Genomic DNA, 58,820 nt, shown 5'->3' with positions numbered 1-58,820 from the left:
CCTCTGCATATGTCCAGAATATATTTAAAAATCTGATTTTTGCCTTTTCGCAGATGATACTGTGTGTTGTGTTGCTGGTCAGACGCTTGGTCTGCCTCGGTTATCTGCATGCACGCGACAAGTTGTGCATAATAATATTTGTTATAAACAACTGACCGATGTACATTTTATGTAGTTAAATCTTATGTGGAAATAATATGTAGCACTGCAGCATTAGTGGCTTTAAGGCATTGTCGGTCAGCATCATTACAACAACCGACCACTAGACTGGCCGCAGTAAGCCACACGCGAAGCAGCACTAACAAATACAAACTTTTTGATGTTTTATGAATGCAAACTCATTGCAGGATAATTAGTGGTGTACATTTGAAGCTTCATTGCCTGCCTGTTACAAACCATACCACGGTAACAATAAAAATATCGTTGGCACTGTCCTTGGTGCTGAAAATGTTCCCTTAGTCATTCAAATAGAAGTTCAAACAGCAATTTTTTAGATCTAGTGAATCATCCGATTCAATTAGTCACTGATAAATTACGACTCCTTTAAAGCTACTCTAATTATTATTAGTAGTAGTATTAGTATTATTAATTGTATTGATAATGGGTTAAATGTCCATACCCCATGTACACTTAGATAGCTATCCGATCTTAAAAAAAGACAAAGTGTAAATGCATCCAAGAAGCATTCAAGACATACTTTAATCTGAACCCCCTCCAGAGGTTGGCAACTATGTCTGTCTGGCATTTGGTGGTGAGCAGGTTAAGTAGGTTTAAATCAAAGTGAACCAAAACAGTAAAGTTTTGGGCCAGAAAATGAAAACAATAAGCTAAACGGTGCTCTGTAAAGGTGAGGGGAACGCCAGAGTCAGGGGACTTTTCTCTGTTGGTTTGCCATCACAAGCCCCCCCCCCCCCCCTTTAAATCACACATTGTAAATTGATCCAGCTTTATTTGGTGATGTCAATGGTGTATGTGTTCTGCCACCACAAAGTAGCCAAAAATCAATTAATGTTGGTTTAATGCACAGCAAGATGCCATTATTTACCTTGAATTAGTACCATTTGAGAAAATGCAATAAAATCGATGACATTCACTAAATTGAGAGAAATAGATGACAAACATATGCATTTGTCTATACAATCAAGAGTCACAGAACCTTTACATCTTGGCATCTGGCTTGATAAGAAATTTGAATTTAAATATCATGTAGAAAACCTTGTTGGTAAGCCGTGACTGTGTCGGATGCTTGGCCTATTGAACAGGAACAGAAGCAGCTTCCATCTGACCTGTGAAAATAAGATTTTTGCACCAGTTTTCCTCTCAGTTCTGGATTATTTCAAATATCGACATGCTGCAGCCTCCCCTCCAAGGTTTCTGGATTTCTGCCTTCAGGTTCATTACTGGTGATAATAACGCTCACAGCTGCATTGATATGATAAGGTTGGTCGCCCCCCGTCTGAGAGTTGTAATAACCACTGGTTCTGGTGGTTGGGAAATTGCCATCATGCTCTGGCGCTCCATATTTAACACACTCCAGTGACTGGTTTAATGCTTCAGGAGCCCTGAATCAGAACTGGAGATCAGACTACCTTTGCTGCTCAGGCAGCAGTCTCATGGAATAAAATAAAAATCAGACCTCACATACCTCTGTAACTTTAGGAACACACTCGATCTCTACCTGCCTGTGATCGTTTTCACTGAGCCTGCTCTTTGTTTCTCTTCAGTTTTCTGTTTCACTTGTCTGTTTTGTTTTGGTTCTATTATACTGGAAACAGCTTTGTTGATGTAAAAGCGCATGTATGCTCAGCCAATCTATACCCTTTATACTAAAAGGTTAAATGAATTAATAAAAAAAGACTATTTCAGGCTTTATGACGCTGCCACATAATGAAAAACGTCCTTCTCTTTTGAGCTAAAACAGAAACACTGCAAGATGAGCAGCTCAGATCATTACCTGCTGCCAAAAGGCAGTACAGACGGATAAACCTGTGGACATCCAATAAACTGTCTTTAATGACACGTATAATATTTAAAACTGGAGGGACATCTTAGGAATACCTGAGAGACATAATCTTTTGAATGAATCATTCTTTTCTAATATAACTTCTTCACATTGCAATGTTTCTCGCTTTCTTTTTCTCAATCCACTATTTTCCCCTCAAATGCCTTGGCAGCATAAATCTATTCACACGCCGTGCCAAAAAAAGCACATTTAAATTGGGGGGCAAAAAGGAAATTATAGCTACTTGTGCTGAAGAGGTGCAGCTGCAATGGCCAGAGGGCACACGCTCAGAAATAAAGAGATGTGTGTGAGAAGATTCTGCTTCCACACAAACTCTCTCTGGACATTGCAGCAGACAGTTTACCAGATGAAGAGGAAGCTGAGGACAATAAATCCCCCCAAACACCCTCTGTGACTTCTAAAGTCAGGTCTCTAAATCTTAACATTGTGCTGCTTTTTCATACTTTGTTTATTGAATTAACTGGTATAGTTATATTTTTGAGATACACTGAAATCAACCCATAAAAAAAACACGTGTTGTGTTATGTAAAACTGAATCTGAAGCTAAAATGCCCAAATTCCATGGAAAGAACTGTGGACATGACCTCAGTGCCTTCAACGACTCTGCTAGAGTCTATTGAGTCCTAAAAGGAATTAAAACATCTGAAAGTGGGTTCAGACTATTTCATCTTTTTCCGATGAAGAATGAAGACTCACCAGGAGAAGAAAAGAAAAGGTTATGCTAAAATCAAGAGTACTGATGTGCTTTGGAAATGGGTGAAATTGTTTCACCTCGCTGAAGAAAATATGAATTTTTAGAACTGGATGATAGACAAAATGACTTATTAAGATGGAGATTTTTGCAGGGAGCAAGCTCAAAGAGGGCACATCAATCTCCTGCAGTAAACCGAAAACAGTGCCCAAGGAGGTCAAAGATTTATCTCTATCCAATCTGGCACTTTGGTATTGAAAACGCCACATTTGACATTCCTTATCTGTGCTTGCAAAAAAAAAAAAAAGATGGAGATGTTTGATAAACTGCTGTCCAGACAAAAGCAGAAGAAGGATGGTGGAGGACGATGCTGATGACAGGTCTATTATGCCACAGAGGCGACAGGAGAAGCCAACAATTGAGAGATGGAGCTGTCACAGCATTTTTGCAAAATGCACCACACCAAAGGGTGTCACTCTGTCACTCGTCAAGACAAGATGAAATAACTCACTCAGACATCTTGCATCTGTCTTTCAAGCTATGGCAGTGCTCAGTATGTGACATCGAATTAGGAAAGAAATATACTCAGTCTAGTATTTTGTGATACTGTAAGTGAACATGGAGGAAGAGTGTATGAGGAAAAATGGACAGAATTTAGGTGCCTCTGACAAAAATCTGTTTGACTCATGAGTTTAAAAACTGAATGAATTATAGTTTTACTGATACAGCGTTTCTATCATACAGCACATGCATGTGCGAATATGTGATTAACAAATGCCAAAGACAGCTGTCCTGTTACCTCCCCTGGATCTCTGTCAAGCTGGAGGTCTGCAAAGCTTTACCTTCACTGCTGCTGCCCTCTACCGACTGCTGCACCTCAAATAGCGTCAGGCAGTCTAGTGTTGATAAATCATTTCAGTAAGTTTAAGGTGAAATAATGGCTGCTTTCCAAAAAATAGGTTGGAGGCTCATTCTAAGCTGTGCTAGTTGCCATTTTCAATATGCATCTGAAAAGTGGTAACTCGTTTTAATGTTGTCTCTTTGTAATAATGTAATCTTTGATTTTCTTATGCACAGAAAAAGGAAGGAATTTCAAAATAACCTATAGATTTGTATCTAGTGAATATGTATTCTTAAATAATTCATTATAGACTAGTATTCAGATCCACAGGGAGCTGTGCAATTTAACTGATTTTAAGTGAGTTCACTTGAGGACCTTTAGCTGGTGCTAAATTACAATGCCTTAAAATTAACAATCCTGGAAAGACTCAAATCATGTCCAACACCAAACTCCTTAGGGACATTTTATCAACATCCCAAAATTATATATACATTTTGGGGGATTTTATCAAGTTAGAATGTCCCAAACGTGTGGGAATGTCTCCATCTTGTGGCCAGATAGAGTGACCGCAATTTTGAAAGAAGAACCACGTTAGTCTTTTGTCAAATCACCTGAAAACACTTAAATACAGGTAGAAGCTGTAGGACTGCGGTCCCTGCAGGACAAATGCGGACAAAGTGTGGTCACATTAAATTATTTATTGTGGCGACACAATGGCATTTAATGGAATTTTCTATTTTCTAAAATTTCAATTGCAACTTTACAATTTGTTGTCTAATCAAGCACTGATTATTTGTTCGTAGAGCTGCCTTTTTGTAGGCATTCCACAACTACAAGGAGAAATCCATTACACAGGGAAGAGAAGCTGTGCTTTGAGTAAGAGACCAACTTTCTACAAATTATCAGATATGTTTTACCTGTTGGAAGAGAAATTAATAACATCAATCATCTCTGTACCATTGCTGATCTGAGACAGAACGACTTGTTCAGACTGATGGATGTTTGTGTAGTAATAAAGCAGATGTAGTCGAGCTGAATGCAAGTCCAGTAACTCAAGTTTAATAGGCGCAAATATATAGTAGAAAATGCAATACACGTTGATTGAATTTGATTTTATGGAATGCAGAGTCAGTAATATAATTTCACATTTAGGTTTTCTTCAGTGTCAGATAAACATGTATTCCTCTCAGTAATACTCATGTTTAGTTGAGCTTATTCGGACATCTACTGACTAAATACCTTATTGCTCTTTTGTAGCTCTTCATTATCAATCTATTTTACATGAAGGCAGGTCAGCATTAGTCAAGTCTGTCTTTATACAACAGAGGGCACTATTGAGACACACTACAAATGTGACAAGTGTCTGAGAAGCAAAGCAAACCAAACTGGAAAGATATAATTAACTTCACTGGGTTTGCAGATATATAGGCTAGATTCCAGGCTGGTGACAAAGGTTGACTTGGATCACTCTTTCCATTTCTTTCAAGTTCTTTCTTCAACATATTTATATAATAAAGCTTTTGTAAAATTCCTTATATGGTTCTTGTGGTTTAACTTTCCATACATTGCATTCTTCTCTTCATTGATTTCAGTTGTATCCTCCTGTGTCTGATGATCTCATGGTTTGTTGTAATGATCTCATATTCTTATTAATACAATATTCTTAATTGTATTGACATTTGTTTAAATTGTTTTTAAAAAAACAGAGTAGGGGAAGGAACGAAAAGAAGAAAAAACTGCAAGAAACCGAAAAGGACCCTACAACAATAAGATATGGTGTGTATTGTCAATAATTCTAGGATTAATTGTATTTATTTGATCATGTGTCTGTGTGAATTCAACAAATACAAACATTGCAGCTCTGTTCAAAAGTTGACCGTAATAGCAGTGACATTTTGAACGTCATACAACCATGTAAAGCCGCAGCAGCATCCACCAGTCTGCAGGTGTTGATATCTTGGGCGGCAGTTGTCAACTATCAAAGTTTTAGGATGGAAATTATTTTTGGACCAATCGTGGTTCGGCATCAGACTCCGAGAGCCAATCACGTTCTAGATGTATTTGTGGGCGTGTCCCAAAAAAGAGTGCGGCGGTGCAGCGCAACCTCCCCGGCCGGCGAGAGTTCGGTTGAGAGGGTGCTGGATGGTGGGGGAGTACCACTGATGCGAGAGCGGACGAAAGGACTATTTTAGCACGCATTGGAGGACGATTACATCCATCTACTGGATACTGCGCCTGGACAGGGTTCCTTCATCTAAGGTGTGTGGTACGTTCAGCAGAATAAAGGCCAGGGCCGTGTATTGTAGTGAGGATCCATGTGGCTAACAACACTTAACGTTAGCTAGCAGATTATTGTGCCGTGACTTTTCAATGATGGAGGACCATCGGGTTGTGCTAATGTTAGCCGGCGCCGCAGAGCCAACGTGCACATTTTTTTTTTTTGTATCAATCTGATAAAGTCTTGAATGGACATTTGTGATGCAGGTATCTGTTTTTAGAAGTGCGCTCTTCAGGAGCTCCCGTGGAACGGTGTGGTCATTGTCCGCTTGCTTTATCCTCACCCAGACACACGTCTCTGAGACACCCACACCCATGATGGGATCATCCCTTAAACTCTTGATTCGCATAGACACGAGAGCGTTTGGGGTTTTGTTGTTCACCTTCTAATTCGCTCACAGACATTACAGCACCAGTGTAGACCTCCGGGATGTGTTTGCTGGTCAACCGGAGCTGTCTATTCCTTGCAGGCATCATGTCGAGCGGGTGGGATACGAGGCACAGCACGCCAACTTTGAGCTAACGTTAGCACGCTAACCTAGCCGATGCAGCAGGTCTGGCCCAGCCCGGTGTATGTCAGCCCCCTAACGAGCTGCGTTCACAGCTAATTGCAAATTGTCGATCCTCCTTCTGCTGGAATATCCCACCGAGGGTGTGGCGCGCTCTCCGTATCTCTGCGGTGTAACGTTAGAGCTGAATGAGGGATGAAAGTAGTTGTTTTTTTTGTGACACGGCCGCCAGCAGCCGCACTGATCCTCCGTCCCTTGACCTGACCCAGATTCGTGTCTAATCAGCGCCTGATTTAAGCATGGGACTTGATTGTATGTTAAATGTCTCCGAGCATTCATCAGCTGACGTCTCAGAATAATAAGAAGCAAGCTGTAGTGGTGCTTCCAGTCATGGCCCACATTCACACTTGTCAGTGTATCAGCTGTTGGGGGCATCAAGTGCCTGGTTGTACTTATTTACTCTCCTCTGTCTTTTTGTTTCCAGCTCAGTTTATGGAGGTATATTGCTTTTATTATTGATGGTGTAATTGTATCTTAAATTGGATGATGTAGTAAGCATAAAACCACTCTCCAGTCTTTTTCTACTATATGTAGGACTATAAGTACTGATTATTTTCATTACAGTATTATCTGAGTATTTTACTGATTACTCCTGTGGTCTTTGTCAGAAAGTTGTAAAAAAATAAAATAAAATGCCCTCACAGTTTTGAACTATTAATCTGTTTTCTCGATTAGTTCTTTGCCCTGGGAAATGTCAGAAAACCTTGAATATACATGCACATAGACCACTCGCATGTATGCCCTGTTTTTATTGCACAACAGAGTCAGTTTCACCCTTAAATGGTGATTTTACTGTACATGTGGGTTGGTTATGCGCAGGGATGGAGGTGTGAGTGCACAAGTCTGTGTGGGCCCAACAAGTCCTTCTGGAAAAATGTCAAAGCCCTAAAACAAAGGAAAGACAGCGAAGTAATCCAAACATAAAGACAGAATACAAATATTTCACTTTACATTTGTATTTGGTTTACATTGCTCTCTTTTGGAAAGCAAAACACACCGTGGCGTTCTGAAAAGAGAATCGGAACAGGTGCTCCCTCTCATGCTCATGTTTGTGAGAGATGGTGATTCAGAAGGCTCTGCTGTAAATGCTGATTGAGACACTGGTTTTGGTGTATTTGATTTTTCTTCACACAATACATACACTTATTTTATATGCACACAGGTACTCAGTGGGGATCTAATCTTGATTTTTTTTTTTGTCTACTAGTTGTACTTTAATACAAGGTGAGCCATCACAAGTTATGAGGCAAGCAGCAACCACCGTGGGCGACTTGTGATGAGCTGTGACGCCTGACAATGATCGGACATGTCCTGAAATATACTTATTAAACCTGGTGTTCAGAAATTGTCACTGGAGCAAACAAATAGCATTAGCTGTTGGAAGCCTAACTTCTTGTTGTCTGAAAGGTTCTTGTAATGGAAGATAAATACCCGAGTTTTCTTGGAGCCTGCATTCAGCAGCTATTAGAGAAGCTGCATCATCCTTAAAGCACTTCACCGTCAGCTTCAACATTCAGATGTCTTCCCCGATAAGGACAGCATGTTAGTCATGGTGCCACCACGGTACAATACAAATATCAACTATTACAGATATTGCTGCCTGTTATATCTGCTCTGAACATCTCTGGTTGTATCTGGCTGTTATCATTGTGGGGATTGTGAGCAGGACTGCTTTATGGCAATATTCATTGCTTCTCTATTGCTTTCCCAGAACATGTATTATGTATGCACATATACTGTGATAAAGGAGTTTCCAACCTCACTATGGCTGGCCCCTAAACGTCAGTGATTCAAATGAAACTACAGATGCCCTTGACTCAAATCTTACTTTGTCAGTGGAGTCACTTTTTACACTGAGAAATGCATAATTACAGCATAGCAGGCTATAAACTTGCACTTATGATACATTTATGGCGGGATCACATTGGACGCGGAAGCAACGCATAATGTCAACTGTTGAGCAGTAGCCTGGCTGTTGACACCAGAAGCGCATTTCTCTGGACAACAAGCAATTCTGCTCCTCTGCTGTTTTATATAGATTGAATCTCTCTCGCTGTTTGTTTGTTTGCTTGTGTGTGTGTGTGTGTGTGTGTGTGTGTGTGTGTGTGTGTGTGTGTGTGTGTGTGTGTGTGTGTGTGTGTGCTCGTTGCACTCGCTCTCTGTTTGGACACAACTGTCAAATTATGTGAAATAAATATATAATTTAAAAACTACAATTGGATTGGATTTAATAATTTATCACAACTTAACAATTTTTTTGTTTAGATTGATCTAATGATTATTTTTTTTGATTAGTTGATTAATTTGCTACTTTATTTAAAGATATTTTTTATTGGTGATTGCTGTAACAATTAATTTACCCAAAATAAATATCTAAAAATATTTCAATATTCTATTCAATCATCTTCTCTTAAAAACAAACAAATTACTTTTTGTAATTTAACTCATGGATTTATTTCATCAGTGAAGATGAACAAATGTTTTTTCTGCATCAGTGTTGGGAAAGAGATAATTGAAACAACAGTAACTGTCTGTATCATTAGCTAAAGCCTTTTCCTCACTCAAACATGGCCGTTAAAGGTGCATGGTGTAAAGTTAAGTTACCAGAACAGCAGGACTGCGGACATTACTTCTAACATGGGGAAACATTTAGAAAGTCTAATCTAAGTGAGAACAGAAACGTGTACCACAAGTTTTTCTAGTTGCAGCTTTGCCCTGGCACACTCACCTCTTGTGATACACTGTGAAGAGAGGTTCATGCTTATCATAGTGAAATTAGAGAAAGGCGTGCGAGCCAGAAAATGTCATCATCAAGGCTTTCGAGGTGCGCACCTCCCGAGTTTTTGTAACCAGGAGCTTGCTGTGCGCACGCTCTGAGCTTTTCAGACATGACTGTCACCAATAGTTCACTGATAAAAGCACTAATAACATCATTAACAGGAGGCGTCGTGCCTGATTTATACTCCAGCAACTGTGCACCTCTCGTGCACGCCAGGCATACCTGGTACAGTGGTGGTCTCATCTGTACAATACAACGGTGAACAGCGTGACACAGTAGGCTGCATGGATTTTAAATGTAGCATTTTTCTGTTGTTCAGACAAACATTATCCTTTCTTTCCTCCCTACAGGTGGCGTAGTGTGTTCTGCTTCTGGTTCCAGCAGAAATGTCCCAGCGGAGCGGGCAGGAGGACCCGGAGCGGTACCTCTTTGTGGACCGCGCCGTGGTCTACAACCCGGCGGCACAGGCCGACTGGACGGCCAAGAGGCTAGTATGGATCCCATCAGAACGCAATGGCTTCGAGGCTGCCAGTGTTCGCGAGGAGCGCGGAGATGAGGTGGTGGTGGAGCTGGCAGAGAACGGGAAGAAGGCGGTGGTCAACAAGGATGACATCCAGAAGATGAACCCGCCGAAGTTCAGCAAAGTAGAGGACATGGCCGAACTCACCTGCCTGAACGAAGCCTCCGTGCTTCACAACCTCAAAGACCGCTACTACTCCGGCCTCATCTATGTGAGTATTTGCTACCTGTAACAACTTGTCATCAACTTCTTCCACATTGAAGAAACTAAATTAGGGTCTGGAAAAAAAAAAAAAAGATTCTTGATCAGTAAACAGTTCCATCCAACTGTCTATTAGCCTCTCTACAAATACCAACCATCTATCTGCATATCTTAGCCATAGCATTCTATACTTGAGTCTCTGAATTCAAGAGGCCAAGAAACACATTTCCTTCAATGACCAAGCCTTCATGTCCTACATAAGCTGCCGATTTCCCCTGTGATTATGGCCCACTTAGTGCCATGCATTCCTGGAATAGCCCAGACACGGAGCTTGTGGGCCACCTGAGACCCGGGGAGTAAGTAGGCGGGCGCTGAGAGGTTCACACTCAGAGGCCCGGTCACAAAGACAGAAATGAGTTTGACTAAACTAGATTATTTACTCGGGGCAGATTGTGAAAAAGAAGGGTTTTTTTGCCTTATCTAGTCATATTGCTGGAATACTAACTTGGTAGATGATTTGGATGTAAACAGTGGAACATCTCTCCACTCAGTAAGAGAGTGGAGAGATGTTGTGATGATGAGAATGGTACCCTCCAACTTTATAATGAGGGTTAGGGTTAGTGGTGGAGGGGTGGATGTGACCAGGCCAGCTGTAGTACTGTGAGCTCTGCTGTGTGCTCCCTGTCTACTGATGGCTCCTTGCCAAGAGGCTGCTCGGTCCGTTTGTATCTTCTGACAGCAGACGTTTTGTGCCGCCATATTAGAACAATGATGAACTTACCTGTACCACCACTAAACAATCATTTTCTAAGGATATTTAATAACATAAATAATCCTTAATCTCTTTCTATGTGTTGACAAGAGTTAATTATTGGTTCCAGATTTGCGTTCTTCTTCATGTCCCTTCTTCTTACACAAGCTGCAGCAGTGTAGTCATCAGGTTCACTTCTTATTTGTTCAATTAAAAAAAAAAAAGAATCTGTATAAATAACATCTTTGTATTTTCAGAGCACTTTTAAGGGAGACTAAGGTGACCCCAGCCCCGTCTCTTAGCTCAGGGAGGCCTGTGCTGAGTCACACTGTGACCACCCCGCCTTAACAGAGTTCTTTGTGTTCACAGATAAGCAACAGCTGTCTGCTCAAATAACTGCATTTTTTTTTTTCAGTTTTTCTGCCAGAACACTGATGCTTAATTAACAGCCAAATCCATGTTTTTAGCTTTTGAATGTTTGCTTTTCTGCAGGGTTACAGACATGTCTTTCTTCTGATCCAGTTTACATGCTTGGTGAAATTTTCGAGCTGCTAAATTATCATCTTATTGATTTCTCCGTGTGTGACGCTAATGAACAAGGAGTTTTAGGAGATTGGAGTTGCATGCATGCAGATCTCTGTCAGTCATTTCCGCTTTAGCGTTCCTGACTGACATGTTTTTTTTTTTGTTTTTCTGCTTTTGAGGATCGTGTGACCTTTTTAAGTCAGACCAGCATAGCACAGCGCTGACATAACCACTTTGATTACTCGCATCCACACAGCAGGCAGTGGGTGTAAAGGTGATGATCGTGCTTCAAACCTTTTGAAATGACAAGGTAAAAGAGAAAAGAATTAAAGACGGACTTTGTGTACAATGTTCAACTTCAAAAACTCTAAACCTGTTTCTCTCATTGAAAATGTTGACGGACATACCTCGTCATGCCTGGCTTTGCTGAAGCTGGCAGCTCCAGGCTGAGAGCTTAATGTTCATTGTTGTGTTTCTTTATCAGCAGGCTGTCTCTCTGTTCAATAAGCCTGCCTCTCACTGGAGCATGGGTCTCTTACATCTCCATTTCATCCAACCCTTTCCTCGATTGTGACTCTTTTACCAGTTGGCTGGGTTTTCTCTTTATCATGTGTATAGGTGGAGACTTTTGTAAAACTCCAACTCAATAACTCGTGCAATGACATCATATTACACAATAGTAGAGTTATGCTGCTTGAGTCTTTTTTTTCTTCTTCTTCTTAGGCTGTCATCTTCCTGGTTACACTTTCAGCTGTTAAAGCTGTTTGAATGTAGGTTGGTTCCCTCTTGTTCGCATACAGTGATGACAGGTTCATCATTTTAATCAAGTGCTGTTGAGTGAGATTAAGCACACCTAAAGATTTAGAGCAAATACAGAGCTATACGAATCTTCACTGTCTGCCTGGGCATTACTGGAAATAATTAAAATGTGTTGTGTGAAGCAAATGCATTTCTTAATTTCCCGGGGAAGTCTGCAAAGACAATGACTTGACGCTAAAGCCCAGTTAGCCCAGTTGTGTCAGAATGGCGCTGATTCTTGTAATTGCAGAGACCCCCAGAAAAAGTCTCCCCTTTTCCCATCGAGAGAGGCTGAGGCCCTGTTGCTAAGCACTGTTTGCTTCACGGACATTTATTTGGACATTTCCGGAGGGCTTGGATCCCTTTCAACTGTGTGAGAGTTCCCCTCCGTTCACCACAGCTTCTCTGAGTTGTGTTGAGCAGCTCGGGCCCATTTATCAGCTCAAAATACCCGCCGTTAAGATTCACATGTAGCCCAGCTATCGTCGGATATTGTTGATTGTAGTAGTAACGTTCCAGTGAACACGTTGCCTGGCTGGTGTCTTGTTATGCCCGGTTGTGTAGGTGTCCAACCCGTTGCCCTCAGAGCCACACTAATCCCTCGATTACCCCCTGGGGTCCACCGTCGAGGACGGCCAGCTGAGTCATCCCTCTCCCCGCTGCCTGTGGCCCATGCTGGGTCGGGAGCACTGATCTGTCTGCCTGGCGCTGTGCCCACCGTAGGGGGTGCTTGGGAGGGGGTTACTGTGGCGAGGGCCCTGTAGCACATCCTGTGCTGCACCAAGTTTGTTTTTACAGGCAATTCCAGTTAGCGAGGTGTGAGCGTTGGCCTCTGTAACCAGTGAAGTAGAACAGCGCTGCTGCTGCTGCTGATGATTCCAGGGTGACAAATCTGAGTGTGGCCAGGTTGCTGCACAGAGCTGTGTCTAAAGCATCTGTGCACATGGAAGTGGTGGGAAGGGGGATTTTGATGGCCATCTGGTGACATTACCCCCCCCCCCCCCCCCCCCACCCCCACACACACACACACACACACACACACACACACACACACACACACACACACGGGCTACAGCATCACATGACCAATTCCAGAGAGGCTCTGGCTGTTACTCGTATGTTAATATCTTTGAGGGTTTCAATTTGAGCCACTCTGGACTCCATTTCTGACTATGTGGAATTATTGCCCAGCACTGAACATCGCAACGCAGCATCAGATTACATATATGTGTTGTGAATGTGTGGTGTGAACCTCCATCCATGTGACAGTTGTGATGCGTTTGTCAAGAGGTCTTTCTCTCACTCAGTTACACACACACACACACACACACACACACACACACACACACACACACACACACACACACACACACACACACACAAAATGCCCTCTGCTCACAAAGCATGCTTTGGTCATGCCACCATTGTTCCAGTTCAACAACTGGGTTAGCAGGCCTGGGGCCCCCCTGCAGCCCACTGGTTGACGCAAACCACATCATTTAAAGAATCTGGTTTTGCAGCCCAGCCAAACACAGAAATCAGAAAGGTGACAAAAGAGGAAGGAACGCAGCATAGTAAGTAGTAAAGAAGCACAAGGAAGTTGGTACCATTGATAGAGATAGTCAGCAGAGGGAGGAGAGACACCCTCGTCTCATCTTAACTCATGATCCGGACAGATGGCTGCAATTTATCCACAAAAAAAAAAGTTTTTATTGGCATAATGTATGATAATCCCAGTCATCGATTCAAAACGCCTTAATCTGGCGTCTACTGTGGACTGCGTAGCCCGTGCACTCTTGAGTTAATGGAGTTCCCCAGCAGCAGACATGTCAGGGATTAACCCTGTGCTGTCCTGTCTGACTGCATATCTGTTTGCATAACACAGTGGAGGGACCTATATACTGCTGTGGATTAAAATCGCCACCCCCTTGCATCTGATTCCTGGTGCCACCAGTTTTATCTAGACAAAAATGAGATGGAGAATTGCCACATATGAGGAGGATCAGCGAGTGGAGCGAGGATTTTAAATACTGTGGGACACTTGGCAGTGTGCCAGCAGGCTGCAGATGTGTACAGTTTTCTGGCATCATCTGTGGATTCATAGTCTGCACATCATAACAGGCCTTGTGCAAAAAAAAAAAAACACTCGTACAAACAGATTTGTTTATAATGGGCCCATAGAGCGTCTTTAGCTTCTGTGCTGCGAGTATTCCCCCGTGAAACGGAATAGTTTAACCTTGTACAGTTAAATTGAATCCCGCGCATTTGATTGGAGCGCTAACAAGTGTTCACACAACGCAGCAAGGTTACAAAGAATTTTCAATTTTGATGTAAAATTGGTTTTGTCCGAAGTTTCTCAGTGGTATGAACAAAGTTCACGAGTGATCCAGACCTGTCGCACGAGTCATGCGCAGATTGTACATGACATGATAATAATAACTAATAGAAATTGTAATATTGAATTTTAATCTCTACAGCATGTCAGCGTCCAAATACATCAAAGCCTAAAGTTAGTTCCTTTGACAGCACACTAAAATGATCTTAGATCCTTTTTGTCCGTTTAGAGCTTAGTGTTATCAAAGCACACAAAGACTAAAATACTATAAAGTATTAACTTTGACATAAAGGTGATGTAAGGGCTGCTGTGTGGTGAATTAACAGTCAACCACGTTTTCTTTTTCTAGACGTACTCTGGTCTCTTCTGTGTGGTCATAAATCCCTACAAAAACCTGCCCATCTACTCGGAGAACATCATTGAGATGTACAGGGGCAAGAAGAGGCACGAAATGCCCCCTCACATCTACGCCATCTCAGAGTCTGCGTACCGGTGCATGCTTCAAGGTAAGTCTGAGTGCCGCCGCCTCTCATCTACCACAGTCCACCTCACATACAGGAAAGACCACTTCAACTTAAATCCCATTGAATGTCATTGTATTTGTGTTAAATTATGGCATCTCTAAATAATGACACCCATCCAAGTCCCATCTTCTCAGATGTGACGTGTCAACGCTACCTGGTCACTCAGAAGAACAAGAACCTAATGTCTTCAAAGCATTACGTTTGTGTTTTAAGATTGTGATTTTTGCCGTGAGTTGAGGAATGCACAGAACAGGAGGCCAACATGTGTATATGTGTATGTAGAGAAGAGCTAAACATGTGACTTCTAAATGAATCTACACACATTATAAGCAAGCAGTTAAAGGATCTTGGATGACAAAACCATGAGAATATAGCCACAGTATTCAGATTTTTAATGCAATGCAGGCCTTCATACAGTCATCTTCAAGCACCCGTCTCTATTAATCAATACAATCAATACTATCTTTCCCAGTGCATGACGACACTGCTGTCATCCGTGGCATCCAGTCTGCCCCAGTTGTCGCGTTTATTCAATTTGAATTTGTTTAGGAACATACAATCTTGTAAGTGAAGGCAGTCCCCTTTTAGAATGATGCCTTCAAAGACCCTTGCCTGGTAGTTGGCGAGCTTCCAGGCTCTCTGAGCAGTGACTGACTGGGATCAGACCAGCGAGAACAGAGAGGGTGACCCCATTGTGCTCAACAATAGGTCCTTTGTGTGATTGCGAAGGCCGACCAGTGGGGGTGGTGACAGACTGGACAGTCCCGTCAGTCCCTTTTCGGCCTTGCTTTCCCCGTGTTGGTACACAGAAGGAAGTTTCGGTAGTGTCAACAAGTAGCTTGATGATAGCTTCACGCCCCCCCCCCCCCCCCCTTATCATTATGACTACTGTCAGGAAAAATGTCTTGCACTTATCGTTATGATATGATAACGATAAGTGCAAGACATTTTTCCTTTTTTCTTGTAGTTGTTCTTTCTAAGGTTTATTCTAAAGATGCTTGTTGTGATGTTGATTGAACGATATTCTCTCTTCACAGCTGATGATGTACAAGCACAGGAACGTAGTTTTAGCAGTAGCCCCGATGTAGCTGTTGTTGAACTCTGCCAGCTCGCCATTGAGCCCAGCTAGCTTCTTGTTGTCGCCTCCTCCTCCTCCTCCTTTCTTCACACCCTCTATTCTCCGCACGTTTCTACATGGTTGGACACAAATGCAGTGGGGCGGGGCTGGGAGACCCGTCTATTAGTAATGCGTTGAACATATTTGAGCGTTTTCCTTGAAGCAACAACCTCAAGCTGTTTAAAGGCTGCGTGTATTCACTGTATGTCTCCGAGTACACAAGCCTGATCGGTCATTTTGAATGCGCCGCTAACTCCAACCCATTTTCAGCCGTGGTCGTGTCAGAGTTAACAGTGTTAATTCAAAATGAGGTTTGTAGGTTGGAGATTAGTGGAGGCCAGCTGCTGTTCAGCTGTGGCCCTGAGCATTTCAGCAACCCGGTGGGTATAACAATATCCAGCTGCATAGACTAGCGCTGGTGTTTGTTTTTCTCCAAGTGGTCTCTTATGACTTTGGAAAAACCAGACACGGAGGCAGATATCATCACATTTCTTAGATATGGATGGAACTTTCAGGATATGTAATTTATATTGTTGTAATGATATATACACTGTTGTGTAGTACATTTTCTGGAAAATCAATCAACAGTTAATAGATAAAACACAAAGACAGGAATGTCTGTTTTTGGCTCATTCAGTAAACGAAATACCTGACAAATCAAGATGCTACATAAATCATACAGATATCCAGTATTTCCATAACATGGCCCAGTATAATGCTGAAAGAATCATCGCAAAACAGCCAACAATTTTTATACACTCAAATAACATGCAAGTCATTTGTGCCAAAACATAATAATAAATATAATTATTTTTTAAAAAGATAATAATCTACAGATTAATCAAAAATTTAAATAATCGTTACTTACAGTCTTAATCTAATACGACCAAAAAATATTTGAAAAACTTTCACACACAAAATTGTCACACATTATATGCCGCCATGTTGCCCAACGCCCTGTCCCTGTTGTCTCAGAATGCTTCATTACATTTCGGCGTTTATTATCAGACCTTTCACACACCATGTTTAGACTTTGCAGTGTCAGTTGCCATCTGAACAACAAAGAACACTTGAGACAAATAGTATGTTGCCTCTAATTTATGACCTTTGCAGGCGAACAGATTGGCAAATCATATTTAAGGCTGAAGGGTGTCTAAACCTCACAGGGGTCTGTTAATTAGCAGCATTGCTGTGAAGCCAGTCACTACTCAGATGGGAGGTTAAATGAGGTGTTACCGAACAAAGACAGGGTGTTCAAGCAGACTTCTAGAACTTACTGCACATCTGTCATTGATTAGCGGCCCAGATGCTTTACATAATTGCCCTCACTGCTCAGCCGAGGTGAACTCACTGACGTACAAGAAGCTAATTTTATCATATTTGTTGTAAGGAAATGCTTGCTTGACTGAAAACATGTGTTGAAGGTCCAGTCATGTCAGCAGCTGCGAAGGTTTCCAAGTGGACATGCATCAACACCAATGAAAAGTGTCCCAAGGTGTGGTTTTTGGAAAAGGGAGTCTTTGTTTCAGTTGACATGGCGTAAGACGTCAAAGACCTCTTCTAGATTCTCTCCCTGGTGTCTAATCAGGTGTTGAGTCAAGTCCACCTAGATCCATCGTAGCTTGTTGAGTTGTTCTCTCTCGTAGAGGTCCATTTTATCAACAATGAACAAAGCCCTTCTCATGTCAGCAGCATTACTGATATTGATAACAGATAAAGGGAATTGTTTGAAGAATGCATAGCATGTTCCAGGAAGTTTTCAGTTGTTCGTTTTCTCCCAAAGATTGCTCTTTTTTCCCCCAATAAAAACAACTGGAACAGATGTGGTTGTAGACAGTGAAACTGCTCAGTCAGTAACTGAAGGAGCACTCCAGTATCAGAAATAGTACTAGCACAGCTGGAGCTATAACTGCTATTAAAAAACAATCCTGTATCCCCTTAAAATGAAATCTAATAGGGCAGGTGACTACAAAAACTACCAGAGAGGAACTCTGAATATGAGTATATATCGTCTCCGTACAAGCTAATGCTTTCCTCCCTGACTTTTTTAAAAATGTACTTTCAGCTGATGCATTAACAAATTGTAACCGAAGCCACTAAATATATATTCCAATTATAAGGAAGATCATGTAATCATTTATTAATGACCACATGACCAAGGTCAGTTTGCTTTCTGCACAGCATTGTGGGGAAGCTCTATACATCAGTGACACACAAGATCTGTCCTGTAACACCTGTTGAACCTCAGAGAGATAAAACATGGCGGTACACGCATCTCTGCGCCGTGACCAAAGATACCAGCTCTTCTTTTTGTGAGGAAAAATCCGATGTAGGTGTGATATGTTGAGCGAGGCAGTGTCTTATGCCCAGTTAGCACCAGAGTACAACTGTTGAGCATAAAGCTTTTGTGACTGATGAAGGGAAATTCCTTTTTGTTGTGATTGCTGGAGCGGCTGTCTCCTCTTAACTTTTTTTTATTGTTCCTCCCCCCATCCATCTTAGAAAAGCTCACATGTGTATCTGCAGTACAAATACCTCCTCGTTGTTGTCGTCAATCAGTGTGAAATGATTTCTGGCAGATGTTTATAGACGTTTATATGAGTCTTGCTCTGAAAGTTCACCCGCTGTTTTCTTTACTCCAACTTCTGAAAGGGAGACAAATATTTTATGACGCAACATTACGAGCCAAAGTAGATTTATTTCTGCTTTGTCTCTCTTGTTACTCTTGTTTATATTGAATATATAACCTTCAGTATTTCTCAATTTCCCTTCACACTCAATGATTTTCCTTCTCAAGTCCAGTCGCCTTTGTTTTGCTGCCACACTACCTGTCACTGCAGATTTTATTTTGAACCAAATGTAGATATTAATCACAGATTGGTTCCTTAGCTTTAGTTTCCTTGAATCCTGTTGTCAATGCCTCTCAAAGTTAATCTCCCTATCGGATTTCTTTACAGACTTTCCTTCTCAGATAGGAAACTAAATACTTTGGATCTCCATTCCATTTATTTCCATCTGTAAATCCTTAAATGAAGCATCAGCCCCAGTTCTGCCCACACCAGAGGCCTTTTCCATTATAGCCCAAAAATAGATGCTTTAAAAGGATTGACAGATACCTCTGTGTCGAGGGTTAGTCCAATCCCTTTGAAAAAGTAGTTTATGGTTTGCTTATATTTGGACGGTGCAGTTAAGATGAGAGACGAGCATCGGTTCATGCCACTGCAAACATGACCATGGCCTTCTATTAACTGGCTGTAAAAGCCCCTTTAGCGCCCTGTCATAAGCTAATAACCAATCACAAGCCCCCTCTGTGTTAAGAGATAGCTTTTCTGTGCCAGGACTCTACCGAATTCTTCAAAATCAGCAATGCTTAAGATCTCTGTTATTGTTATAGTTAAGTTTCATGCCAACCCCCATAATCCCATAATTGCCACATGGGATACTTAACCCACTACTTTATTTTAGTTGGAAAATCAAATGAATGTGGTAGACCATGCACAGTCGTTACGCAGGTTTTCTTTCAATGATAGTGGTCATCACAGCCTTAAACCAGCGTTGAATCGTAGCTGGATTCATGGCTAGTCCTGCAGGATTGCATTCATTTTTAGATTATCACTCAGCTATCGCTATCTGTAGCAAAAAAAACAAAAACCTGATCAGGGAGTCTTTTAACAGCCCTGGGTGGTGAATTCCTTTTGAATTTCATTTTATAGTTAAGTGGACGTTAATTTACTCATATAAAGTCTACAACTGCCAGATCATTTTGGTAATGGCTTAATATACTGTCTGTAGCTAAGCAACATCATCATTAACAATATAACTCACAGACCGCTCAGAGACGAAGCTCTAGTTCCTCGTGTTAATGAGACGGCATCATAGTGCTCATCGATTTGTCGTCATTGCCATGAACATTCAGCTGATATGCTCCACTGTTTACATCTCTTGTGTTTTCTGGAGGTTTCCGTACCTCTGTGACACTTAAGTAACCGCTAGATCAGAGTGCAAGACTGGTTCCTGAGGTGAGTGTTTGCACTTCAGATACAGGCATTAGCCGTCAGTGGCAGACTCTGGCTCAGGCCCAGCGTGCCGCAGCCTCACAATGAGCTCACTGTCGCGAGCTGAGATCAGCTCCCCCCCCCCCCCCCCCCCCCCCCCCCCCCCCCCCCCCCCCCCTCCCCTCCCCTTACTGGGAGAAACACCACATGCAGAGCTGCTGTGTTTATGTCAAACCCGCAAGATATCCTCAATTTCAGATACTGCTATTAGATATCGGCCCAATACTACAGACTCAAATAGCTTGATCGGGTATCGTGACAATAGGCCGATTTGGTATTGGGTACCATTATTTTATAAAACAATAATTAAGTACATTTATATCCTAAGAAAGCAATCTTTAAGTTAAGCCTGATGTTGCTTTACACACAACAGAATGATCCCAATCCCAGGTGTCGGTATCCGGACTGAACAAGTTGGATTGGTGCATCCCTAATTGATTTCCCTAATTAGTTTTTTCTGTGTTGCCCTTAAAAAGGTCTGGATTCAATACTTAAAATGATATTCAAACTTCTCAGCTTTATATCCTGGGGGAATCTTAACTGACTAGCCAAGATAATGGAGTCATGTGGAGCTGGCAAGATCATTACCGATCATGCGAAACCCACAAAACAGTCCTCATGACCATTTAGTAATGTTACGGAAATAACGGTCCCTGTTTGGGTAGTTCTCATCTGCACGGACCCACAATCCTCTGCCAATCAGCGCTTGACAGTCTGGAGAGGTTGTTAGGGCTGCAGCAGTGCTGGCAGATTGGTGAATGGAAATGAGAGGTCTCACAGTGACCGGATCACATCTTTCCACTGGTGTCTGCAGCCAGCCTGATAAAAGAGACACTAGCGCTCTGCGTGGTGTTGTGTTGTGTCCGATTCCGATAGGGATGTGAATGTAAATAGAAAGAGGTGGTGGCTAATGATGGATTGTGTTACGAAGTAGCAGTCGACGTCACAGCTTGAGAGATCCTGAAGGGTCGGGGTAGCTTTAGCGTGTGTGTGTGTGTGTGTGTGTGTGTGTGTGTGTGTGTGTGTGTGTGTGTGTGTGAGGCCTCTTCCCCTTGTTACAGTGCTTAGCTGCAGGAAGTTCCTGGTCAAAGCCAGGAAACCCACGTTGTCCCTGGTGAGCCATTCAGCTGTGTCCTCAGGCAGATAACTTTCCATCATTTTACCCCAAAGGAGCACAGTCAGCACTTCAGTCCAGGAAACCTTCACCTCTGGCTGAACGGTCCAGCCTGAGACTCAACATGTACAAAATGAGTTGACGTTTTCACAGCATGTCTTAGAGCAGTGGTTCCTAATCTTTTTGGATTGTGAGCACATTGAAATGAAGCAATGTTTACTTGTGACCCCTCTTCACATGTCATGGCCTTAAGTGCCAATATGAGTGGTGAGCAGTTCAGTGATTGTTCTTTCTCAGATTGTGTTAATTAGCAGTTGTTTAGAGGCACGCTGAACACAATTAGGTCACACAATAACAGGACTGGACCAAGTGTGCGCTGATGCTCCTCGTTAAATAATCAGATCTTCCATCCACCTCTCCCTCTGGGGTTTAAATCATGTATCTCCTGTCAGCATGTTGCTGTAAAGGCATGGGAACCCATCCACACTAGCAGTGTTTCAGGAAACTATGATCTTTTTTCCATTAATCTTATTTGTATGCTGCTCTAATAGATCACTTAAGCAGGTTTTAATGGCCCATCATTGTGACATAGAGTGGGTTGCAGCCACTGATCCAGGAACAGAGAAATTATGTTTTATCACTGTGTTGCCAATTCCACCTGCTGTAACACTTCATATTCAAAATAAATTCATATGCGAGCTGTTGTTGCCTTGCAACCATTTGCTCAGGGAAAACTTGCACAGCCTTTTTTTCATGCTGTTGTTGAGATACTGAATTCATTTTGGAAAACTAAAATTACATTTTAAAAACTAAGGCTAGAACTGGCTTGTTCAGTCAGACTTATACCTAAATTCAGAAAGGATGCGTATTTCCCTGAGTTATTGATGGCTTACCAAGTCAATCTACTAATTCAGCAGCTCGCCAATCACCGGCAACTCTTTCAACTAGCAAACGTGTTGACTTTGCAATACAGCTAGCGTGTTAATGGGCTATGAGATCAGGCCTATTGATGAACAGGCACTTACTCATCAAATACAGGAGGCTGTCTTTGCTAGAATGAAATGAGGTGGCTGCCCAGTTAATCTTAAACTGTCAAACCAATCACTGGTGTTTTGTTTTGAGCCCATTGGGATGAACTGCTTTTTGCTCTTCAAACGGAGAAGTATAACGCACCTACAGTAAGTCGTTTTAGCAACATTAGGTAGAGTGAAGAGAGTCTGATGACTTTTATCTAATCTTTTGAGCTCTTGCTGCTCAACCAGCCATGTGACTTTAAGAGGGCCCCTGTCCCTGTGGGGGGGGGGGGGGGGGGGGGGGGGGGCATTGGCGGGAAGACAAAGTAGTTTTTTCTCATGACATCATCACCATTATATCCCGGGCCTCTAGATGACTCTGATTTGCCTCACTCCAAGCTCACAAGACACTCCAAACAGAAATACCCCGGAGGTTAAGGAGATGCATTGCATGTTATGTTTTATTGCCACATGACCACAGTGCAAATTGCCCTCAGCACAGCACACATTGACATAATGTGGAAAAAAAAAATTAAAAAAATGGATCACTCTTTGTCTCACCGTGGTTTGAATCAAACTTGTTCACATTTCATTTAATAAATCAGCTGACCTGTTTTAGAGATCCTGCATTATACAAGTCTACATTTCGTACATCCCGACTCGAACACGTAACAAAAGTAAAATGCAGGCGTCTTTAACCACATTTGGTGAATAGTTTAGCCGTGAGACACATTCTCTCCCGGATAGTCCGATGGGGACATTTAGGGACATATGGATCTTCTTGTCTGTGTAGACTGTAAATGGGCACTATTGTGTATAATGGGGCCGGATGAAGAGTCGATCCATATGGGCCCTGCCTTTTACACTCGGTTTGTTCACTAGTGGCCATAGAGATCTAATACCTTGATTCAGATTCAACGGCCGTACTACATTTACCAAGATGCAAAATGCCAAGAGGGATGGAGGACAGTGTATTAACTGAAGTGGAGTGGAAGAGCGTGTACTGTAAACTGTACGGTAAACATAATAGTGTAGGCGTGTCAAATTTGATCAGTCGCATTGTTCTGCAAGATGAGAATATGACTGCAGTTGTTTCTATCAACAGATAATACGTACATTCTGTCTAATGTGGTCACTACTGCTGCGAGAAAACATTTATGTGCCGATTAGGTTTGCATCAAAAAACACATGCATACACTGTCAAAAACAAAATGAATCCTTTTAAAGGGTTTAATATGAATTTACAGTCTAATTGTTGAGGGTAGACATGCAAGTTATCTTATTGAATCTTTCAAAGATGACCATCGCCAGCAGTCATACGAGATAAACCTGCCATGATACCGGCGCAAATATTGTTTTGTTGTTCAGATACAAATACGATATTCCACCAATCCGGCCAGCTTCAGTTTTTTTTCTCCATACAAGCTATTCTGTGATTATTAGCGGTAGACTGATTAATTGGCAAGGCCGTTTACTTAAAAGATATCAGTTTTTTGCAGATATATTTGTAGCTGTGTAAATTTCGACAGGTAAGTAACAAGAAATGTAGTAGAAACTAAATTAGAGTTCATTTAGAAAGTCATGCAGTAGACAGCGGTCTATTTACCAATATAAAGATGACATTACAGTTGCCTTATCTCTCCTGTGCAGTGACTTGACTTCACAGTGCCACTTCTCTGCATTTCTGACGTTGCATCCAGGAAATAGCTGTGGTTTAATGCTGTGAAGCCTGAGCCTACTGAAAAATAAGGCCTGACAAAAGTAATTTAAAAAAAACAAAAAAAACGAGAAAAACCTGACATTTACCACGGCTGTTGGTAAGCTCACATGCTCTACACACCAAGCTTGACTTTGACCTTTAAATCCACAATCTGCTGAGAAGACTTTACTTTTGACATATTGTTTTGGTGACGAGGTTGTCAATCAAACTTTGAGAATACACAGTGGATATCAAAGACTGCTTAGGTTTGACTTTCTCCTCCTCTCCCTTTCCCCCCCTCTTCTCGTCTCCCACAGATCGAGAGGACCAATCCATTCTTTGCACGTGAGTATACAGGCTCAGTCCACTACTGCATGAATTCTATTTTATATTTTCAATTTTATGTTAACATTTCTTGTGCTTTATTGAAACTCTTCATTTAACTTCTTGTTAATGAAGCAATTTTAAGGATGCCCCCGTGTCTTATATTGCTGAGATGAACTGAGCCGTCTGTCCCAAATTCATAGCATAAGGTTGATTCATTACTCTCATGCATGTCTCCTTTCTCCTTTATATCCTTGGAAATAACATGCAGTATATTTCCCTCCAGCATTTATTTTGTCTGAATTAAATGAAAGTGACAATAATGCGTTCACTGGTAATTAAACAAGTTCAGGAGCAGCGCAAGTGAACCAGCTGCTCCGGGGCCTTACCACTCATTTTATATCATGTATCTCAAGGACACTGACCAGATTGTCACTACTTGAGAGATACGTGTGAAATGTGGATCTGAGAAATGCCCGACATGTCTGCTACACTGTCCCCTGGCGTCTTTTCAGTGACAAGTGTCTACAGATGACAGGAATGTCCCCAAAGAAAATTCCAGAGGGGATATCAAGACATAAGCCATGCAAGGCCCTTTCACTCTTACAGGGTGAATAGTGAGGCGTTAATGTTGCATACCCCTTCTATGTACACACAGGGGTCAAAAGATATTGTATTGCACACCTAGCAAAGTACTTCACTGTGATACAGCACTACCACAAACAAAGCCGAACACATATTGTAGGGCAGTTACTTAAAATTGTATATCTGGTTTGACCAAAAAGAGCTAACGCATGAATCACATTGCTTCAAATCCAACCGAGGTAACCGATTGTTACATTTGTTTTTCTCTTCACAATTTTGAATGGTGGTTTGAATTTAAAAATGTAATGGATCAGCCCTAACATACTCCCACACACAGGAACTATAGTATTAGGTTCACTTGTTTTTATTATAGCATTTATTACATTGTTATTGTATTGTATTGAATTGTGTTGCTGTGTTAAACAAAAGACGGATATGGCACACACTTACACAGACATTAAAATATAGATTATGGAGATAATCAAGGACTTGGAACTGAAATACACAAACTGATTGCAAACATAAAACACTAAAATAACGATCCAGTCAGCAGCACTGCCTGATTGATTTCATGGCATGTCTTCTGAAATAGGGGAGGTGAGGAATCTAACACTGAGCAGTCCGAGGCCAACAACAGGGACACTGACATAATCCTTCCCTGACTATCCTCCTTTCACAGTAGCCAACAAGACAGACGGTTTCACAGCGCTCGTCGTTACTCTCAGCCACATCACACTCGCTCTATCTGAAAGAAAAACAATATTTTGTGCATACTTGGTGTATGCAAATTTGCACTTAGTGTAAAACCTCAAGTATGCTCTGGATCCAAACTACTCCCCCACACTTTCTGCATGGCTTGGAGATTTCTTCCCTGTTTTTTTTTTTTTTTTTTTTTTTTATACCATGGTCTCTGTTTGACAGAGCAGTGAAGAGCAGGCTGCACATCCACACGCCAGCAACCACAAGGAATAAACTTGACTGACGTACTGGAAAAAATATTGCAGAGAAAGACGCACATGATCAGATACGCACCAGAATTTAGTTTCAGTTGAAAGATTACATTTGTGCATTTCTTTGTCGTGGAAAAGTGGGTAGTGGTTGAGTTCTGTCCATAAGCACCTGCACATCTGTAAAGCTGAAGGAGGACATCGCATTTTAGCTTTATTGATCCAGTCTTTTAAGATCACAGAGTGGCTAAGATGTAGATGGGTTCATTTGAAACAGTTCATTGTTATGTTAAGTTATTCTGAGGATTTTTGTGTTTGTGTGCATTGTCTTCTTTTTGTTCCACAGAGGTGAGTCAGGAGCTGGCAAGACGGAAAACACAAAAAAGGTCATTCAGTACCTGGCACATGTTGCCTCCTCCCACAAAGGAAGAAAAGACCACAACGTTCCTGTGAGTATTCTCCTTTCTCGTCTCTCTAATTTAGTTTGCCATTGCCTGCCAGTCCATTCAAATCTGTTCAAGTATTGACGTAAATGTTGGATTTGTATGCAAAATGAATCACCCACCACTTTGCCCTATCATATCTTCGTATTGCCCTGCAACCCCAAGACCGGGTTATTTAGTTAATTGTAATAACGATCTTTAGAAGTAACTAATGAGCGGTTTGGCCAGGGTGGGGTTGTTGTGGTAAAAGAATAGATACCAATACCTGTAGTATGACTTTTGTGCGCTGTGTACACAATCTAACAATTGCATTTGTTTATCTGTAACAAACAGCCAGAATCACCCAAACCAGTGAAACAACAGGCAAGTTTTTATACTTTCTTATACACCGTGTGCATGCTACACAAACATTGTCTCCTCAAACACACCTGATCTTAGAATATCTGTTGGACATGAGTCTCCTAAGGTTTCATCAAATGGTGTGAATAAGAAGTGACAGTTGACACCTAGTGCGCTGTATTTACTTAAAATGCCTGAAAACAGCATATTTAGCTTTAATGTTTTCTCTCTCCGTCAGGCGCAAAATGCAGTTGTAAGTACATTTTAATACTTGCATGATTATTCAGACTTCCTTTATTGTGTTTTATGTGAATGACTTAGTTTGTCCACTCTTTACAGTTGCCTGCCATTATTGTCATTCACACTCGGTGAAACATAGTCAAATGCGTGTTGTTTGTATTTGTTGTGATAGCCATATGTTGAGCCTTGACTAAACATATTGTGCTGTATGAAACTTAACAAATTCTGCTGCTGAAAAAATACATAGAACGCTGATTGAACTTGTATTTTAGTAAGGCATGAATTGTATCTGTCGTAAGTTAAGATCAGTCCTGGTCATCAGGACCTAGATCCCTGCAGATAGTTCTTCAGCCACCTGTGACTGAATAACAGCATACATGAGATCCCAAACCATAACTACCTGTTAACCTAGAACACTGGCAGTAATCTGGGTCTTGAGGGCCAGGATTACAGACCGATGAGGTGCTATAATAACACCCGTGGCTAATTCCAGCTATAGACCACTGTGAGCTGTACCTAGATTTTGACGCTACGGTATCATTAACAATGTTCAGCTTTGACTTCAGGTTCATTTGTAATCATGACATAAATGCAATTTATTATTTTCCATAATAACAATTGAATCTCCCCGTTCCTACAGAGTGGACCCCTGTTTTATGTGAGTAGTATGTAGTTTCTCACCTATTTCACCTCAAAAATAAAAGGGGCGCTCTACCCTCTCTGTTGCCACCTCTTCTTTAACCTAAAAAATAACTCTTTAATGTTGCTTGACGTTGGGCAATAGATGTTTTTCATCCGCTTTAATCAACCTGCTGTGGTTCTATTTTATTCTTCCTGATCGCCAGACGGCGCTGCTTTTGCACTGGACATCTCCATCTTGCACACGTCGAGTCGTTGTACCAACAAAGTCCCCCGTGACCATGCGGGTACATGCCCCAGTATAAAACCCTAACATCATCACGCAACCCTGTCCCGCCTGTCTACTTGCAAGTGAGGAAACTTAACTAGTAAGAATGCCTCCAGTAAGAATGGCTAGACTTCCAGAGATAGGTGGTGATACTGGGCTGTCGCCTGCAAGTGTGGCTACCGTCCTTACAGCATTGAAGAGACGCAGGGTGGTCTCACATGGTCCACCTAAAAAAACAAGGTGGATACTTTGGCTCTCAAGGTTGGCAGTCTTTCATCGGAGTTTGCTCAATGTCCAGCACGATAACAGGGGGCCAGCTGCTGGTGGGGACTCTAACACTAGGCACTCTCCTTGTCAAGAGGATGACGTACTACCAACTGCAGCCTCTTGCAGTTTGTTCACAGATTAGGATCAAGACGGGGACAGAGACACAGCCTCCTGGGCCTCTGATGCTTTTTCTCAGGGGTCTAATGGTGGGCCATTACATGGATCACAATCTGTCCGTTTCTCGATGATGATAGCATTTGGGATGGCTTAAACATGGGGCTGGACAAAGCTCCTTTGCAGCAGCTCCTGCAGGTGTTTTTTTTTCCCTTGCAGATGCCACAGTCCTCCGCCTTTTCAGTCCCTCTTTCTAAGCCCTATGTTGAAGAACTCCAGAAGTGCGGGTCAGAACCTAAATTGTTCTCCCATCACACTAGTGATTGCAGAAACTCGGCTGCCATGCAGGAGACAGGTAGCTGTGGCAGTACACACGGGACATATCTGTTCCCTTTCTCCCCTTATCCTGGGTCTCTCTCGGAGTCTGCGGGAATCTGGTTTGGACTCCTCTGCTCAGATTCTTAGTGATGCATCCCTTCAGGCTTTTGATTTCATGTCTATGGAGCTTGGAAGGTTGATGTCATTGGTGACACTGGCACACCACCATGTCTGGCGAGCACAGTCCCCTCTGTCGAAGGAATGTTGTTACGATGATGTTCGGGTTTTACACTGGAGCCTACGTCATTGCACGGTCACAGGTAACTTTGTTGGTGTAAGGACTCGACTTGCGCATATGTGAGATGGAGATATCCAGTGCTGAAGCACCTTCGTCGGGTGGTCGTCCAGATTTCATTCTGCTTTAACTTTTGCATTGCATGACGTGTACTTCCTATCCTCACTGAATTAATAGGATCTGCTTCTTTCAGACATTTAACATTTACAATACTTACAGTGTGTATTTATTTGCCTGCATAATGAAGCAGGTTATTAACATTACATCCACCGTTTATTATCTTCCATTTTGTCTCACTTAAAAAAAACACCTGTTGGCATGTTTTACTAAGGTTTGTAGTTTGATTCCTGGTGGTCATTTGGGAAGAATTGTGAATGATGTACTTAAATCCCAAAACACAGCTCAATTATCTGTTGAGGGATTAACAATTTGAGGTAAATATGCAATGGCAATTTCTTTTTACCAATATTTTCTATAATTTATTCTAGAGGTTTCTATAATTGTAGTTGACACATAAAAAAAAAGCGACATAGGATTGTACCAGGCATTATCACAAACCTGTCCCGTTCAACATGAACAGAATCAAATAATGTAGTCGGTTGCTGATAGCTAGATTATAGCTTCACAATGACCCACTGGTTCATCTAAATCACTGATGCAGAACCTTTTCCGACCTTTCTTACATTATGATAGATTCTGTCGGCCCAGATGAGTTCTCCACATCGGCTTGTTCCTGCCCAGATTTAGATACTTGATACGTGCTCTCCTTTTTTTTTTGCGCTGGTGAAAATAGCGACTTGTACTATTTGTCTGGCCTTGTGACCTCCGGAGCAGATGTGGAGCAGTGACTACACAGCCACAACTGGCCTCCGCCTCATAAGATTTAGTGGAACAGTTTTGACTGATCCTCTTTGACTCGACTCAATCTGCCCTAAAGTACTGCTAAAGTACTGCTGCATGGCCGGCCAAACAGCCTGCACTTTGATGAGAGAGACACTCATAGCTATGACCTGTACATGTTTTCTATAAAGGCAGAAAAAGGACTTTACCTCTTTATTTTGTTTAGCTTGAAAGTGACTGGTGACTTGCAGTGAGTGATAATGGGTCTCTCTGTAGTTTTGAGGCATCTGAGGTTGCTTAAATTTGATCACAGCTACACAAAATTGGCCAGCTCAAGTGAAGGCGCTTGCTCTGTTGGCTGTCAGATGCCTGACATGCCCACTTTGCAAACAGGAATGTGGGTCAACTTCTAATGCTGCTAAATTGGACCCCCACTGGTGTTTGTAATCTGCTGTATGCACATAAAGACAAAGAGCAGACCACACAGATGGTTAGAGGCTGCCAATGAACAATTTCAGCTACCAAGTTGCACCACAGGCCTGCGTTTATACAAAAACAAAGGCTTTTGGTTTGAATCCTCTGCCCTCTGTGGGCTCTGCCACCGCTCTGACAGCTGGAAAAGGACCAGGTTTATCCAGTTCATCCTGCTTCGTTCCAGCTTCTAAAAAAACTCAATTAAAAGCAGCCCATCATGCTCTGCGGCTAAAGATCACATTGCATGTCTCACATCCTGAGTGCGATGCTGATTCCTCATTCCACAGAGTTCCCTTTTTTGTGGAAAATTGCCTTCTCAAACCTTCAGTGTGTGCGGCTATTTTTGACGTAATGGGAAAATATTCCACTCCACAAGAAGAGAAGTAACATTGCTGAAGACATTTTTTTTCTCTCAGCAATCTTGGATTCTCTGGTCATGACGAAGCCCACAATGTGGCTTAGATGGAAACGTAGTTTACCACCTGTCCAAACATACGGATAAGTTGATTATTTATTTATTCAGCCTGTTCAAGTGTGCAGTCTGATGGGGAAAAAATGGCCAACGTATTTTTGTTGTGTGTTGTGGACACATTTGTTCTGACATGATAGAAGGACGGGTTGGCGTTCCTGCAACAAAACCCCATATTCTCCCTAAAACTCCATGTTTACAGGATTATATTGTATGTGCACTGCCAGGAGTAAATGGTTTCAGCATTAGGATTTCTTAGATATGATCAGATTAATTGTTCAGCCTATAAAATGTCCGAAAACAAGTCTTTAATTGCTAGTTTTATCCTAAACCAAAAGATATTTAATTTGCAATGTGATAAAACAGACAAAATATTTCCATCACGTGAAGAACACGTTACCTTTTTCGATCAATTCAATTGGCGTGATTACATCCCTTCGGCCTGGTCTTGCTTTGGATGAAGATTTGTTTGATAGTAAAAAGCTCTTTGCGCCGCTCGGCTCCCTCGGTCTTTACATTCATCTTGGGATTGGATACATTTTAAACACTCGGTAAAACTATTTGCCTCCAAACGATGCAGTTTAGCTCATGTGAACAACCGCAGAACAACTCCAGATAAAGAATAAAAAAAGAACCCCTGCACCTTAAACCTTGTCCATCACCTTACAAAAAGAAACACTAAGTTGTTACAAAATGATTACTAGACACTTCAGTTTCTTTGGTATCGCTCTCTTGATACAGTAACGTTTTTTTTAGGTTTTGTTTGTTCAGTTTACCTACACTGAGATAATGTATGTGAGGTCTGTCTGTATAACAAGTCGTCCGGTTTCTGCTGTCTTTGTCTGCATGTTTATGTTCGTTTGTTTTTCAGTTTTCAGTGATATTCACAGTTCATTTCTCATAGTGTTTTCTTGCTTGGGATCATCATGGGGACAAAGGCCTGCTGTAACGTCCTTCTCTTTCTCAGGGTGAATTGGAACGTCAACTTTTACAAGCCAACCCCATCCTCGAATCTTTTGGGAATGCTAAGACAGTGAAAAATGACAACTCGTCACGTTTTGTAAGTACAGAAAAACTGATATTCATGTAGAAGAGCTGCATTTTTAATGTGCATCTCACAACATCTACTCTAGCCTTTGTGACAATAAGCAGAGGTAAAACTGATTGAAGGTAATTAGATTATCCTAATTTTCCTGTAAGCAATAACACAGGTCATGTAGCCGGACACAGGCGCCTGCTGGTCATGAATAATACCTTTAATGTGCTCTGGAGGCAGCTCCACTCAGCAGACCTCTTAATAGTAACGTAAACAATCTTTCTTGAGCATTACTGTAGTATCTGTCAAATTAAGGGGCATTATTATTTAATAACTGTGTTGCCTCATAAAAAGACCCTAGTAAAACCTTTTCTGCATTAACGCTGGCCAGCTTAGATGGAAAAAGTTTTCACTTGATCAGAAACAGAGTCATGTTCTGTGTGCAGAAAGTAGTAGAAGTAAAATCTACTGTTGCTTATTTTTAAATATTGTTTTGTACTGTATAAAATATGATGTATTTAATGTAATTTATTCTGTAGATGATATGTATCCGTGTTAATGTTTTATGCAGGATTCATGCTGACTCTTAGTATATCAAAGTTATCAGCTCCTCAGCTTGTGATACAACAGAGTCATAATGCTGCCGATTGATTTCTGCATATCTCGTCTTGTGCACTCCCTGAGCATTTATCTTCTGTTCATCTCGCAGGGAAAATTCATCCGGATCAACTTTGATGTCACCGGATACATTGTTGGAGCCAATATTGAAACCTGTATCCTGTTTAGAAACGATTGACTAGAACTGACTAAGATTCTGAATGTTATCAGTCACTGTTGACCTGATACAGGTGGGTTTTTGTTTTGGAGACGCGCATAAAAATAAATCCAATAAGGCATTTTCATCATGGAATGCTATCCACATTTACAGGCAACATTGAAAGAGAAAATTAGTTTTGAAATCGTGTGAATTCTCAACCAACTTGACCTGTACAAGAGGTGAAGGAAGAGTCTCACGTATACACTGACTGACGTTTTAAGTTTTGATTCTACATTAAAATGAACCCACCAAAAGCATTTTGTTCTTTGACCATTATGTGTCAGACTTACTGGAGAAATCCAGAGCTATTCGTCAAGCCAAAGATGAGCGCACCTTCCACATTTTCTACCAGCTGCTGGCTGGAGCGGGAGAGCACCTCAAATGTAAGTAAACTGAGCTTTTATACCATCAAGATACCTCAAATTCTCTTTGTCTGGCATTACTCTAGAGTCTAGGCCATTCTGATTTTGGCAGGTTAACTATTTAAAAGATAATTTATGTTTGACAGCAGCAGTATCATTTATAAAATTATTATTCATACCAAGAGCTGCCAACCATTCCAGTAAAACCCAGAAAAAAATCCATCTTAACCATTCTTATAACGCTTTAACCACATTTCTCTCCTCAGCCGACCTGCTTTTGGAAGGATTCGACCACTACCGTTTCCTGTCTAACGGCAACATCCCAATCCCGGGTCAGCAGGACAAAGACAACTTCCAGGAGACCATGGAGGCCATGCACATCATGAGCTTCGGCCATGAGGAGATTCTGGGTATGTTTACCATAACATGAACATAACAATTTCTCTAGGAGGCTGCTTTCACTCGGTCAGTTTTAGATTACTTTAGAAGAACGTTACTTCTTGAGGTCCCTCTTTAGAGCAACTTAAGCTTTTGTAATGTGAAGTATCTCGGAGAGAACAGAATGGGCAGTGTGTCATTTTATAAAGGATTTGATCAAAATTAGGCATGATTTAAGGCAACACAACATATGGAGCTGTGGAGGACTGTTGGCCTCCACACACAGAAGATTGGATACATTTGGATACATACCACTTTTGGAAACGTAAACAAAGTTTTTTGCCAATATATCTGAACACGTGCCTCCTCCTACGATGTTGCTCTGCTTCAAACTAGAGTACAATAGTCAAGGATGGTTTTATATGATGTGTGAGGTTAGGGCTAGTAGTCCCAAATCAAAATGGATGAATTTATATGTGAATTTATCAAATTGTGCAGGATGAGCCTTGACTGTTGGTATTATGGACGATAAAAGAGACGGTTGTTGATGTAAAGATATTCAAGTGATTTTTGCTACATATTTTGTATGCAGCAAAAGATAATAATGATTAGAATTAGAAAATATATTTCTTATATGGATTAAATGTTTCTTGTTTTAATTGATTATGTCCAGTGAAATTAAGTTTAAGTAATGTCTTAAAATATTTATATTGTTTTTGTCTCATCTCCTCTGTAGCCATGTTGAAGGTGGTGTCCTCAGTGCTTCAATTTGGTAACATTAACTTTAAGAAAGAGAGGAACTCTGACCAAGCCTCTATGCCTGATAATACTGGTAGGTGTACACACACACACACACACACGTATGTATGCCGCAAGCAATCCTTTTACATCTGCTTCATAACCTCGTAGCTTGGAGCTCACAGGTCAAGGCATCATTCTCCTATTTTTTCCTCTTCCCATATATACTTCATCTCCTCTCCTCCTCTTTTCCTGCCTCCCTCACACTGCGTCCTCATCCACAGAACAGAAGGACTAGTGATTGATGTCCTTTCTCTCCCCAAGACTTGTCAACCTGCCATTAAACCACATTATATGAGGATTTACTCCTGAAGGAAATGGGGAACAGTCTTCCAGTTCCTCCACATGTGGCACTGCATATTTGGCGCTGAAATGAGGGAGACAGGGAGAGAGAATGAGCCTAAAGCCAGTGAGGCAGTGAGGCCAGATATTCCCAAATGCGACGAGCAGAATCCAGGACTGAAGCAGATGGGTTTTTTTAATAGGGAGGCTTAGCTGATCAAGAACGGGTCATGCTTTTTTCTACTTTTCCATAAGCTCCAGCCATGTAAAATATGACAATTTCCTCATTACACTTCATAAGAAAACCTCTTTGAAAGATTTGTGATAAATCTTAATATTATTCAGTTGAAGTGTAGTATATATTTAATATTGATTGTTATGATTAGGATCCAGGTGTCAAAATAATGCTGGGAACATACAGGTATAAGTCAAATATACTATTTAAATAAACTTTTTTGCCCTATTATGTGCTTTTTCCATCTCTCGTTTCCCAGCCGCTCAGAAGCTGTGTCATCTGCTGGGTATGAATGTTATGGAGTTTACCAGAGCCATCCTGTCCCCAAGGATCAAAGTGGGAAGAGACTACGTCCAGAAAGCGCAGACTAAAGAGCAGGTCAGTTATCTAACACCGTGTATATCCTCTTAGGTTTCTAGCTAATATCCTCACTTACACTAATGATGATCTATCGTAAAGCAATGCAGCTGCAGTGGGTCTATGTTAGCGCTAGATAATTTCATTATGGAGTAATAGAGTTGCGTAGTTGGAAGAGTTTTATTTCTGACATCCAGGTTTCCGGTAGTACTAATAAAAGTCTGTTTCAATTTTGGCTTTGATGAGCATAAATTCTCTCATTTAAATAATCAGTAATCATACAGTAGTCTGTATACAGTAAAGCATGAGGAGAGTCCCAAGCTGCATTTTGGTAAGAAACATTCATTCACCTAATCACAAATTATTTTCTTTTTTTTAAACTGGTATCACAATCTGCATCTTCAATAAATCACATTCTTAGTCAGTTTTGGATCAAAATCTGTCCTTGTGTTTTGAACATGTTTTGAATTCTATAGCTCTGTTTGGAGCTTCTGACTGACTTCCTCCATACAGTAGCGGCTGAGCTCCAGGGGTATTGTTGTAATAAGAGCAAACCGTAAATACATACTCCAAAATTTAAAAACTAATGGCCAATGTGAAGAATTGCTGTCAAACACTGAACTCTTTCCTTGTTTCATATAGCACTAGGCACATGGTACGGTTAGTTTTACCTTCTGTGAAACCACTCCAAAGCACGTCTCTTGTTTATGAATCATTCATTTAAAGTGCAGTACTCTTGCAGATCATTATGACAACAGCTCGATAGAAACAGCTTTTGTCTCAACTGCTTTAGATTCAATAGTTTTAAAAGTCTGACTCATGTGGAACATTAACTGTATAAAATGTTGCTAAGATGTTTGAGTCCATTTGTCCATTGAGGATCTGGAAGCATGTCTGCATTATACTGATATACTGTATCTCCCTATATCTTTTCTCTCTCTCCCTCCAGGCTGACTTTGCTGTCGAGGCCTTGGCTAAAGCGACATATGAGCGTCTGTTCCGCTGGCTGGTCCATCGCATTAACAAAGCTCTGGACAGAACCAAACGACAGGGTGCCTCCTTCATTGGCATCCTGGACATCGCAGGTTTTGAGATCTTCCAGGTTTGGATTCAAATCTTTTAAATGTCTTCATCTTTAAAGAAGACAGTTTGTCCATTTGTGGCCAGAGGAAATGTTTTTCTTTTATACAGTTGACGATAATGTTTGTTTCTGTTGCTGATATCTACATTTGAGATTTGGAGTTCTTGTCATCTAAACTCATTTCCAATGAAAGTATTGTTCTTCTTTGTACTCCTCCCCTACGACAGTTGAACTCATTTGAGCAGATGTGTATCAACTACACCAATGAGAAGCTGCAGCAGCTCTTCAACCACACCATGTTCATCCTGGAGCAGGAGGAGTACCAGAGGGAGGGCATCGAGTGGAGCTTCATCGACTTCGGCCTCGACCTGCAGCCCTGCATCGACCTCATTGAGAGGCCGGTCAGTGTGAACGATTAGCTTGGATCCATGCGATGAATGAAACTCTTATTTTCCACTTATTCTTGAATTATTGAGCTACGCTGACAAACGATCCAGCAACTAAATAATAATGTTCACTCAACAATTCTTTTTAACCACACGCTACAATTTTCTACCTTAATTAAAAAGGAAAACTTACTGACATCTCCACTGAGAACAAGTAGTGAGGGTATTTTGGTGGCTTAGGAGTTTAAGATATGGACCACAACGCTCCTGTCAACTGAACACAAACAAATACTTGGAAGTAGTTGCCGTGCTTGTGGAGTTACAGTTCACTGTCTCTGAAGCCATTTGCTCCGTCCTGTGTTGATATTCCTTCAGGCAAACCCTCCAGGAGTGTTGGCTCTGCTGGATGAAGAGTGCTGGTTCCCCAAGGCCACAGACAAGACCTTTGTAGACAAGCTGATCCAGGAGCAGGGCACACACAGCAAGTTCCAGAAGCCCCGCCAGCTCAAAGACAAGGCCGACTTCTGCATTATCCACTACGCTGGCAAGGTACGCTCGTTTTTGATCTTTTTCAGAATCACACTGTAGCATGTTTCTGTCTCGGTTAAAGCTTTTAAATTTCATGACGCTATTTTTCAGAGCATATGTCGGACACATAAGAAAATAGTTCATCATAATGATGGTCATAGCTGTTATGATACAACTGATACCATCATACTAATGTTTCTTTGCTACTGTACACACTTTCAGTTGCTTTAGTTTACCTGAACTTCTAAGTTACTTCAACACATGCCTTTTGATTAACACAGTTCCTGGTACGCACTGAAGTAAATGTTGTTTTGCCTCGATATTACTCAGAAATGTATACAAAATATATGACATCCTTGCTTTTTATTGTACTTTTGTTTGTTGTACAACCAGCTGCTTTATTTCTGTCTACATTCTTATTTCCCCAATACATCTCTTTTCCTCCCTGATCTTCTTCCTGCAAAAGTTAAACAGCAAGTGAAAATTTGCTGCTGGTCAGCATTCAGATAAAACAATGACGTACGGTTCTCCTGTGGTGGGATTTCAGGGAAATACTGTGTCCTGGTTTGATTTATATCGCATTGTATTGGAGTGGATTTGGACGTTGTGAGTGGTGTTTTGCAACAGAACTCAAGTCTTGCAGGGAGACCTGCTGAGTTGCACATCTGCTTTTCATTACGTGGACTGTGGTGTTTTACACCACAGTCAGTCAAAAACCCAGAGATTTCAACTCTAACAGCGTCTGCTGTGGAGAAAACTCTGCCGCACCATGAAGCCAAATGTTGTCAACGTGGGTTTGCACAAAATAATATCGCCTCACATATGCAGTCTGAATCACTGCAATTAAGCGTGGCCTGTACGGTGTGGTAAGTCAGGATTTGAATTAGGTCACCATGATGTGTCAGATGGACAAATACATATTGATGCAACTGTTATTGATTACATTTTTTAGCATCCAAGGTGCAATACGCTTTAAATTATCTTAAGCTAGGGCTCCCCACAGACCTCTACCAGTTCTGGATTTTTAAGAATGATATCCAAGAGTTTCAGAAAATATAATCTCTCTCTATATCGTCCAATATTCTTTTCTTTTCTTTTTTTTTTTTTTACAAAAATACACAATATAAACTCTAAATCCCTTTTATTTATGTTTTTTAGAATGTGTGACCAATATAAAGTTGTCAGTGCTCTCTGTGACTTACACTACGTATGTGTCTAACAAATACACCTTTTCTCAATTACATCAAATATATTTTTGGCAAATCTGTACTGCATTTTCTTCATAAATATTGGCCGCCATATACGCCAATAAACATAAATCCCTGTTCTGCTGTTTTCTGAATAATTTAGAGTTCTTTACCTCAACTAAATCCTTCAACCTACCGAAGGCAAAGCATCATTATTTATCTCTTCATGAACATATTAAGATATCCTGATTCACACTCATGTAAATTAATAATGAATTCAATTTTACCAACATCTGTCACAGATTGATTATATACAGTGTATATAAATATATATATATATTTATCTTATGCTGGTATATCGAGACACCCCTATTGGCCAATATATGACATACTGAATGCTACACATTTTTGTGCAACACATATAAGTCATTTTTCGATAACTGAGTACAGAAATGCTAATTGTCATGCTTTAGATTCTCCTCGTAATTCTTTAAAAAAGCAAATATACAAGATTTTTATCAAAAACGTTTGTTAATGTAAAAAAAACAACAATATATTGTTATCGGTTTGTTTAGATTTGTAATCTGTTGGGTTCAGGAAGATTGTGTCATTGATGTTGTCCTGATCTCTGAGTTGCACCACTTGATTGTTACAGGTGGACTATAAGGCAGATGAGTGGCTAATGAAGAACATGGACCCTCTGAATGACAACGTGGCCACTCTTCTGCATCAGTCGACCGACAAGTTTATAGCTGAACTTTGGAAAGACGGTAAGCTGCCGCCGTCTTATCTCTAAACATTTGAAATGGTACTAAACTAGAACTAGACTAGAAGGAATCAATAATGGTTACTCATCCTTTAAGATTCATTTTGTATGTACCAGTTTGCTTATTCAGCTAACAAGCACGTCAATATTTCTCTCACTCAAGCCGACTAACAACAGCTCTCTGCCTTGTTGAGCCAGGCCGATGTGTTTATGATTTCTAAGAATGAATTCAACACCCCCCTCCCTCCCTGTCTCTTTCTGTGTTGTAGAGATTCAGACCATTCAAAGGGCTTCATTCTATGACACTAGTCTGGATGACCCGGCAGGTGAATGACTGGGTCGTGCTGTAGCAGACCTGGGCCAAAATAATAATAGCTGAAAATAAACAGCTTTGGATTGTGAAACCGAGCTGCTCAAGGTGCTTGGTAGGCTAAATATAAGCGCTTCCCAAGCAGGTTGATTTCTTGAAAGTGTAGCTACTGGTATATTTTTGCCCAGATCTGGCTGTACTATGTTTCATGCTTCAGCCGGTGCTGTGTCTGTCATAGCTACAATGGCTCCCATTTGCTTCCAGGCTGCATGGCTCCCTTGTCTCAGCCAAAAGCAGTAGTGCCTAATTCCTCAATATGTTCAAGTAGAATATAGTCAACTGCTCCCTTTAGTCGAACTAGTGTGCTTTAATTTGTGTCAGCATTTTTGTAGGCTGACATGGGTCTTGTGATCTTTGTATGGTCAATAGCCCTGAAGCAAGTGATTATATCTAGTGCAGCTGTTTGCCGTCTTTAATAGCTCCTCTGTGATGTGATTCACCCTCAAGCAAAATTAGGATTCGTAGCTTGACTGAATAAAATGTAATGACATTATTTCCCTCTTTCCTCCTTCCTCGATAGGACCACAGTAGCGGGGTATTGAAAGCAGATGTTGGTATTTGTTTTGGTTCTGAGCTCAGACGTCAGTAGAGGGTCCAGACAGCAGCTTTATATCACCTCAGTTAAAACGCCAGCAGTCTGTGACTCATCAAATACTTTTAAATGTTTTTTTTAATTAAATCTAGTTGGTTGGATATTAATATGTGACATAATGTTAAACCATAAGTCATGTTCTGTGTCATTTTGTCAAGCTATTTTTTTAGAATAAGTCCACTGACATCAGATCATAAAAAGATTTACTCTTCGATTTGTAATTCTTGTGATATTCTATATTTTCCTAATAAAAATGTTTAAGACCAAAACCAGCAATAAATTCAACAATAATTGTTGGTGTATCCAAAGCCTAATTTATCTTATTCCTCTGTGCCATAGAGCTTAATTATTATCTAAAAACTATTAAAAACACATTAAAGAAACACACTGTTGCACTGACTGACATGTTCTTTGTAATTTATTTTTCATCCCACATACACTGTCCTGCTGCTCTAAATGCACACTATAGCACCAAATCAGAATCTAAAATAGTAATATAAAAATCAAAGAAACATTTCCCAGCTGTTTGAGGAAATTATTTAGTTTTAGGAAATATAAATACTGCTGACCTGTTTTCTGAAGATTTTTTTATCTTTAGTAAGAACAAATGAATTTGGCGCTGAGTTCCCAGTTTGCGTTGCAGCGTAATTTTTTTGTTTTCTCCAAGCCCAAACTGAAATGATGCAAATGATGTCATTTGAGTCATTTTCTCACACTTGCCAAAGCACCCTGCAGAACCACAGAAGATTTGATTTGGCCGGCAACTAATTTTAATGTTGATTAAACTGTACTTTTTTTCTCTCGATCAATTAATCAACTTTTTAATTAATCACATAATTGTTTCAGCTTTAGCTATCATACAACTGTTTTCACAGACTGAGAAGGACTAACCACCACTAGTCACCTGGTTTTCATGGTAAAATTGATGGGGTGATAAAGGTTATGAACAGTTATAGTGATAGAACAGTTCTAATATTTTTGCATCCAGTGTTTGCAACCCCTTAAGTGTTAGCATGTTGAGAATCAATGATTTTACTAGCAATATGTTGATGCAGGTTTTGTATCATAAGCAGTAAAATGTTGAAAAGCTTTCATGTAGCTGCCATCAAGCATTGTCTCTCATCCACCCAGACCAGAGAGGAGCTTTTTCAATTCTTGCTATTAAACTTTGTTAATACTTTGTGAGTAAATCTTAATACAAGGTGCTTCTCTCCAAGGTAACAGCCCCTGTGGAGTCCTGTTTAGACCATTAGGAGTAGATAGGCCTTGCCCTCCATGTCCATGCAGAAGCTAGCGGTAGTTCTAGACTTTGAATGCTTCTTTATAGATTGCCGTTGTTTGACTGTCGTCTGTCATGTCTTCTTCATCCATCTGCACTTCATGTAGCTACATTATGTCACTGCTGCTGTTTTTTTTCTTTTCCTCTGCTCCCCATGAAGTCTTCTCACTCTAACCAGTTCTCCTCATCTCCCCACCAGTCGACCGTATCGTGGGCCTGGACCAGGTGGCGGGGATGAACGAGACAGCCTTTGGCGCCACCTTCAAAACGAAAAAGGGCATGTTCCGTACGGTGGGACAGCTCTACAAGGAGTCACTGAGCAAGCTCATGGCGACTCTGAGGAACACCAACCCCAACTTTGTCCGCTGCATCATCCCCAACCACGAGAAAAGAGTAAATAAAGAATCTCAATGTATTTGTTAGAAGATGCGTATCAACCATTGGAAAGTGAGGGACCGGTTTATCTTTATACTAGCGTATTGTCATGTGTCTGGTCTTAATGGTGTATTTGTTCCTTCTCAGGCTGGTAAACTGGAGCCTCACCTGGTTCTGGACCAGCTGAGGTGTAATGGAGTCCTAGAGGGGATTCGCATCTGCAGACAGGGCTTCCCCAACCGTATCGTCTTCCAGGAGTTCAGACAAAGGTGACAAAGGACAAGAAGCTTTTTGAACTGTGTAATTTCATTTAACACGGAAGAAATGTTGATATTAATGTTCTCTTTTGTTTCCAGATATGAGATCCTGACACCTAATGCTATCCCCAAGGGATTCATGGATGGAAAACAAGCCTGTGAGAGAATGGTAGTGCCTTTCTTTTCTCTTGTTCTATTTCAGTTTTAAAGCTCCTGCCCTGGAAAAAATAACATGCTATATATTCTGCTGAGCCTTAGGAACTGACTATTTGCCTTTTTTGACCAAAAAGTTCCAGAAATAATGGAACCAGAGGAACTAACCTCATCTAACTAAAAGTCACTTCTGCATTTCCACCCTATCTGAAGAAAAGTGACAGTTGGATAAGTTTCTGTGGTGGAAACACTCTAAGTGAAATATATAATGTCAAACTGTTTTCCAGGAACATTTCTTGAATTTATTTAGAAAATGTAAATGTAACCTTGTCTACAGAGGTAAATTCTTAAAAAGTCTTCATGTGCCTTTTATAGATCCGAGCCCTGGAGCTGGACCCCAACCTGTTCCGTATCGGTCAGAGTAAGATCTTCTTCAGAACTGGTGTTCTGGCTCACCTGGAGGAGGAGCGAGACCTGAAGATCACTGACATCATCATCTACTTCCAGTCTGTTTGCCGTGGATACTTGGCACGCAAGTGAGTGTCAGATCTCATGGGTTTTAATCCAATTTCTTACGTGATTAGCATTCATACCAGAGCAGAAAACTGCACAATAAGGAAAATTACTGTGAGTTTGGTACATTTACAGCTCATCTGTACACGAAACGCAGCCCAACGTTGGTCTTTAAAAACACTGCTATACCCAGACATTGATTTGTCGCCTGTTTTTGCACCATTTCTCCCCTTAGGGCCTTCGCTAAGAAGCAGCAGCAGCTGAGTGCCCTGAAGGTCCTCCAGAGGAACTGTGCTGCTTATTTGAAGCTGCGACACTGGCAGTGGTGGAGGCTTTTCACCAAGGTGAGAACTCTGACAGCTAAAGTTACCTCTTTCAACCAAGTAGTTCATATGTGATGTGAGCAGATCATACACAGCTCTCTACGTCTCTCAAAATTAGTAGTTTCATACATTTGTTATAGGAGGCCTAACAAATGTCTTCAGCTATATGAGCACTTAACAGACTATAAAGAATACTAAACTCTCTACATCACTTTTCTTAATTGCCACAGAAACCTTTTTAAAGCAACTAAGAAACTCATAAGAAGTTTTTTTTCTGGCTTTCTGTAGACAGCAACATTAGTTGTATATTTTTGGTATTTGCTGCAGACTGTTGGTAGATGTTATACCTGTTACCTATAATCTAGATAAGTGAGCCTCAGACAAACAGTGGATTATAAAGAACAGAAGGTGTAAACACTGCTACACTACTACTACCACTATACACTACTTTTAACGTTAGATATTGTAGCGAGTCAGTTCATAGTTTAATTAATAATCTTTTAATTGCTTTATCTGTGTCCAAGTCAAGTTAATTGATTAGTTATATTACTAGGAATGTTTGTTATATACTGTTGGGAAAAATGGGATTTTGATGTCAATAAATTCATGTACTTGATAAGCAATTATAGGCCTTATTGTCAGTAAAAAGGTATTTAAATGCAGTACATGGCTAAGTGTTTCATTTCATTTGGGGAACACTGCAAAACCCATGTAGAGATTGATTTTATTTCTCTCTCTCTCTCTCTCTCTCTCTCTCTCTCTCTCTCTCTCTCTCTCTCTCTCTCTCTCTCTCTCTCTGTCTCTCTCTCTCTCTCTCTGTGTCTCAGGTGAAGCCTCTGCTGCAGGTCACCAGGCAGGAGGAGGAGCTGCAAGCCAAAGATGAGGAGCTGGTAAAGGTGAAGGAGAGACAGCTCAAGGTGGAGAATGAGCTTGTGGAGATGGAGAGGAAACACCAACAGGTAGACGTGCCCTCTATTACGGAAAATAAATCATTTCAACATGTATAAATTCAGAGAAACTTCATTATTTATAAATGCTAATTTGATCATGTTACATGCTATTACTTCTTTACCCAAATTGTTTGTAAGGAAATTACGATTTACTGTGTTCTATCACATTTATTACAATTGAAGAAGTCAGTATTGCAGCTAAGAAGGTTGGACTTTTTTTTCTCCAAACTGTTCCCTCTCTCCAGCTCGTAGAGGAGAAGAATATTCTAGCAGAACAACTCCATGCAGAGACGGAGCTCTTTGCCGAGGCCGAAGAGATGAGAGTTCGTCTGCTTTCTAGAAAGCAAGAGCTGGAGGAGATTCTTCATGACCTGGAGTCCAGGGTGGAGGAGGAGGAGGAGAGGAACCAGAGCCTGCAGAATGAGAAGAAGAAGATGCAGTCACACATTCAGGTTTATATCTTCACCTTTTTAAACTTCTACGTACACAAACTTCTTTCCTTTTGTTTTGGTATGCTAACATCTGTGCTGTTAGTACTGATGCGCATCATAATCACAATCATAATTGTCCTCAGTTGACAAAAGGCCTTTCTGTTATTTACATAGAAGTTAAAGAGGGTTGGAGTCGACAGCTTTGTCTAACAAATGTGATCGAACCACACTGATGAATCAGATGAGTTTGTAGAGAAATACTTTTTAAAGCCAAGTGTTGAGGGCCTTTAAAGAGTTCATAAACTTCAGTGTTCAGACTTGGTTATGTATCTTTATCTGTGTGTATGCGTGTGTTTGTTTTCCTCTTCTCAGGACCTGGAGGAGCAGCTTGATGAGGAGGAAGCTGCAAGACAGAAGCTGCAGCTGGACAAAGTGACAGCCGAGGCGAAGATCAAGAAAATGGAAGAGGACATTCTCCTGCTGGAGGACCACAACTCCAAGTTCCTCAAGGTGAGAGGATTAGATGTGCAAATGATGGGTCAAACAAAAAAGCAGAAAGCAGTGAAGGTAAAAAATTAATAACATTAGGTGATTGATGAGGCATGTGACGGGATAGATCTTAGAGAGCAATACAAATTAAATTGTATTTTGACCGTTTCACCTCCAGTTAGTAGTTGTGCTTCCAGTCTAACTAACACTTTGATTTCACACAACAGGAGAAAAAGCTGCTGGAGGACAGGATCGGCGAGATGACCTCTCAACTGACGGAGGAGGAGGAAAAAGCAAAAAACCTCGGCAAGGTCAAGAACAAGCAGGAGATGGTGATGGTTGACCTGGAGGGTAAGCTACTGTTACTGCCGCCATTTTGGGTCGAAGAATAGAGAATGTTCACCAGAACACACACAAATAAGTGAATGGACATCAGTTTAAGGACTATTTAAGTTACAGTAGCCTGTACGTAAGATAGTACAGTATCGACATGAAACATGATGCTAAAAAATACATTTTAAAAAAAACAGATGATTTAAACATTTCGTAAACGTTAAATGCGCTGCTTTTGTCTTGCTGAGCACCTCTTATTTTTTCCGCTATATGCGCCTCATGCGCAGGAGTGCCCTGAACGCCTCGAATTAAAAAATATTCAACTCAGAGTGAAAAGGCGCCCAACGGCAACTAGCAATTTTTCTCATTCTGGTGACTTTTACTGTTTACCCACAGCTATATAACTTTACCAACCGTAGTCACAATGTTCTGAACTGAAAACAGCAGGAGGCCAATTAGTGTGGGACTTGAGATTTCGGGGAAGTTGTTTTCATTAATTTAAAATGTACGATTAGCGATTAGTTAGCATACAGTTCAAGGATTGTGTGCCTTGCAACAATAAAAGAAAGATGCACCAAACTGTGATCTGTCTGATCAGGCAACACAAAGGCATTATCCACCTGCTAAATGCGCTCTGTCTGATCAGGCTCCTAATCTGCGCTACTTAAGTGCCGGGTTGACAAAGAACCGAGGTATGTAGGAATGTTTGAAAAGACACCCGTGCATTTAGGCAAAGCAGCTAATCTGATTACCAATATTTGTGTCAGGCTGTTAGCAATTAGGTGTGTGTTGTTTGTCACTTTCTGTGACCTCTTTGTAGCTCGTGTGACCCCTCTGTGACTTGTGACTTTGCCTATTCATCTTTTGAGATCATTTGAAGGCAAAGGTTTTCTTTCTTTTTTTTTATCAATTATTGGCCATGTATATATAGCGTTTTCTTTATGAATCTTGTTTATGAGACATGTGATTATGCCTCCCTTCAGAGCGTTTAAAGAAGGAGGAGAAAACACGGCAAGAGCTGGAGAAGGCCAAACGCAAACTGGATGCTGAGACCACTGACCTGCAGGACCAGATTGCTGAGCTTCAGGCCCAGATAGAGGAGCTGAAGATCCAACTGAGCAAGAAGGAGGAGGAGCTGCAGGCTGCTCTGGCCAGGTCAGTGATGGACATCAAAATCTATCAAAGTACTCGGTGTCAAAACTGACTGCATCACAGGCCTTTTGTAAACTATATAACACTGATAAACTAAATCCAGACATGATCCTTTCAGACGGTCCAATGGCTGTTGACAAGATACAATCATAATGAAAACTCATGATAACATAATAGTACAATTATTGAAATTACAGATTTTCAAGAAAGTACACAGATAGTTTTGTATGAAATCAAAAGCCTTGTGCCGACAGATCAAATACACTGAAGTGTGTTATTACATCCACTACTGGGTCCTCTGAACTCGCATCACCACAATCCTAAAGGTTTGGAAAAGTGTCACTGAATGGTTAATTTTAGGTTTGTAATGTTCAACTTCACGAACATTCTCTCACTAGCGCAGTATTTCCATGACAACGGCACTCGAAGTCAATAGGAAGACCCTAAAATAGGCGCTAGCACACTCAAACAAACACTGAGTCAGCTCTGACTATCGTCCTTTTCAGCTGCTGCGGTTAGCATTTCAGCACACACACACACACACACACACACACACACACACACACACACACACTTTGTCGCCATCTTTCATTCACCTCAGTCCTCCTCTACAGCTCCCAGCTGCAGTGTTTGCCTTCAACAACACTGGCTGAGACCTTTCATCTTGGAGGCAGCGTGTCTGATTACAGCCAAATTGATGTTGATTGATGTTCTCTGTCCTGGGCTTTGCCGTAGTTTTCCACATGAAGCAATCGAAGAGAGCTGGGTTAAATCCAGCTGTCATTTTACAATGGAGGAGAAACAATTAACAAACCTGCTTTTTGTTGGTTTTTTTACCATCAGATTTACAAAAATTGCAAAAAGCGTCTGCAGCTATAGCTTTAGAAGACCTGCATCTAACCACTCTATCCCCGCAATTTAGCCCATTCCTCCGTCGATCCTGATTTTCCATTCATACATAGTGGGACAAATATTTGGAGCAATACGTTTGGTGTCACGTTAAATCATTTTCCCATTAACTGTCACAAGACTGCATGCAGATGAGGTAAACAGCTGTGAAGGTCAGCACAGATTATTTTAATGTTGACTTCTCAGTAGTTTCCTCCTCACAGCCAGACGACAGCGGTCGTTGGTTAATGTCTGTCTGACTAATTTCACACGCAGAAATCATCAGTTTAGTCACAGCTCCAGATAATTAAGCTTTCATTAAACTTGATGTGCTCCATTTTTAATTTAGCAGCTATTTTGAGAACTATTTTTTTTAAATGTGGAATTACTTTTATATTGGAGTCATTAGTGCCTTTAATCAACACTGTGGCATTGTGTTAATTATAAAAACTGAATCATTATTACATTCAGTGTGACTAATCAGTGGGTTTCTTTGTAACTGAGGAATGTTACGGGAGTCTTGCTGCTGGCATCAATTTGACTTGACCTCACTTTCAGCAGTAAACAGATCAGCAGTCTCATTAACATGTCCGTGTTCATAGAGAACACACACACACAGGTTATATGTGGACAGCTTCAGCAGAGAATAGATCACCACACTGCCACCCTGTGTGCACTGGTGGCCTCATTTTAAGTTGAAAAATACACTAAGTTGACTAAGTTGTATGATAAGGGTCTACTCTGAATAACCGACATGTGTTATGTGTCTCCAACCAGGAGTGATGAGGAGACGGTCCAGAAGAACAACGCCTTGAAGCAGGTTCGGGAGCTGCAGGCCCACCTTGCTGAGCTTCAGGAGGACCTGGAGGCAGAGAAGATGTGTCGAAGTAAAGCTGAAAAACTTAAGAGGGATCTGAGTGAGGAGCTTGAGGCCCTGAAGACGGAGCTGGAAGACACGCTGGACACCACCGCTGCCCAGCAGGAGCTCCGGTACATATTTAACGTTGGTTTATCAATGATTACACAAAGGAACTCTGCAGAGTTTACACATCAAAGTCAGTTTACAGATGTTAGGGAGTGCGACTCCGTACGTGAAAGCGTTGTTGTTACTCCAATAGGGAGTTATTCTAAAGCTGATAAATGCTGAATCTGTGGAGTACTCTCATGTTTCTGATGGTTTGTACACTGGTGTTAAACTATAGGGTTTGACAAAAGCATTACTGTTATTTGTGAATATATTATTCACTTACACATTCTCTAAACTGCTTAGTGTTTGATATTTGTCACTACTATGCTACAAACGTGCATAGAATTTATTCCAGTGGTTCCAACCTCCAAACATTTATATATTTTTTTCCTTATTAAGACAACAATAGCAACAAACCCTGCATGTTAAGGTGTTTTTTTTTTTTTTTAATTGCATCTTAGAAGGTGTCCTCTAACATGTGTCCGAACTCCAGGTCCAAGCGAGAGCAAGAGGTGGCAGAGCTGAAAAAGGCCATAGATGAGGAGACCAAAAACCACGAGGCTCAGATCCAGGAAGTGAGACAGAGGCACGCCACAGCGCTGGAAGAAGTGTCTGAACAGCTGGAGCAGGCCAAGCGGGTGAGGGGGTCGTACCTTGTTGTACACAGCCGTGTGATATGTAGGCAGAAAATGTCATCAAATTGTTAATGTCAACACATTAACACATTTTTTTTGCTCTGCACAGTTCAAGGCCAACCTGGAGAAGAACAAGCAGAGTCTGGAGAGTGACAACAAAGAGCTGGCCTGTGATGTGAAGAGTCTGCAACAGGCGAAGACGGAGTCCGAACACAAGAAGAAGAAACTGGAGACCCAGCTGCAGGAGTTTGTGTCCAGGGCCACCGAGGTAGAGAGGGTCAAGGCAGAGCTGGCCGAACGCTCACACAAACTCCAGGTAAATGCCTCCACAGACAGTCATAGACGGCAGTATAACATGATGGGGATACAGCCCCAGATTACTCCAAATCCCAACAAATATCTCAAAGGGATTCTCAATGACACACTTTGCTTTTGTTTAGTATGCTTTCCTCATAACCCCATTCATCTTTTTTTTTTAGACGGAGCTGGACAGTGCATGCACTTTGCTGGAGGAGGCAGAGAAGAAGGGCGTCAAACTGGCCAAGGAAGTCGACAAACTGAACAGCAAACTGCAAGACTCAGAGGTACGAAAGACGGCATCAGCCACGTTTAAAGCTACAGGAAACTTGATCTAGAAAGACTGTAAAAGGAAAAAAAGGTGTCAAGTATTTCTAATAATTAAAAGTTAAAACACCAGGACGGTAGTGTTGTTTCTGATGTACACAGTGAAATCAAGACGGCCGTTAGAATAATGTGAACACACAAAACAAATCGACACAGACCTTTTTAATGTATTTAAAAATCAGTTCTTATTCCGTTATCACACCTCAGTATTACTAACAACAACAGGTGTAACAGATTTGTCTCCCTGCTTTTCTTTTGTCTGGGTCATCCGTGGTGTGTAGGAGTTGCGGCAGGAGGAGACTCGTCAGAAGCTGAACCTGAGCGGCCAGATCCGCCAGCTGGAGGTGGAAAAGAACACCTTGCTGGAGCAGCAAGAGGAGGATGAGGAGGCACGACGCAACCTGGAGAAACAGCTGCAGACGTTGCACTCCCAGGTACAGACATACGTAGATATTGGTACACATCCACATCTGAGGGTCTTACACCCACAAACGTATGAGGAAGGCACACCTTTCAGGTACCACTGATACTCAATTAAAGATCGCATAAATTGAATGTATGTCTGGAAGCGGATGGATCTTATTAGAAAACTGAAATTTTAAAGATAAACTTCTGAGATTGCTGGTAGAAGGAGAATTCACTTACTGCCGACTTTGCACATAGCGCTGCTGTCTTAGCAAGATAATCACTTGTTGAAACGTTTTATCTTAACGTAAATACTGAATAATAAAAATGTCCTTCCTGTAGCTGTTTGAGACGAAGAAGAAGCTAGAGGAGGACGTGGGGTCGATGGAGGGCCTGGAGGAGGTGAAGAGAAAGCTCCAGAAGGACGTGGAGCTGACCAGCCAGCGTCTGGAGGAGAAGACAATGGCCATGGACAAGATGGAGAAGACCAAGAACCGACTGCAGCAGGAGCTGGACGACCTGATGGTGGACTTGGACCACCAGAGACAGATTGTCTCAAGCCTTGAGAAAAAACAAAAGAAGTTCGATCAGGTATGCTGGATCGCCAAAATCTTTCAGAAATGATTCAGGATGTTAATAATGAACTGTTAACTGACAATACTTTTTTTTGACAGATTCATGCCATCAGTTAAACTTTTAAAACATATAATAAAACGCTTTTTAGATAAATTCTGAGCAAAACTCTGAGGAGCGACTTGTCACTAAAATGAGAATAGCTGGTCATCCCACCTTAAGTGAGCCTGAGCCGAAGTTGTTGCTAACATTTCACTTTAATCAGCAGTCGGTAAGCAAGACACAGGAACCACGCTTGTATGAGGAGTTGTAACATTTGATTCACAGACAAACTGGACACACTGTGCTGCTACGTTAACAGTGATACCGCTACATCTAACTTTATGCTCACCGTCACACACACGGTGGGCTGCGGGGCTCGTGATACTCGGCAACTGACAGAACAAAGATGTCGGAAACCCGGACCCAGCACCCCTTGAAATGGTGGATCGAGGTCAGTCTGTATGCATGTATTGAAGGCGTTTGTTTCTTTGTCTACACTAGCTGCTTGCTGAAGAGAAGACCATCTCCGCTCGTTACGCTGAGGAGCGTGACCGCGCAGAGGCTGAGGCCAGAGAGAAGGATACCAAGGCTCTGTCTATGGCCAGAGCTCTGGAGGAGGCCTTGGAGGCCAAAGAGGAACTGGAGAGGTTCAACAAGCAGCTCCGTGCTGAAATGGAGGACTTGATGAGCTCCAAGGATGACGTGGGGAAGAATGTGAGTGACCTTTGACCTCTTAAATGACCATTTCAAAACAGAAGTGTCCAGAATGAATTTATTTGGACTTCATTTACAGCTGAAATTAAGTTGTAGCTTCCACTTACAGCTCTGGCTTTGCCTTCACTGCTCCAATGATACTTATTAGATATGATTTAATGTTTCTTTTTTTAGTATCAAAGTACAGTCTGATCAGCCAGGACAGTTTTAATGTTAGTTCTAGAAGTCACACAGGGTTTTCTGAGGACCTTTTCTCTGCCTCTGTCCAGCCTGTTTTGCTGACATAGTTGTTTGTCCCGATGATGCGTACAGGTCCATGAACTGGAAAAGTCCAAGCGAACTCTGGAGCAACAGGTGGAGGAGATGAGAACTCAGCTGGAGGAGCTGGAGGACGAGCTGCAGGCCACGGAGGACGCCAAACTGCGTCTGGAGGTCAACATGCAGGCCATGAAGGCCCAGTTTGACCGAGACCTGCAGGCCAGAGACGAGCAGGGAGAGGAGAAGAAGAGGTCGCTTGTCAAACAGGTACACAGGGCCCACAGATGATGACCAGCATGAAGTGGCTCCATATTCCTTATATATTTCTTGATATGCCGACATGGCGCGTTGTTTACTCTTTTAGGTGCGTGAGATGGAGGCAGAGCTGGAGGACGAGAGGAAGCAGAGAACTCTGGCTGTTGCCTCCAAGAAGAAGCTGGAGATGGACCTGAACGAGCTGGAAGGACAGATTGAAGCCGCTCACAAAGGCAGAGACGAGGCTGTTAAACAACTGAAAAAGCTACAGGTACACACACACACACACACACACACACACACACACACACACACACACACACACACACGCACTTGTTCAGTGCATAGCCTAGAAGCCTTTGAAACTGCTAACCCTTAAGGGTTTACAGGTTTTCAACACAGTGCAGATATCTGTTTATGAATGGACAGAGGTGGGTATCAGTTTTTGATGGGACACCCTGACCCTCAGTACTGTGAACAAAATATTGATGATGCAGCACAAAAAAAGGTTATGGATTGGATGGATTATTATTCTTTGAATTACTTCTATTTGGCAATAATGCTGTGTTTCGGTACCCGTTATTTTTCTGGTCCACATTGTCTCTGGTCTGCAGGCTCAGATGAAGGACTATCAGAGGGAGCTGGAGGAGGCCAGAGCCTCCAGGGATGAGATCTTCACCCAGTCCAAGGAGAACGAGAAGAAACTCAAGGGCCTAGAAGCTGAAATCCTACAGCTACAGGAGGTCAAATTTCAGATTTTCTTTTAAATTAGACATCATCATATTGTCTGATATGAACTGTTAATATGTATTTTATTTATGACTTAGAGAAAGAACGAATATCAACTTATTGTCAGACTTAATTTCCGTATTTGATGGACATCAATGGGAGAGCAGCTTGTACAAGATCTTCTCCGTATTGATCCTCCTGTGTGTTCTGTGTGGTTTGTGTAGGACCACGCAGCGTCTGAGAGGGCCCGTCGACATGCTGAGCAGGAGAGGGATGAGCTGGCTGATGAGATCTCCAACAGCGCTTCTGGAAAGTCAGTGTCGCCTTGTTCATACCGATATTTTAAGTGTTTTAAAAATCTATTACATTTACCTTCCGGATTCCTGCATATACCCTGAATAAAAATGTGTGTGTGTGTGTGTGTGTGTGTGTGTGTGTGTGTGTGTGTGTGTGTGTGTGTGTGTGTGTGTGTGTGTGTGTGTGTGTGTGTGTGTGTGTGTGTGTGTGTGTGTGTGTGTGTGTGTGTGTGTGTGTGTGTGTCAGGTCATCGCTGCTGGAAGAGAAGAGAAGGCTGGAAGCTCGTATCGCCCAGCTGGAGGAGGAGCTTGAGGAGGAGCAGGGGAACACGGAGCTGCTCAACGACCGTTTCAGAAAGACCAACATCCAGGTAAACGGACTGCACTTGAGATAAGGGTTTGTACGCGTCGTCATGAACTTGGTTCCAAAATGGTAGATTGCTTCCATCAATGTTACACAACGTCTCTTCCTCAGGTCGACAACCTGAACACCGAGTTGGCTGGAGAACGCAGCACCGCACAGAAGAGTGAGAACGCTCGGCAACAGATGGAGCGGCAGAACAAGGTCTTGAATAGTTTAAATAAATTGGCATATAGGATGTATGTGCTTATGTACATCCTAGGTTGGATTAAACAACAGCAGAAGAAGCTGGTTACCTGATGTCTTTGTATACACGTTGAATGTGAGCCATTATAAACACAACTATGAGAAAAGTGATTAAAGCCAGAATCTTTTTCTCCCCCTCACAATAGGGGACGTTAATGTTTCTCCTTAACTGCTTTTCGGTTATTAAGTATGGATGTATCTTGTCACATTTAATGCTCATGATCCTAACAGTTGCATGTTACAAACGCAGGACTTGAAATCCAAGCTAGCAGAGCTGGAGGGGACCGTCAAGTCAAAGTTTAAGGCGTCCATCACTGCCCTGGAGGCCAAGATCCTGCAGCTGGAGGAGCAGCTGGAGCAGGAAGCAAAGTAAGTGACCGAACTCACCCGTTTCCACAGGATGAGGAGGACATTTAGAATTCATTTGAAGCAATGAAACGCCATTGGAGAGATGTTCTGGTCAGCTATTTGGATACATGTAAAGGTTCATCGTCAGACATTTTAACATCACTAAATCATCACGACATTGATTTTAAAGACAGTAATGGTGGTAGATGGTAATACTAGAGTCCTGTGCAAAAGATTCAGCTGCTTTTGTGACATAAAGTTGGACTAAACAGTGAATACAGACGATAACGAGCTCTTATCTTAGACGTTTCTTTTTTTAACTTGCAGGGAGAGAGCAGCAGCCAACAAGATCGTCCGTCGCACGGAGAAGAAGCTGAAGGAGGTGATGATGCAGGTGGAGGATGAGCGTCGTCACGCTGACCAGTTTAAGGAGCAGGTATTGAAAAAGATTCACTTCTACTCAGAAATGTTATCCAGCCAACCACCCACGACCTCTCACCATCTCTGTCTGTTTCCCCATGTGTCCGTCCTCCCGTCAGATGGAGAAAGCCAACTCCCGCATGAAGCAGCTGAAGCGTCAGCTGGAGGAGGCGGAGGAGGAGGCCACCAGGGCCAACGCCACCCGCAGGAAGCTGCAGAGGGAGCTGGACGACGCCACCGAGGCCAGCGAGGGTCTCACCCGAGAGGTCAACTCCCTCAAGAACCGCCTCAGGTACGAGGAGCACCTCAGACGTCCTTATGTGCCCCGTGTACTTCCACAAAAACACATCGAGACAAACTGAAGCAAGCACAACAGTAAAGCACAAGAAAAACTGTGAATGTGATCTCTTCAGGACACAATCATAAAGTAGCGTGTATTTGCTTTAAAGGTGTCAAGCTATTTTACTGCCACAGTATCCAGTAATATAATACTGATATACTTATTAGTATAAGTTCAAAGTTTGTCTTCAGCTTGCGTGTGTATTAGCAGGTCTTATTTTAAAAGGACATTAATTTGCTTTCTTGCTAAGAGTTAGAGGGGAAGTTTGTCTAACGTCTGTATGCTAAATATGGTGCTGGAGGAGCCCAGCTTATCTTAGAATAAAAACTGGAAACAAAATCCATTATTCGATTTGTCTTTTGATATTAAGGTGACTATTCGATTTGATTTTGCCCAGTTTATACATGTGCCGCAAAACAACGTGGGGCTAGTCTATCTAATGTTCACTCGTTAAGAGGCATCTAGTTTGTTCCATCTGAAATTCCTGCCACTGATTACCAAGGAATTGTTTCAGCATATAACTTTTTAAAAAAAAATAACATTTCTGTCTTTCTAGAGATGTTGGTAGGCATATTTCTGAAATTTGAGTCCGGCTGGCTTGTTTCCCCCAAATCAAATGAATCCATGCCACACAGACATTGATCTTCTCATCACAAACTCAATCAGAAAGCAGATTAGTGAATTTCTCAAATGTTGAACCGCTCCTTAAAGCAGCAGAGGTTTATGTGTTGTTTTGTTCTGAGCAGGCGTGGCGGCCCGGTCAGCAGCTTCTCCTCCGGCCGTTCGGGCCGCCGCAACCTCAACCTGGACGGTGCCTCCGTCGAAATGTCAGACGATGACGCCGACAGCCGTGCCGGTGACTTCAACGAGACGCAAACCACCAACGCCGAGTAACCGCGGCGACCCTTTCCTTCCTCGCCTTCTCCCTCTCCCTCGTCACCACCCGCCTCACCCACCCGTCCTTGGCGTCTCCATCGTCTTTATTCATTTCAAACCGCTGACTGGACAGAAGATTGGAGCGATGTTTTTGCTAATGCTGGGCGGAGTGTGCCTGGCAGCCCTTTTTGTATCGGTTAACACTGCAGGGAAACTCCATCGCCCTCCCCTGAAGTCAAGCCTCCAGCCCTGGAGAGTCACAGGGGCAAACGGACAATTCTGCCTTACTCTGTCCTCCTCCGGCGAGCTGCTAGCCCGGGCATCATCTCAGCGTCATGAGGTAACACTCTCCCTCCCATCAGGCGTCAAGTTATCTACTCAGCTTATTGAGAAAGTATACATAGGTGCAAAGTGCTTTTTATACATATGAAACTGTAGGTGGAGGCTGTTAAGTGTACACGCACATCAAGTATGTAACGTATGTGAACGCACCCCATACTGGAATTGCAGCACTACAAGGTATTACACGTTGGTGTTGTTTTTAGTGTTCTGCTCACTGGTTGTGTAAAAGCCATCTCGTACCCGACACACTCCCTCCTTTCAAAACAAAAGGTCACTGTGGCCTTCGGACCGCCAGCTGCTTTTGTTGCATAAGTCCGCCTCTGATGTACGGACCGTTTGCTTCTACACTACAGGAATGACTAACATCTCGGGACATGCAATGGAAGAACACGGACTCTGGATTTGAAGTGTATTACTGTGAAAAAAAAAAAAAAAAAAGGGTATTTTATTTTCTGTGTTGCTTCATCTCAGCATTTAATGAAAGAATGTCTCGCTGGGTTTTAACTAGAAATCTCAGCTCACGAGGTTAACAGGTGCATTGTTGACCATTCGTCCTCTACTGTGGGTCGGCCTGAGCTGCGAATGACGCACAGAATTTTTTGAATTTTAAACTGGAAACCAACAGGGAGAAGAGGCTCTTACTGGAAGCGCTGAACTGGCACAAATGGTTATGAGTTCAGAGTCGTCTTATTGCTACATTTCCGTGTTTCTGACATGCCCCGGTTTGTTTTATCACTACATTCGAATCACAGAGCTAAAGCAGCTTTTCGGGAAAAAATTATTACCAGCTGAACTTTGGAAACACAAGTCATTTAACAACTCCCGCTGTTCTGAAGGTATTTTCCAAATCCTAACCATTTGGATTAAAAAAAAAAAAAAAAAAAAAATTATATTCAGTTTGTTGCACAATAAAATAATTTTATCTTAAGTTTTTAGCCAAAGGGCTCAGAAAAACACAAAACTTTAACAGCTACAATTCCATGACATCTGGTTTCTAACCCGGTTCCCAAGTTACAACAGTGTCTCCTAATGTCAGGTCACATACGAGAAAATATAAATTGTGATTTGATTCTTTGTTCACATTCCCTTGTTTTATATTTTCTTAAAACAAGCATTTCATGAAACTAGAACAGGCATGGATAGAAAATTGAGACACTGGTTAAAATCTATCAATGGAGCTGCATTGATCTCGTCCATCGTCGATGTAACAGGAGGACTCCACCGATACAGCAGGTGTTTTATTGGACTTAACCATGTTTGCTAATAATTTAAAAGAAAGAAGTTATGCAGCAGTATTTCTTCAACACCTTCAGTAAATGTAAACCTTTTTTTCAGAGCACTTTATTCATTTTTCAGAAAAATTATTTCTCAAATGTAACGTTAACATGATAGTGAACAAACTAGGGCTGTTTAGTATACCGTTGCATTGTAGCCCAGGTTCCTTTTAATGTGTTTTCGTGAAGTGAAGTGAGGCTCTGCTTGAACTACAGCAGCCACCTCAACAGTTCAACCACTACAGTGTGAAGACTACATGCCAGGGTGCTCATATTCCATCCATCGACCATTATTTAGTCTTTTCCTTCATCACGGATCTGCAGATGAGGGTGGTCGTCTACAGCCGACTGCTTTGCCCTTCTCCTAATAAACAGTATGTTTCTTTAAAAGTGCCTTAGACACTGAATAAGAACATGAGCGGGCAATGATTTAACTACAGATGTGAACCAGAGATGAAACCGCTACACCAAGCAGAGAGATTCACTTTTTCAACTCTTGTATTTTGTTCTGTGCTGCATATCATATCGGCTGTGTAACTCCATGTTCATAATAACGTCCTAGCTTGAGTGTTTGTGTCAAAATCACTATTACGGTATCATTAACGGGAGAAGTGGAGCCCTCTGCGGCCGAGCTTCCCAAAATTATTTTTGTACTAAGATTTCCCGCGTAACCAAGGCTTAGTACTGAAGCTGTTCTGGGAAACTTTGGTCCGCACAGGATTCATTTGGTTGAGAGCTTTAACATCCACAAGTAGTTTACTCCATTTTTATTTGATTAGAATTACACAGCTGACTGTTGACAACCAGGCATTCAACTGCAAATACTCCCATCATATTATTTCTTGTATTCCTGTATTTCTAGACATTATGTTTTTGGTTTTGTTTGTTTTTGTAAGGAAAATAAAGCATTTTCATTGTAGCTGTGACGCTGTTGTGGTTTGTTTTCGGGGCTGGAACAGGACCGTAGGACTGGAGTCTGGTCTTTTTATTCAGACTTACTCTCCAGTGTTTTAATGTCTGTGTCTAGTTCTTTTCTTTACGCACTGCTCTCCTTCAGATATCAAGCTTTCAGAGTTATTTTGTAACATTGTGCTAATTAATTATTAATATTTCTATTTTACAAATATTTTTTAATCAAGAGTTATAATTCATTACCATGCAAATTCAAGTTGTTTACTGTAAAGCTGCAACGATTAGTCAACAGAACTATTCTAGGACTTTGCCCGTCCGACTCAGCAGCACCTTGAGCGAATTCTTCACATTTTGTACAAGAGGCTCAAGAGGACCTTTTTCGATTGTATGATTTTTTTCGACGCACAATAATTACTTTTGACTACACTGGTTTTTTTTTGAAGAACTATCAATACTTTTTTTTTAGTATACTGTACATACAGTATACTGACTTGTTTAGACATACTATGGCATTTTTAAGACTTTTTGAAACCCACAATACCATGGTTTCTTATAATATATATATGACTTATTTTAGACATACATGACTTTTCTACATACTAAACTTTTTTTGTACTTTTATTAACATTCATTAAAGACTTTTTGACATACTATGATTTTTTTTCTTTTTAGCATAGTATAATATGACTTTTCGACACTACTATGACTTATTTTGAAATACTATAATAGCACTTCAACTTTTTGACAGTATATTATGAATTTGACATACTATACTATGACCTTTTTGACATACTGTACTATGACACAGTATGATATGACATACTAAACTATGACTTTTTCTAAATACTATGGTTTTTTTCTTACTTTCTTTTCAACATACTATAAAATTAATTTTGTAAGACTTTGACATGGTGTACTATGACTTTCTCAACATACCAAACTATGACCTTTTTAACATACTATACAATGATTTTTTTGACAAACTATACTTCAACTTTTTTCGACGTATAACATGTCTTTAATGACTTTTTTGGACATACTATACCATGAGTTTTTCAACATACCATACTATGACTTTTTAAGAATTTTCGCGATATAAAATACTTTGACTTTTGACATTTTTTTACATCATATTATACTGTGGCTACCTTTGTATACTAACTTTCATTGCATGCTACACCAAGTTTTTCGGACATATGATACTATTGACTTTTTTGGTATAATATACAACTTGTGCAATGCCCATTGAAAACAGGCCTGTTCACAACTGGCCTATATGTTATGCCTGCGGTGTTGACCTTGCAGCTTCTCAAGAACCGCTTATAAAAACAACTTCACTTCCTCGGGTCCTAAGCGATACACCTGCCATTACATACAGTAGGTGCGTCGCACACCAATATCGCTGCTACTCAGACAGAAACAACGGGGAAATATAGGCCTAGAGTCTGATTCATGTGAAAAACCACCAGGGGTATACTTTGTTAGGCAAGG

The 58,820-nt window shown here is 41.4% G+C and overlaps 1 protein-coding gene across 3 annotated transcripts; it reads left to right on the top strand.

Moving 5' to 3' along the window:
* The first annotated feature begins 5,686 nt into the window (after positions 1-5,686).
* Positions 5,687-57,336, top strand: LOC137885331 (myosin-10-like). Of its 3 annotated transcripts, none has more exons than XM_068727550.1 (46): positions 5,687-5,814; positions 9,531-9,911; positions 14,660-14,816; positions 24,150-24,177; positions 26,035-26,137; positions 26,465-26,494; positions 26,709-26,723; positions 27,351-27,368; positions 31,362-31,454; positions 32,140-32,203; positions 32,532-32,630; positions 32,876-33,019; positions 33,724-33,819; positions 34,562-34,680; positions 35,609-35,761; positions 35,968-36,141; positions 36,502-36,675; positions 38,497-38,611; positions 38,877-38,933; positions 41,048-41,241; positions 41,371-41,492; positions 41,580-41,649; positions 42,009-42,169; positions 42,382-42,490; positions 43,297-43,428; positions 43,665-43,871; positions 44,223-44,360; positions 44,567-44,690; positions 45,656-45,827; positions 47,490-47,702; positions 48,173-48,317; positions 48,424-48,630; positions 48,794-48,898; positions 49,220-49,372; positions 49,686-49,934; positions 50,460-50,672; positions 50,985-51,197; positions 51,295-51,456; positions 51,800-51,928; positions 52,139-52,227; positions 52,458-52,581; positions 52,686-52,775; positions 53,068-53,186; positions 53,493-53,601; positions 53,705-53,877; positions 54,672-57,336. In XM_068727550.1, the coding sequence occupies exons 2-46, from the start codon at positions 9,567-9,569 to the stop codon at positions 54,817-54,819; spliced, it is 6,054 nt and encodes a 2,017-aa protein (XP_068583651.1). In that variant the 5' UTR covers positions 5,687-5,814; positions 9,531-9,566; the 3' UTR covers positions 54,820-57,336. The 3 variants fall into 3 exon arrangements, with proteins under 3 accessions (XP_068583651.1, XP_068583652.1, XP_068583653.1); XM_068727551.1 differs by having other exon boundaries at positions 5,687-5,821; XM_068727552.1 differs by lacking the exon at positions 38,877-38,933.
* The last annotated feature ends 1,484 nt before the right edge of the window (positions 57,337-58,820 follow it).

Source organism: Cebidichthys violaceus, unplaced genomic scaffold (assembly GCF_023349555.1).
Source record: "Cebidichthys violaceus isolate CVI_PGR_0920_01 unplaced genomic scaffold, fCebVio1.0.p SCAF_4, whole genome shotgun sequence".
Taxonomy (NCBI): Eukaryota; Metazoa; Chordata; class Actinopteri; order Perciformes; family Stichaeidae; genus Cebidichthys; species Cebidichthys violaceus.
Note: the sequence above shows the minus strand (reverse complement) of the source record. Positions and strands in the feature narration are given on the sequence as shown.

Excerpts from the sequence above, each read along its gene's own strand:
- LOC137885331 (XM_068727550.1), top strand. The coding sequence starts at position 9,567 with ATGTCCCAGCGGAGCGGGCAGGAGGACCCGGAGCGGTACCTCTTTGTG. Across the intron at positions 33,820-34,561 it reads CTCTATGCCTGATAATACTG|CCGCTCAGAAGCTGTGTCAT; the intron begins GTAGGTGTACAC and ends CTCGTTTCCCAG. Across the intron at positions 52,228-52,457 it reads TCCAACAGCGCTTCTGGAAA|GTCATCGCTGCTGGAAGAGA; the intron begins GTCAGTGTCGCC and ends TGTGTGTGTCAG.